The sequence below is a fragment of the Cherax quadricarinatus genome, chromosome 62, assembly GCF_038502225.1.
Source record: "Cherax quadricarinatus isolate ZL_2023a chromosome 62, ASM3850222v1, whole genome shotgun sequence".
NCBI classification, from domain to species: Eukaryota; Metazoa; Arthropoda; class Malacostraca; order Decapoda; family Parastacidae; genus Cherax; species Cherax quadricarinatus.
In genome coordinates, this window is record NC_091353.1 from 8880254 (window position 1) to 8946456 (window position 66203).

Genomic DNA, 66203 nt, shown 5'->3' on the forward strand with positions numbered 1-66203 from the left:
ATAATATAATGCATAGCTATGTCCATTCACCATTGACCTACAATTTGGAGAAGAAATTTTAGATGACATTCAGTATGTTTCAGCCGGTGGCTTCTTTAGTCCAATGCAGAGAAAGATGGAAGATGAGGAGTTTGAGGTAATCAGTCCCTCGGCCTGGAGTCGATGTGTTCAGTCCAGGCTGAGGGACTGATTACCTCAAACTCCTGGTAAGTAAGACACATAGGCAACAGTTAGGCATCTTTATTCCGAAGAATAAAAATGCCTAACTGTTGCCTATGTGTCTTACTTACCAACCTGTTGGTATTGTACACCATTTTGATATTCACCTCAAACTCCTCCTCATCTTCCACCTTTCTCTGCACTGGGTTGAAGAAGTCACTGGCTGGCAAAACGTTTCTGGAGTAAAGATACCAAAAAGTTGCACAAGTGTCTCATTTATTAACTTGTCAGTTTTCTAAACCATTTATTCAAAGTTGCAACCAATGGTCCAGGATTAACTGAAATTTGCCTAACTTCCTCTCCAAATTGGCGAGATGCAAATTGTTGCAGCCACAATATTGTGGCTTATTCCATTACAGTATTACACTAAAAGATAGATTTTATTTCTTTGTAAAGGTTACAATATGAAATTACAATTTTGATTTGCTAAGTACAAAGAAAGCCACTATCATGCCGAGGCACTTCAGGCAGACTAATGACATTATTATTATTATTATTATTATTATTATTATTACAATTTTAGTGAGCTGCCTGTGGGTATGTGATTTTTTTCATCGAGCTGGGTGACCAGCAGTTCTTTTAAGCTTATGCCATTGCTTATGAGGCTGATAACTTTTTCTACAAAAATTTCACATAATGATTAATACAGTGGTCCCTCGCTTTTCGTAGTTCTCGGCAATCGTAAATTTCGCCAATTATAGGGGTATTTTCATATAAACATGGACTCACTTTTCATAGGTTGACTCGCGAATAGTAGTTCGTCCGGGACGCGTGCGCAGAGTGTGAGCCGGGGAGGCCTCCCTACCCAGCCAGTCTGGCATTGTTTACCAGTGAGTGAAGGTCCCCTCAAGTGCTCCTACGAAATATTTCATAATATTCCACTCATTTTAGTGCTTGCAAGTACTAAATAAGCTACCATGGCTTGAAAGAAAGCTCTTAGTGCCAAGCCTGTGGTAAAGAAGGTGAGAAATATGTACAGTGACAAAGTCTTGGGCCATTTTAGGGAAGTGTTAAAGAGACGCCAGAAACAGAGCTCTCTCCACAGTTACTTTGCGAGACAGGACTAGAGTGACTCTCAAGGTGGTCCTAGTGGCATTAAGAAACAGAGAAGAGAAGCAATTGGTACCTGAGGTGTTGCTGGAAGGGGATTCCCCTTCCAAACTGTAAACAATCCAATCTCTCTCCTCCTCCAGTCTCCCATACACTAAGAAGAATCTCCAATAAAGGTAAGTGTTATGCTGTTAATGTTTCATTCATCATTTCCCATTGTATTGTTTATGTACTACATGTATATTTCATGTAAAAAATTTTTTTGTTTTAATACTTCTGGGTGTCAGGAACGGATTAATTGTATTTACATTATTTCTTATGGGGAAAATTGATTCGCATATCATAAATTTTGTTTATAGTAGCTCCTCCAGGAACGGATTAATTACGAAAAACGAGGGACCACTGTACTCTTATGCTCCCATTCGATATCAAAGCTTTACTGGTATTATTCTTTGTATTTTTGTTCATTAAGAACCTTACTGCATAATAGCAGCTATCAATGTTGTTTTCTCACTTCCAGTGATCATTCTTTTATATAGATGTGTTGCACTTTCAGGATGTGCTAGAGATACTCCTAATCATTATTAATGCATTAAAAATATTCTTCGTGCATTCAGAGTGTACCTGCTATTGGTGTCTCACTAAATGCAAGGCATCCTTACATGTACGTAAATCAGAGGTATCCAGGGAAGGCTAATGCAATGGTGGCAGTATGGCATCTGGACCCAGATGGCATACTTCTCTGTTAATAAGACAGTATTCAGTTTATGGCAATATACAGTGGACCCCCGGTTAACGATATTTTTTCACTCCAGAAGTATGATCAGGTGCCAGTACTGACCGAATTTGTTCCCATAAGAAATATTGTGAAGTAGATTAGTCCATTTCAGACCCCCAAACATACACGTACAAACGCACTTACATAAATACACTTACATAATTGGTCACATTTGGAGGTAATCGTTATGCGGGGGTCCACTGTATTGTTATTATAATCCAAGTGGCATTGTATTGATATTTCATCCACCAGGGACAAAACATTGTCTTAATCAAGCACCATAAACTGCATATTGTGCTTTATTTTCTATCATTGATTTACAGGAGGGTCCCACCTATACACTACTTATTTATGACTCGTGAAATCATAATGACACGATTGCAAACAAACCATACCACGGGCGGGGATAAAACCCGCTATCAGAGTCATAAAACTCCAGACCAGCACGTTAGTCACTGGCCCAGTGGCTAACGCGTTGATCTGGAGTGTTATGACTGATTGCAGGTTCTATCCCCCTGTGGTATGGTTTTTTTTTCAACACTTGTTTACATGGCACAGTGCTGACTACATTGAAGAAGACACAAGTTACAGAAGCTGTTATTAGAAGAAAATTTGACTTTCATGACTGAAGCTTTAACTGAAGAAAACATTATTCCAGTGTGTTTTTTTCTTCATTGGTGTTTGATTAAGAGTGAGTAATACATATGAGGGCCTGACGTACTCTAGTTTAGTACTCTTGTAACTTAGTAAAGGATTTCATAACATAGAACAAACACTGTATGTGTGTGTTCTCCACTCCTGTATAGGAATAAACTGTGCCCACAAGCCTAATTATAATATATAGCACAGACAAGTACCTTTCTAATTTAGAATAAATTGTTTATTTCTGTTATTTTCCTGTATTTGTGACACTTTCAAGTCTATATATGTTGGGTTATAATAAAGCTGTATTATACAGTGAAAGCAAGAGATGAATGTTATGTCTTGTACTGTATTATACAGTGGAGGAAACAGATGTATGTTATGCCATGTACTGTGATTACTTATAAAAGATGGTTTAAATTATTTAAAACTTGTAATGTTTTTCTTGTTTTTAATGAATGATTTTTATCCAGTTTATAAATCTCGATAGTTAGCCTGCATAATGAATTGTTTTAGATTTAAGGCGATACTTCCGTACTACAGACTAGAAGAGAAGAAGAAAACCTGCCAAAGATCTTTCATACACATCTGCACAAAGTTATCAGCACAGAGTGGTATAAATTACCTACAGGAGAGCCCCGCTCATACAGCAGGTTAGGTTCCGGGTTGCTGTAGGGCCCTGCTTAAACAGCAGGTTAGGTTCCAGGCTACTGTAGGGCCTTGCTTATGCAGCAGGTTAGGTTCTGGGCTACTGTAGGGCCCCGCTTATGCAGCAGGTTAGGTTCTGGGCTACTGTAGGGCCCCACTTATACAGCAGGTTAGATTCCAGGGCCTGAAGCCTTATTTAAACCTCCTTTACAGGAAATTTGAAGTGTCTGTAATTGAAGAATATTTTTTTTAAATATTCAACTAGTCTATTATAGTCATCAGGAAACACCAGACCCATAAGGGTCTACAATGCCTGTGGAACAGGAGGCAATCATGATCTGAGGGAAAGGTGGCTCTCTTTCCTTGGATCAAGACTGCTTCACTGGCACCAGGACACCTCCCCAAAGGGTTAGCTAGTCAATAATAAAATTCAAAATATTGATCAAAAATAAACATGGGTAGGGGTCGTCCTCGAAAAGGTTGGAGGGAGGGGGTAAAGGAGGTTTTTTTGAGCGAGGGGCTTAGGCTTCCAGCAAGCATGCGTGAACGTGTTAGATAGGAGTGAATGGAGACGAATGGTTTTTGGGACCTGACGAGCTGTTGGAGTGTGAGCAGGGTAATATTTAGAGAAGGGATTCAGGGAAACTGTTTTTTTATATAGCTGGACTTGAGTACTGGAAATGAGAAGTACAATGCCTGCACTTTAAATGAGGGGTTTAGGATATTGGCAGTTTAGAGGGATATGTTATATATCTAGAGAAGTTGCAGAGGTTGGTGGATGAATTTGGTAGGGTATGTAAAAGAAGAATATTAAAAGTGAATACAGGAAAGAGGTTATGAGGATAAAAAGATTAGGTGATGAAAGATTAGATATCAGATTGGAGGGAGAGAGTATGGAGGAGGTGAATGTATTCAGGTATTTGGGAGTGGACGTGTCAGCGGATGGGTCTATGAAAGATGAGGTGAATCATAGAATTGATGAGGGGAAAAGGGTGAGCGGTGCACTTAGGAGTCTGTGGAGACAAAGAACTTTGTCCTTGGAGGCAAAGAGGGGAATGTATGAGAGTATAGTTTTACCAACGCTCTTATATGGGTGTGAAGCATGGATGACGAATATTGCAGCGAGGAGAAGGCTGGAGGCAGTGGAGATGTCATGTCTGAGGGCAATGTGTGGTGTGAATATAATGCAAAGAATTCGTAGTTTGGAAGTTAGGAGGAGGTGCAGGATTGCCAAAACTGTTGTCCAGAGGGCTGAGGAAAGGTTGTTGAGGTGGTTCGGACATGTAGAGAGAATGGAGTGAAACAGAATGACTTCAAGAGTATCAGTCTGTAGTGGAAGGAAGGCGGGGTAGGGGTCGGCCTAGGAAAGGTTGGAGGGAGGGGGTAAAGGAGGTTTTGTGTGCAAGGGGCTTGGACTTCCAGCGGGCATGCGTGAGCGTGTTTGAAGGAGTGAATGGAGACAAATGGGTTTTAATACTTGATGTGCTGTTGGAGTGTGAGCAAAGTAACATTTATGAAGGGATTCAGGGAAACCGGCAGGTCAGACTTGAGTCCTGGAGATGGGAAGTACAGTGCCTGCACTCTGAAGGAGGGGTGTTAATGTTGCAGTTTAAAAACTGTAGTGTAAAGCACCCTTCTGGCAAGACAGTGATGGAGTGAATGATGGTGAAAGTTTTTCCTTTTCGGGCCACCCTGCCTTGGTGGGAATCTGCCAGTGTGTTAATAAATAAATAATAAAATATGCTTCTAAACTGTTGTATCTGGGCATCTCTGCAAAGACAGTGATTATGTATGAGAGGTGAAAGTGTTGAATGATGATGAAAGTATTTTCTTTTTGGGGATTTTCTTTCTTTTTGGGGATTTTCTTTCTTTTTGGGTCACCCTGCCTTGGTGGGAGATGGCTGACTTGTTGAAAAAAAAAATAGATGCTCAATAATAACCCACATGGAGACAAACTTGGGAGATTAATTGATTTAAAACCCTCGTGGATTTAGCACTTGGTTTTGTTTGTATATTTTGACCCCCTTCAGAAGGGGATCAAAATATACAGACCAGTTAATCTCCTGAGTGTCTCCTTGTGGGTTATTATTGAGCATTAACAAGTATTCATTGCACTTTAGTTATTCATTACACAGACCTATCAAGCTTTCCTATTTTGTTAGTATGTAAAAAGTAATAAAATTAATTTCATCCATAAGCATTTACCAGAAAATAACACTAACACTCTAACCCTATAGTTGGAGTTAGGGATAGTATAATGAACCCTTTTTAAAGTGTGTAGTGAATCTCCTCTATTCTTGGTAGTGTTTCTTTAAGAATAGGTTTCTATGTTAGTACAGAAGTGCCCTGGTATCCACGTGGGGTACATTCCAAGACCTACCACAGATACCCAAAACTATGGATAGTAGTGAACCCTATATACTCTGTCCTTTTTCGTTTACATGCGTACCTATGGTAATTTAATTGATAAAATACGCACGAATGGAGAATTAGCACTTTTTCATGGTTTCTCTTAGGCTTTGAAGAACTGCCAAAATTCACTACTTTTGAATTCTGGAGCCCTTATTAAATAAATTAAGGGTTATTTTTGGGCTGTGGTAAACTATGGATAACTGAAGCCATGGAAACTGAATCCATGGATTCGGGGGGTTTTACTGTATACTCTTAATCACTTGTCTTTGTATACATTTTTTTTACTATGTTAAAAGGTTATTATGTAGCTAAATATAGTTTTTTAATGATTATAGCTTGATCCAGATTGTGAATAATTGCACTGAAGTTATAACATGTGTCCTGGTAGGTAATGAGCAAATGTTATTATTGAACTTTTCCGAAAACACAATGTATCGGCAAGAATGGTGACACGGTAAGTACATTCTGAAGCACAGCCACACAAGTTACAGTTCAGGCTTATGTTAGGACATTTTGTTGTGTGTAGAGCTTTACCAAGACAGGATAGTGCTACACAAAGAAACGTCCCTATAAGAGCTCGTTCTACAAGTGTGCGTCTTTGTACTTGGTGGCAAAACTTTCATGTGAATTTACCCTCTAGACATTATTTTATATTATTAACACATTGGCCGTTTCCCACCGAGGCAGGGTGACCGAAAAGAGAAGACGCACTTTCATTTACTCCATCTTGCCAGAGACATGCCTATATTACATTTAAAAAATTACATCATCTCCATTCTATGTAGCAGTTTTATAAGTGTAGGCATGCCTCTGGCAAAACAGTGACAGTGAATGATGAAAGTGTTTCTTTCTGTCCAGGTCACCCTGCCTTGGTGGGAAATGGTCAATATGTTAATAAATGTTACTTTGCTCTCACTTCATACATTAATTCATCTTAATTTAATATTTTATCTATCACCTAAGACCCTAATATTGTTTGCCATATAGGTGTTCTTATATTTAAATAATATACCTATAAAATGTCATCTTTGCAAGGAAAATAAAAATTAAGCAGAATGTATATCCACAATAAAGCATTTTTCCAACAGTAATCTTATTATAAATGTAATCCATCTTTGATTGTAAATCTCAGTATATAATAAAAGTAACTATTTCAGTGACAATTCAGTGCTGTATGACCTTTATGGATTTAGACCTCTTCAAGGGGGGCTCCTTGGCATGGTGAAGAGGCTCTTGGTCTGAGGAATTAGACCTGTCGGTCTCCTTCCTCAGACCGAACCTTATTACCCCCCAATCCCCCCTTCCCTATCCCATCCTCCCCTTTTTCCTTTCCTCCTCCTAATCCCCACCCCTCCCTTTTGCCCTTCCTTTTTTGGCCTTTGGGATTTTTCCCACAGGCGTGCTAGTTCCTGAGTAAGGGAAAGGGTACCAGGGTCCATCCCATTCTGTTGAGGTTCTTGGCAGTGGCGTAGTTTGCCATGGAATCTGGATCGCCTGGGGATGTCCCGATCCCTCTCCGGTATCCCGGAGAGTGGCTTTGGGTGTCTCTCGGGCGACGGGTGTATCTCTGGAAGCCACCTTTCGGATTCTGGGGGTGGTGGCCGAAGGAGGTATGCTTTGTGGCAGATATCCAGCCGCCCTCTCTTTTGTCCACCAAGGTAGCTCGGCAGATGTGAGGTTGCTATCCCGGATTGCTAGTTTACTGGCATGAAGGGTAGGGTATGGCACGGGTTCCATGCTGCATCTGCACTACTTGCGGTGCTGAGGTCCTCTTGGGCGTGGAGGAGATTTCTGGCCCTTTCATTCCTCCTAGGAACTATCCTTCCCCGGTCCCCCCCTCCCCCTTTTTTTATTTATTTATTTTTTTTTTTTATTTTTTTTCTTAAAAACAAAAAGAAAGAAGTAGCCTAACCATGGAGTACCCGATCCATGACCCTGCTACCCCCGGGCCCCTTATTGTTACCGCACCCCGTTCTGACCTCGCCTCGTCTTTTGGCCACTCTTCGGACATTCCTAAGGCCCCTGTACCTCTTGCTGGTGCTGTTTCCTCACCTGCTTCAGGTACCGGGGCTTCCACTGACTCCTTCGATTTGTCTGACCTCCGTTCTCCTTTGACTATGCTTCCGGCTTCTCCCTTTACAGTGCGGCGATTTTCGAATTGCCAGCCCGTCCCACGTCGGACCGACTAGTCCCACTTCTAAACGTCAACGACAATCTCCTAATGACGTTACTTCGTTACCTTCCCTTTCTACTCGGAAAAGACCGACACTTCATGCACTCCCTCTCCACACTCGGTTTCAGACCACACAATGGACTAAATTCTTTACATTAAGACCGACTTCTTCTACTGCCTATCTTTCCGACCATAGTATTGGCAAAGCGCTCCTACGCCACGTTGGTAGAGATATTTCCTTTCATGCTCTTAAGAGTGGTACGTGAATCATCACAGTCCAGAATTCTACTCAAGCTCATGATCTTTCTTTTCTTTCACATATCGATACTATTCTTATCACTATCGAAAAACATCATTCCTTCAATTCTTGTAGTGGTACTGTTATTCTGCCCCATACCATAGTCCAACAGAATTTCCAGACATGTGGCACTGACATTCTCGAACAGCTGGAACTCCAAGATCTCCCAATTCTCAAGGTAGACACTTATGTTCTTCCTGCCCGCGGGCGAAGACGATACCCTTGCAATGTGGCTCGTTTAACTTATGACAGCCGTGAACTCCCATCCTCTGTTTATGTAGCAGGACATCGGTTACAAGTTCGGAAAGTGATCCCTACACCGCAACAGTGTAGGAATTGCTGGCAATTTGGCCACCCAGCAAAATATTGCACATCTATAGCCAAATGCCCAGTCTGTGGTGCCGATGACCTTTCTAATACGTCTTGCAGTCGAACTCCCTCTTGCCTCAATTGTCATGAGGCTCGCCCTTCGTACTCTCGCCGTTGCCAAGTCTACTTAAATGAGCGGGAAATTCGTTGCCTCAAAGAGGCAGAAGGTCTCCCTTATGCTATGGCGGTTTCTCATCTCCGCCTCCAAGGAAGACTGTCCCGTGTTTCTTATTCTTGTATTTCAAAGTGTCCCCCCACTTCTGGGGTCACATCTTCTGCAGCCTCCTCTGCGGTTGCCAGTCCCATAGTCACTCCTGTATCTAATTCTTTTGCTGTCCTGGGCTCAGACGTCCCTACTTCAACTCCTCAGTCTGTCCTCGCTTCTTCATGTCCTCCCTCACAAACCCCGGTATCGAGAAGACCTCGTACGACACCTCCCCCCAATCGTCCCTCTACTTCTCAGAGGCCCAAAAAATCTCCTTTAACCCCTCCTTCTCTTCATCCACCTCCACATTTTACCTTCCCGGTCTCTGTACCTGAGTCTTCCCCTTTCACTGGCTTTGTTACAAGTGTGGAGGTTCATCCTCCTCCTCGTACTGTGCCTTCCTCCCCTGTCCCCTCCTACGTTTCTTCCTCTTCTGCCACCTCCCAGGTTTCTGCCTCTTCTGTCCCCTCCCACACTCCAGTTCCATCCACCCTTTCGCCCCCCCCTACCTTGGTACAGTCCATTACAGCTCCGATCTTTACTCAAACTACTCCTCCTTCCATCTCCAATATTATCTCCCATACGACGTCTCTGAACTCCGAAACACTTGAAGCAATCTCTGAATATATTGCAGAGACCAAACCATCAATGGACACTGATCCACCCTCTGTTCCTTCTCTTTCCTCTTCTCCATCTGCGCAACTCCTTTCTTCACAACGCACCGTTCCTTTGCTACTTGAACGTTTTCCTTTGCCACTGCATGTGGACTTTTCTAACCCCTCTAGTCCGTAGGTACCCTTACCTGCGGATTTCAGGTTTCTTTATCGTTGCCACCTCTTCAAGGGGGGCTCCTTGGCGTGGTGAAGAGGCTCTTGGTCTGAGGAATTAGCCCTGTCGGTCTTCTTCCTCAGACCGAACCTAATTAACCCCCCATTCTCTCCTCCCCTATCCCATCCTCCCCTTTATCCATTCCTCCTCTTCCTCACCCCTCCCTTTTGCCCTTCCTCTTTTTGGCCTTTGGGATTTCTCCCACAGGATTCCGGGGGTGGTGGCCGTAGGAGGTATGCTTTGTGGCGGATATCCGGCCGCCCTCTCTTTTGTCCACCGAGGTAGCTCGGCAGATGTGAGGTTGCTATCCCGGATTGCTGGTTTACTGGCATGAAGGGTAGGGTATGGCACGGGTTCCATGCTGCATCTGCGCTACTAGCGATGTTGAGGTCCTCTTGGGCGCGGAGGGAGATTTCCGGCCCTTTCATTCCTCCTGGGAACTATTCCTCCCTGCTCCCCCGTTTTTTTATTCTTTTTTTATTTTTATTTTCTTTTCTTTCTTTTTTTTCCTTAAAAACAAAAAGCAAAGGAGTAACCTAACCATGGCAGCCCTAGTCCATGAACCCACTACCCCCGGGCCCCTTCTTGATACCGCACCCCATTCTGACCCTGCCTTGTGTTTAGACCACTCTTCGGACACTCCTGATGCCCCTGTACCTCTTGCTGGTGCTGTTTCCTCACCCGCTTCAGGTACCGGGGCTTCGACTGACTCCTTCGATTTGTCTGAACTCCGCTCTCCTTTGACTATGCTTCCAGCTTCTCCCTCTATGGTAAGGCAATTTTCGAATCGCCCGCCCATTTCATGCCGGACCAACTCCGGTCCTACTCCTAAACACCAACGTCAATCTCCTGATGATGCTCCTTCGTTACCTTCCCATTCTACTCGGAAAAGACCGACACGTCAAGCACTCCCTCTCCACACTCAGTTTCGGACCACACAATGGACTAAATTCTTTACTTTAAGACCGACTTCTTCTGCCTACCTTTCTGACCATAGTATTGGCAAAGCGCTCCTGCGTCATGTTGGCAGAGATATTTCATTTCATGCTCTCAAGAGCGGTACGCGCATCGTCACTGTCCAGAATGCTACCCAAGCTCATGATCTTTCTCCTTTCGAATATCGATACTACTCCTATCACTATTGAAAAACATCTTTCTCTCAATTCTTGTAGTGGTACTGTCATTCTGCCCCATACCATAGTCCAACAGAATTTCAAGTCATGTGGCAATGACATTTTTGAACAGCTGGAACTCCAGGATCTCCCAATCCTCAAAGTAGACACTTATGTCCTTCCTGCCCGGGGGCGGAAACGTTACCCTTGCAATGTGGCTCGTTTAACTTTTGACAGCCGAGAACTCCCATCCTCTGTATATGTCATGGGACATCGGTTACAACTTGGAAAGGTGATACCTACACCACAACAATGTAGAAATTGCTGGCGTTTTGGTCACCCAGCGAAATATTGCAGATCTATGGCCGAATGCCCAGTCTGTGGTGCCGACGGCCATTCTAATACATCTTGCAGTCAACCTCCATCTTGCCTTAATTGTAATGAAGCTCACCCTTCGTACTCCCGCCGTTGCCAGGTCCACTTAAATGAACGTGAAATCCGTTGCCTCAAAGAGGCAGAAGGTCTCCCTTATGCTATGGCAGTTACTCATCTCCGCCTCCAAGGGAGACTACCCCGTGTTTCTTATTCTCGTGTTTCCAAACATCCCCCCACTTCTGGGGTCCCATCTTCTGCAGCCTCCTCTGTTGTTACCCCTCCCATAGCCACTACGGCATCTAATCCTTTTGCTGTCCTTGGCTCTGACGTCCCGACTACAACTCAGTCTGTTCTCACATCTTCGCGTCCTTCCTCACAAGCCCCAGTATCGACAAGACCTCGTACGACACCTAATACCAATCGCCCCTCTACTCAGAAGTCCAAAAAATCCACATTGCTCAAATCTTCTTTGCCCCTTCCTTCCCTTCTTCCACCTCCACACTTTACCTTTCCAGTCTCTGTACCTAGTTCTTCCCCTCTCTCTGGCTCTATTACAAGTGTGGAGATTCACCCTCCTCCTCGTACTATGCCTTCCACCCCTGTCCCCTCCCAAGTTTCTCCCTCTGCCACCTCCCAGGTTTCTGCCTCTTCTGTCCCCCCCCACACTTCATCTCCAGTCCCTTACACTCTTCCCTCCCCCTCTACATTGGTACAGTCCATTACTGTCCCAATCTTTACTCACCCTCCTCCTTCAATCTCCAATATGGTCTCCCATACATCTTTGAATTCAGAAACACTTGAAGCCATTTCAGAATATATTGCAGAGACTAAACCTTCAATGGACACTGATTCACTTCCTGTTCCTTCTCTTCCCTCTCCTCCATCTTCACAACCCCATTCTTTGCAACGCTCCGTTCCTTCGCTACTTAAACGTCTTCCAATGCCACCACACGTTGACTTTTCGAACCCCTCTAGTCCGTAGGTGCCTTTACCTACAGATTCCTGGTATTTTCTTAATCGCCAGTCATGGCCTATTTACAGTGGAATATCCGCGGCCTCGGGTAATCGGGGTGAGCTTCAGATGTTGCTTTTCAGGTTTTCCCCTGTTGGTGCTTGCTTACAAGAACCAAAATTACACTCAGCTGTTTTCCAACCTATCTCAGGCGAGAATTTATTGTATTCTTCGGATCCTTTCTCAGATGGGACCTTTAATGAAAGTGCCCTTCTTCTACGCAATGATGTTCCGTACTGTCGACTATTTGTCCATACCTCGCTGCATTACACTGCAGCCCGTATCCACTTGAATAAGTGGTTTACAATATGTTCTTTATATCTCTCTCCTTCTCGGGCATTTTCTATCCCAGACTTTGCCTTTCTTGTTTCATCCTTACCGCCACCACTTCTGTTACTTGGTGATTTTAATGCCCACCATTTCCTCTGGGGGGGGGGTCTCATTGTGACTCAGGTGGCATCCTCCATTGATGAGCTCCTTCACATCTTCTCGACGTCAGTTTATACCGCAGCTTCTCATTATATACCCCAAACCTCAGGCAGGCATTCTCAGAAGTGCGTGCCTTGGTGGTCTCCTGCTTGTGCTCGTGCAGTACGTTTGAAACGTGCTGCATGGGGCAGGTACCGGTACAATAGAACCGCTGAAAGACTTCTTGATTTTAAGCAGAAGCATGCGATCGCTCGCCGTGTCATCCGTGAAGCTAAACGCACTTGTTGGCGAGACTCTGTTTCCACCATCACCTCTGCTTCTTCTATGAGTGCAGTCTGGAAAAAAGTGAGGAAATTGAGTGGTAAATACTCGCCTGACCCAGCTCCTGTTCTACGGGTCGCTGGTGTTGATGTAGCAAACCCTCTTGACGTTGCCATTGAACTTGGCACTCGTCTGGTCCGTATTTCCCGAGGGCTCCATCTATGCCCCTCGTTTCTTTCCTCAAAGTCTGCCAGAGAGTTAGTACCCTTGGACTTTTCTTCTCTCAGAGAAGAACAGTATAATGTGCCTTTTACACTTCAAGAACTGGAGGCAACGCTCTCAGCTTGCCGATCATCGGCAGCTGGGCCTGACGACATTCATATTCGTATGTTACAACATTTACATCGGTCAGCCCTTGTAGTCCTCTTACACCTCTTCAATCTTATTTGGGCACAAGGAGTTCTTCCCCAGCTGTGGAAATCTGCCATTGTTCTCCCTTTCCGCAAACCGGGTACTACAGGACATGATGCCTCCCACTATCGCCCCATCGCTCTTACTAGTGCAGTTTGCAAAGTGATGGAACGCCTCGTAAATCGACGTTTAATGTGGTATTTAGAGACTCACAACAGTCTCTCCGCTAGTCAATATGGCTTTCGTAAGGGTCGTTCTACCATAGACCCCTTACTACGCTTGGATACGTATGTTCGTAATGCCTTTGCGAATAATCACTCAGTTATTGCCATATTTTTTTACCTTGAGAAGGCATATGACACAACTTGGAGGTATAATATTTTGGCCCAGGCCCATTCCTTAGGCCTCCGAGGCAATCTACCATCCTTCCTTAAGAACTTTTTAACTGACAGACATTTCCGTGTTCGAGTCAATAATGTTCTTTCCCCGGACTTCGTCCAAGCTGAAGGTGTCCCTCAGGGATGTGTTCTAAGCACAACACTTTTTCTCCTTGCTATAAATGATTTGGCCTCTGTTCTTCCACCCAATATTTGGTCATCACTCTATGTTGATGACTTCGCTATTGCTTGTGCAGGTGCTAACTCTCGCCTTATTGCAGTTTCTCTCCAGCATGCGGTCGACCGTGTTTCCACTTGGGCCACCACACATGGGTTTAAATTTTCAAGTACCAAAACTCACCAAATTACTTTCACCAGACGCTCTGTTATCTCCGATCATCCTTTGTATCTCTATGGCTCCCGTATCCCCGAACGTGATAGTCAGGTTTCTAGGCCTTCTCTTTGACCGTCGGTTATCCTGGAAACCTCACATTACCTCTCTGAAGGCAACTTGTCACAGCCGGCTAAACCTTCTTAAAACCCTTGCTCATCTTTCCTGGGGAGCTGATCGTCGAACTCTGCTTCACCTACATTCAGCCCTTGTTTTATCGAAACTCGATTATGGTGACCAGATTTATTCCGCGGCCTCTCCTGCTACAGTCTCTAGCCTTAACTCTATCCATCACCAAGGCTTACGTTTGTGCCTTGGTGCTTTTCGCTCTTCCCCTGTTGAGAGCCTCTATACAGAAGCAAATGTTCCATCCTTGTCTGATCGCCGTGATGCCCATTGCCTTCGCTACTATGTACGCTCTCACGATCTACACAATCCTTCCATTTATAGAATGGTCACCGATATTAGTAGACATTCTTTATTCGTTCGCCGCCCCTGTTTGCTCCATCCCTTTTCTCTTCGCCTACATTCACTCTTGTCTTCCCTTCAGTTACCACCTTTATATGTTCATGTAGCATCTCACTTTTCCCTACCCCCCTGGGAAGTTCCAGCTGTTCGGGTCTGTTCTTTCTCACTCCCTTGCTCGAAAGCTCAACTGCCTACGGTGGCTTCCCGCTCTCTTTTTCTTGATCACTTCCACTCCCATTCTCATGCCACCGCTGTGTACACAGATGGCTCTAAGTCTTCAGACGGCGTCGGATTCGCAGCAGTGTTTCCGGACAGCGTCGTACGAGGGCATTTACTATCTTCAGCTAGCATTTTTACTGCTGAACTGTATGCCATTCTTGCAGCACTTATTCGTATCGCATCTATGCCTGTGTCATCATTTGTAGTAGTCTCAGACTCCCTTAGTGCTCTACAGGCTATACGAAAATTTGATACATCTCATCCCCTCGTTCTCCGTATCCAACTTTGGCTACGCCGTATCTCTACCAAACAAAGATATTGTTTTTTGTTGGGTCCCTGGTCATGTCGACGTACAGGGCAATGAACAGGCAGACACTGCTGCGCGGTCAGCAGTATATGACCTACCAATTTCCTATCGAGGTGTTCCATTTCTGGACTATTTTGCTGCAATAGCTACCCACCTTCGCACCCGTTGGTCAACTCTGCTCGGTAACAAACTTCATTCTATTAAACCGAGCATAGGTTACTGGCCGTCTTCTTGTCATCAGTGCCGAGGTTGGGAGACCACTCTCTCTCGCCTTCGCATTGGTCACACTCGTCTTACTCATGGGTATCTCATGGAGAGGCACCCTGTTCCCTCTGTGAGCAGTGTCAAGTTCCAGTATCGATTAGCCACATTCTGTTAGACTGCCCTCTCTATCAACGAGCACGCAGAATTTACCTCCGTCGTCTTCATTCTACTACTCTCTCTTTACCTTCCCTTCTTGCTGATGGACCCTCCTTTAATCCTGACTCTCTCATTGACTTCTTGACAACGACTGATTTACTCCACAAACTCTGATGATACTTTTCGCACTCCCCTCAGCCCTTTCTAGTTCAGTCTCTTGCTGCCCTTTACCCTTTCACCATCCACTGCTCCGCTGTTATCCGTAACCTATTACTCATCCATCTCCCTTTTGCCACCTGATGCCCTCGCTTCCTTCCTGCCCTGCAGCGCTGTATAGTCCTTGTGGCTTAGCGCTTCTTTTTGATTATAATAATAATCTATAGAGTAGTATGTCACTGACATCAGCTATGGTCTGTATACCCTGCACATGTACTTGCAGAAATAAAGATATACAGTATTATTATTAAACCAGGTTATTATTATTACGATCATATTATTATTATAATAAAGGGGAAGCGCTAAACCCGGAGGATTATACAGCGCCTGGGGGGGGGGGATGTGGAAGGCATTCAGGCTTAATTCGGGGAACTGGAGCACAGATCCAATTCCCTAAATCAAGAGCCCCTCACCAACATCAAAGAACCTTCCTTGAGGGGCTTACGATCATAACTAAGCACTAAACCTACAAGCGTCACCCTGATTTATTATAACCCATTCCCCAGGCACTGTATAACCTATGAGCTGAACACTTTCCTGGGAATATAAAAATTAGCAGGTACAAGTTCGTCTTGCTGAATGTCTTCTTTTACCATAGAGGTAATAAACTGAAAAATTCTGATTTTTTTCTTTCTCCATTATTCTTTTGGTTTAATATTTACAGAGCTATTAAATCTTTGTCATTTCCCTGGAGGGTGTTCCTAGGGTCAATGCCCCCCATTGCCTGGTCCATGACCAGGCCTATACAATATATAAGTGATATCACACTCAATAGGGCAAATATACAATTGCTATTATTATTTTATTATACTGAAGTTTTAAACCCAGGAAGTTTATACAGCACCCAGGGAATGGAGGTACTTAGGCTTGATCCAAGGGAAGGGTAACTCCAATTTCTTGAAATACAAACCCTCAGCCAGCATCATGGTGTCCCTTTCGAGGCGAGTTCATATATAGATAATTTTAAATTATCTTGGCACATTCCAGACTGCAACCACCACCTGAGTTCTGCCCTACTGCTAGGTCAACTGGGCCCTCCAAGAAAAAAGGTGGTACCTTGATGCTAATGGAGAACTTGATTTACAGAACTGGAGCTACACTCCAGGTCTAGAAACACTTGCCTATTTGTCTCTTAATCCACAACCTACACATGAGAGACAAACTTATGATGTTTCGGTCCGACTTAGACGAAATGGTCCAAGTCGGCCCATAAGTCATAAGTTGTCTCCTACATGTGGGTTATTTGTTTATTCCAATCACGTTGTTTGTTTGTTTTTATTCTCTGCCTACCTAAGTCAAACCTGTGTTCCTTTGACATACATGTCAGAATAGACAGGAACCTTGTCATATACTATATATAAAATGCAGACGTGGAACCAGTCTTCAAGGAGTCACTAGAAGTGTTGAAATCCGGACCAACACTGATGATATATCCATCCTGCAAGGTAATGGGAAAATAATTCTTGGACCTTAAACTGAATTATGTTTAGAAAGAGGTGTTTAGCGCTTCCCCCTTGATTATAATAATAATAATAATAAGTAATTCGTTTTAAGGCATGATCATGTGTGATATGAGAGTAATTTGCTAGACTGTATAGGTGGCTATTTTTGTGCAATTACCTTTAGCCAGTTAGCCATTTACATACAGGAATGTATTCGGGGAAAGCTGTTAGCCGGACTCAAGTCCTGGAGGTGGGAAGTACAATGCCTACACTCTGAAGGAGGGATGTTAATGTTGCAGTTTTTGAGCTGTAGTGTAGGCATGCCTCTAGCAAGACAATGGAATGAATCATGATGAATTTTGAGGGGGGGGGGGTCACCCTACCTCGGTGGGAAATGGCCAATGTGTTACTAAAATAAAAAATAAAATCTGCAACAAATATTAAATGTAAAGCTAATTTTAAATATTTTTTTTCATTTCTATGGTCTACTGTCACCTTTCATGGGTGAACTGGTTTCTGTGATACAAGCATGAAAACAATCTTGAAAATGACGGACACTGAACACCCCTTGAGTTTACCGACACATCTTGACGGGAATTGCCAATCATTCATTACAGAATGATCATTGTATCTTTGGGTTAATTTAATCTGTTATGCATTCATGTATTATAAGTATGCACATGAGTACATTCACATTTAGACATAAGGAGGATACAAGCAGATGAAAACTGGGAAAGACTGCAAATGTATCTAGACAAACTCAAAAAGTGGTCAAATAAATGGCTGTTTGATTTCAAAACCAGCAATTGTAAGGCTATGGAGACTGGAGAAGGGGACAGAAGATGAGACATGGAATATAAACTCTGGAGACAGAGGCCACACACTGAGCTCAGAGAAAGACCTAGGGGTGAGCCTAGTGCCTAGCATATCACCAGAGGCCAGGAGCTCATGATCCAAGGGATCAGATCTAACTTCCCTTTCCATGGATCCAATCAGATTTCCTCCAACTTAGCTGGTTAAATGAGTTTTAAGCCTATCGACTACTCGAGGATCGTACGCCCAAGGGGTGGGTATGGGGTGCATATTAAAGATGTTAAGTCAAAAATAAGTAAATGGTGATCAAAGAAAACTTTCAGTGGATATACACAAGAGATATACACCTCACTGCATATATTAGGGTTTAGCGCTTCCCCCCTTGATTATAATAATAATAATGCATATATTAGATATACACCTCTGTATATTCTCTCAACTTGTATTTGATCTAGGGAACTGGATCTGTGCTCCAGTTACCTGAATTAACCCTGAATACCTTCCATCCCCCCCATAAGCGCTGTATAATCCTACGGGTTTAGCGCTTCCCCTTGATTCTAATAACAATAATAATAATCTCAACTTGTATAACAAACCTTAATAAAAATGGACTTGCTGGGGAAGGCAGTGTTAAGACTGATGTGTTCTCAGGCGAAGGTCTTGAAGCCCCACAGCTTGCTTACTACCGACTCCGTGCCCAGTGCCAACACAGCTAACAGGAAGCCCATTAACAACACGAAGAATGCCGCCTGTACAACAATGCCACAATGAAATAAATGCATAGAAAGGCCGCACTTGACAGTGCTTCACTTAGTGTTTCGCTAGCACACGAGTTGTCAACTATAACCATTCTTCGTTTATTCAGACTTCCTACAATAAATATATTAACCAATCACTAAAAGCTCAGGACAAAAATATTTTAAGGTAAGTAACATGTGTATTGTATATGTATTTTTTAGGCCTAGCTACATTGCTCACTTAATGTATGATAGTGTAAACATGTTACCAGGCTTTTATATGTATTTTGAAATGAAAAAGGCTGTGTTTTATTTTACAGCAACTTTCCCCCTACAGCAGTTTATTTATTTATTTATTTAATGTCTTTGCAAACAGTACATACAATAGTATATACAATAGTGGGTTGCAATACAAAGAGAGTCTCTATTATGCCTAGGTATTATGGTCCAACTTAACATTATTGGCTTACATTCTACTTAATACTAAGGAGTAGTATATCATAGTTGTACAGTAGGAAAGTTATTATTTCATAGTTGTACAGTAGAATATTAATTATAAATGAATCAAAATTTGTATAATACAAAGGTATATTTATATTCTAAAATGCTTTTGTGAAAAACAATGATTCAGTTATATTCCTGTCAACAATGGATGAAAGGTTCAATGTGATTGTTTCAGTTATGATGTGGGAGTACATAGGTGAGTAAGTGTATACTGAGTATTTAGCATTTAGTCTAGGGTGATTAAGTGGCTTTTGAGAAGAGTCTTAAATTGATTTTCAGAGTGGGTTACTTTAATATCTTCTGGTAATGAATTCCATATTTTGGGGCCCTTTATGTGCATAGAGTTTTTACACAGTGTGATATGGACACGAGGTATATCAAAAGGAGATCTGTGTCTTGTGTTGTGGTCATGTGTCCTGTTTAGGTTGGTAAGGAGAAGTTTGAGTGGGGGGTTTATATTTGTGTGTATTGTTCTGTGTATGTAGTAGGCACATGAATAAGTATGAATGTTCTTAATGGTAAGCAGATTCAGACTTTTGAAAATTGGTGGAGTATGCTGGCGGGAGTGGGAATTTGTTATCATTCTTACTGCTGCCTTTTGCTGGGTTATTAGGGGTTTTAGGTGATTGGATGTTGTTGATCCCCATGCACAAATTCCATATGTAGCCCAGAACCTAACCTGCTGCATAAGTAGGGCCCTACAGTAGCCCAGAACCTAACCTGTATAAGTAGGGCCCTACAGTAGCCCAGAACCTAACCTGCTGTATAAGAAGGGCCCTACAGTAGCCCAGAACCTAACCTGCTGTATAAGAAGGGCCCTACAGTAACCCAGAACCTAACCTGCTGTATAAGAAGGGCCCTACAGTAGCCCAGAACTTAACCTGCTGTATAAGAAGGGCCCTACAGTAGCCCAGAACCTAACCTGCTGTATAAGAAGGGCCCTACAGTAGCCCAGAACCTAACCTGCTGTATAAGAAGGGCCCTACAGTAGCCCAGAACCTAACCTGCTGTATAAGAAGGGCCCTACAGTAGCCCAGAACCTAACCTGCTGTAAAAGAAGGGCCCTACAGTAGCCCAGAACCTAACCTGCTGTATAAGAAGGGCCCTACAGTAGCCCATAACCTAACCTGCTGTATAAGTAGGGCCCTACAGTAACCCAGAACCTAACCTGCTATATAAGTAGGGCCCTACAGTAGCCCAGAACCTAACCTGCTGTATAAGTAGGGCCCTACAGTAGCCCAAAACATAACCTGCTGTATAAGTAGGGCCCTACAGTAGCCCAGAACCTAACCTGCTGTATAAGTAGGGCCCTACAGTAGCCCAGAACCTAACCTGCTTTATAAGAAGGGCCCTACAGTAGCCCAGAACCTAACTTGCTGAATAAGAAGGGCCCTACAGTAGCCCAGAACCTAACCTGCTATATAAGAAAGGCCTACAGTAGCCCAGAACCTAACCTGCTGTATAAGAAGGGCCCTACAGTAGCCCACAACCTAACCTGCTGTATAAGTAGGGCCCTACAGTAACCCAGATTATTATTATAATCAAAAAGAAGGGCTAAGACAGTAACCCAGAACCTAACCTACTGTACAAGCAGGGCCCTACAGTAGCCTGGAACCTAACCTGCTATATAAGCAATCAATTCATTACTGCCATTTTAGTCTTAAGTTAGGCTTTAGTTTGCCTGACATGCTGTGCATACTAAGGGACTTTCTTCATGCACACCTAAATGTCACCCATCTCTGTACAAACACTGCATCGTGGTGCAACAAAAATATTTATGAAATCGTAATAGCAATTTCAAACAAATCACAGAAGGGAGAGAGAGTGAGAGCCTGAATCCATGGTAAATGTGTGATTCATCTGTAAAATCCTGCATTTGTGGTGGCCTATGCTAACCTCCCTATAGTGTATAGAAATACAGTATAGTACCTAATTCGATGAAATATCTGAAGCAGTGGTTAACACACTGGCCTAAAAGTTTCAGGACTCAACTACCACCTGTTTTAAATAAACACAAACTTTGATAATACATACTTCCTTTAGTACTCTTGGCTATTTTCTGCTCCAGCAACACCCCCTGCCCTGCAGTGCTGTATGACCTTAGTGGGTTTAGTGCTTCTTTTTTATTATAATAATTTAAATGGGAGAATGAACGGGGATTCTAACCATGATCCTCAGTCTCTCATTATAACATAGTCTGAGCTTATTACAATTGTTTCTATAGATTCTTTGACCTGCACTTCAGAGAAAACACATATCCATATCAAAGAATAAGAGGAATGAGTACATGAAATTACGTACATCAATATATACATTATCAAAATAATATCTATCTTTGGCCATACTGTATTATATAGAAAAAACATTCTACTCTCAAATATGAGGTTCAGAGTAACTGAAAGGTCATAGTAGTTTACCTGGAGTTTATCTGGAGAGAGTTCTGGGGGTCAACGCCCCCGCGGCCCGGTCTGTGACCAGGCCTCCTGGTGGATCACGCTGTATAGTCCTTGTGGCTTAGCGCTTCTTTTTTGATTATAATAATAATCCAGGTGGATCAGAGCCTGATCAACCAGGCTGTTACTGCTGGCTGCATGCAAACCAACGTACGAGTCACAGCCCAGCTGGTCAGTGTGATGAATCTTTTGTTATTGACTGTAACCATCTTGGGTATAATGTCAAGTTTCAACATTGAGATTCGTGGTTCTTACCGAATTTATAGACATAACAGCTATATCATTTTTTACTGTCACTACTGCTGTTCCTTAAGTATATCATGTGCTACAGAATTAACTGGGAAAGTCGCAAAGATGCACACCAGTTTATACAGATCTACCTGGAGGGCGAGTCTACCTGAACGGTGTTTCGAGGGTCAACACCCCTGCAGTCCTGTCCATGACCAGGCCTCGCAGTGGATCAGGACCTGATCAACCAGGCTGTTACTGCTGGTCACACGTGAACCAATGTATGAACCTCAGCCCAGCTGATCACATACTGACTAAGTGCTTGTCCAGCATCTTCTTGAAGACAGCCAGGGGTCTATTGGACATCCCCTTTATGTGTGCTGGGAGGCAGTTGAACAGTCTTGGGCCCATGACACTGTCTCTTAGCATACTCATGGTGCCCCTGCTTTTCACTAGGGGATGTTACATCTCCTGCAGTCTTTTGCTTCGTAGGGAGTGATTTCCAATTTCATATTTTGAACTAGGCCCTCTAGGATTTTCCAAGTGTACATAATTCAAGTTTATTTCTTTCTTTACAAGTACATACACTGTATTTACAATAATGGGTTGCAGTGCAAGGAGATCCTCTATTATGCTTAGGCATTATGAGCTGACAATCTAATGGCTTGTTGACTACTCAACATTAATTAAAGAAATTTATCATAGTTGTACAATAGTTCTATTAGTTATAAATGAATCTAATTTATATAAACCAAAGGATATATTCATATTTTTAAAACTGCTTGTTATGAAGCATGATTCAATTACATTCCTGTTGACAATGGACAACAGATTCCAAAGTAATTATTGTAATTATATTATGGGAATATAACATTGTGATTTGCTAAAAGTAGTTTATAGTATGAGAATGCTACTAGTTCAGCCATCCAAACTTTGGGGCCCAGTCCCTGGATCCATTACGTACCTCTGTAATCTGTAAATACCTTTGTAACTTGTCACGATTGTGACTAGACCTACCCGGAGTTCATTACCTTTGTAATTTGTGAGTTCATTACCTTTGTAAATTGTGAATTCATTACCTCTGTAACTTGCTCAGCTATCAAAACTTTGGAGTCCAGTCCCTGGACCAATTATGTACCTCTGTAATCTTTTGACTACCGCCCACAGGATGGGTATGGGGTGCATAATAAACATATTAAACTAACTAACAATACTGTTTTTGGGTAGGTATTTATATCACTATGTAGTATTAGTCAATGTATGAACTTGCTCATCTAGTCTTGAAGTTTTAAGATTTAGGTAATTTATTGGTCAAGTTAAATATTGAGTATTTAGTCTAGGGTGAGTAAGTGGCTTTTGACAAGAGTCTTAAATTGAATTTCAGACTGGGTTTCTTTAGTATTTTCTGGTAATGAATTCCAAATTTTGGGGCCCTTTATGTGCATAGAGTTTTTACATAGTGTGATATCGATATGGGGTACATCAAAAAGAGATCTGTGTTTTGTGTTCTGGTCGTGTGTCCTGTTAAGGTTGGTGATTATTATTATTATAATCAAAAAGAAGCGCCAAGCCACAAGGGCTATACAGTGCTGCAGGGCAGGAAGGAAGCGAGGGCATCAGGTGGCAAAAGGGAGTTGGATGAGTAATAGGTTACGGATAACAGCGGGGTAGTGGATGGTGAAAGGGTAAAGGGCAGCAAGAGACTGAACTAGAAAGGGCTGAGGGGAGTGCGAAAAGTATCATCAGAGTTTGTGGAGTAAATCAGTCGTTGTCAAGAAGTCAATGAGAGAGTCAGGATTAAAGGAGGGTCCATCAGCAAGAAGGGAAGGTAAAGAGAGAGTAGTAGAACGAAGACGACGTTGGAGGTAAATTCTGCGTGCTCGTTGATAGAGAGGGCAGTCTAACAGAATGTGGCTAATCGATACTGGAACTTGACACTGCTCACAGAGAGGAACAGGGTGCCTCTCCATGAGATACCCATGAGTAAGACGAGTGTGGCCAATGCGAAGGTGGGAGAGAGTGGTCTCCCAACCTCGGCACTGATGACAAGAAGACGGCCAGTAACCTATCCTCGGTTTAATAGAATGAAGTTTGTTACCGAGCAGAGTTGACCAACGTTGTTGCCAACGGGTGCGAAGGTGGGTAGCTATTGCAACAAAATAGTCCAGAAATGGAACACCTCGATAGGAAATTGGTAGGTCATGTACTGCTGACCGCGCAGCAGTGTCTGCCTGTTCATTGCCCTGTACGTCGACATGACCAGGGACCCAACAAAAAACAATATCTTTATGTTTGGTAGAGACATGGCGTAGCCAAAGTTGGATACGGAGAACTAGGGGATGAGATGTATCAAATTTTCGTATAGCCTGTAGAGCACTAAGGGAGTCTGAGACTACTACAAATGATGACACAGGCATAGATGCGATACGAATAAGTGCTGCAAGAATGGCATACAGTTCAGCAGTAAAAATGCTAGCTGAAGATAGCAAATGCCCCCGCACGACGCTGTCCGGAAACACTGCTGCGAATCCGACGCCGTCTGAAGACTTAGAGCCATCTGTGTACACAGCGGTGGCATGAGAATGGGAGTGGAAGTGATCAAGAAAAAGAGAGCGGGAAGCCACCGTAGGCAGTTGAGCTTTCGAGCAAGGGAGTGAGAAAGAACAGACCCGAACAGCTGGAACTTCCCAGGGGGGTAGGGAAAAGTGAGATGCTACATGAACATATAAAGGTGGTAACTGAAGGGAAGACAAGAGTGAATGTAGGTGAAGAGAAAAGGGACGGAGCAAACAGGGGCGGCGAACGAATAAAGAATGTCTACTAATATCGGTGACCATTCTATAAATGGAAGGGTTGTGTAGATCGTGAAAGCGTACATAGTAGCGAAGGCAATGGGCATCACGGCGATCAGACAAGGATGGAACATTTGCTTCTGTATAGAGGCTCTCAACAGGGGAAGAGTGAAAAGCACCAAGGCACAAACGTAATCCTTGGTGATGGATAGAGTTAAGGCTAGAGAGAGTAGCAGGAGAGGCCGCGGAATAAATCTGGTCACCATAATCGAGTTTCGATAAAACGAGGGCTGAATGTAGGCGAAGCAGAGTTCGACGATCAGCTCCCCAGGAAAGATGAGCAAGGGTTTTAAGAAGGTTTAGCTGGCTGTGACAAGTTGCCTTCAGAGAAGTAATGTGAGGTTTCCAGGATAACCGACGGTCAAAGAGAAGGCCTAGAAACCTGACTGTATCACGTTCGGGGATACGGGAGCCATAGAGATACAAAGGATGATCGGAGATAACAGAGCGTCTAGTGAAAGTAATTTGGTGAGTTTTGGTACTTGAAAATTTAAACCCATGCGTGGTGGCCCAAGTGGAAACACGGTCGACCGCATGCTGGAGAGAAACTGCAATAGGTGACAGTCAGCGCCTGCACAAGCAATAGCAAAGTCATCAACATAGAGTGATGACCAAATACTGGGTGGAAGAACAGAGGCCAAATCATTTATAGCAAGGAGAAAAAGTGTTGTGCTTAGAACACATCCCTGAGGGACACCTTCAGCTTGGACGAAGTCCGGGGAAAGAACATTATTGACTCGAACACGGAAATGTCTGTCAGTTAAAAAGTTCTTAAGGAAGGATGGTAGATTGCCTCAGAGGCCTAAGGAATGGGCCTGGGCCAAAATATTATACCTCCAAGTTGTGTCATATGCCTTCTCAAGGTCAAAAAATATGGCAATAACTGAGTGATTATTCGCAAAGGCATTACGAACATACGTATCCAAGCGTAGTAAGGGGTCTATGGTAGAACGACCCTTACGAAAGCCATATTGACTAGCGGAGAGACTGTTGTGTGTCTCTAAATACCACATTAAACGTCGATTTACGAGACGTTCCATCACTTTGCAAACTGCACTAGTAAGAGCGATGGGGCGATAGTGGGAGGCATCATGTCCTGTAGTACCCGGTTTGCGGAAAGGGAGAACAATGGCAGATTTCCACAGCTGGGGAAGAACTCCTTGTGCCCAAATAAGATTGAAGAGGTGTAAGAGGACTACAAGGGCTGACCGATGTAAATGTTGTAACATGTTGTGATAGAAACACAGGCCTTATCTCTAAGCTTTATTGAACATAGAATCTTCATAGTACTTCTGCAACAACAAAATATAATGACTAGTACATCTAATAATGGCTTCTACAGGGATGGTGATGTCTTGCATATGTCAAGAGAAAAGTTATAACTACAGGCCACATATTTAAACTCACCATGTAATCTGCATCGCTGATAAATGGATAAAGTAGGAGAGAATCACACACCATGTGTTGGTGCCCATGACACACACCAAACTGTTGTTGTTGTTAAGGGCCCCTAGAGGTGGTGCAGTATTATCCTGCTGCTGCTCCCCACAGGACCAGTATCACTACAATCTCCCCCTTCTAAAATATCAGAGACAGTAATCTCCCAAACTGTTAGGTGGGCGACGTACACGTCCCGACCTTCGTAGCCCTTGAGCCTCTTCACCAGGTTCGATATTTTCCAGCGGGGTTTGATTAACTGCTGGAGCAGAATCCTCTATTTCCATAGGGGTAGTCTCAAGGGGCTTTCCAGGAGAAAACGAAGCATCTTTCACATCTATTGGTGTATCTTGAGATTCCACACTAATAGGGATTTCAACTGGGGCTAAATGTCTTGTAGATACTGTAGTCTCTTCACCATTTTGGTAGCGAATGTGGGCATAATGTGGATTAGCTTGCAGGAGCTCTACCTCTTCCACTAAAGGATCCGTCTTGTTCATCCTACAGTGACTCTTCAGGAGAACGGGTCCAGGATGACATAACCAAGTGGGCACGGAGGCTCCAGTAGAGGAACGACGTGAATAGTTGAGGAGTCTTTCATGAGGGGTTGCATTAGCAGCTGTGCACAGCAGTGATCTAATAGAGTGAAGAGCATCAGGTAGGACAGTTTGCCAGTGTTGAACAGGTAGATTGCGCGACTTTAATGTCATTGTAACTGCCTTCCATATAGTACCATTGAACCGCTCCACTTGACCATTGCCTTGAGGGTTGTAGCTTGTTGTTCTGCTGCAGGCAATACCTTTGCTAGCCAAAAACTCCTGAAGTTCGTTACTCATGAACGAGGATCCCCTGTCTGAATGGATATAAGCTGGCATACCAAAAATAGAGAACAACTGTGAAAGACAACTAATAACAGTTGAAGCAGCCATATTTGCACAGGGGAATACAAAGGGAAACCTTGAATATTCATCTACTATGTTAAGGAAATACCTATTCTGATTTGTGCTTGGTAGAGGTCCTTTGAAATCTATATTCAATCTTTCGAAAGGCTGGGTGGATTTTATGAGATGAGTCTTCTCTGGCTGATGAAAGTTTGGCTTGCACTCTGCACATACTCTGCATGCTCTGATCACTTGTCGCACATCTTCCACTGAGTAGGGCATATTCTTTGATTTGACAAAATGGTACAGGCGTGTAACTCCTGGGTGACACAAAGCCTTGTGGAGAGCTGAGAGTGATTGCAAATCATGACATGCTGCTCCACAGTGGGACCTAGAGAATGCATCAGGTGAGATGTTCTCTTGACCCGGTCGGTACAGAATATCAAAGTCATAACACGATAGTTCCATCCTCCAGCGTAATATCTTGTCATTCTTTATCCTACTTTTGTGCCTCTTGTCGAACATATACATCACGGACCGTTGGTCAGTCCTTATGGTGAAATGTCTACCAGTTAAATAATGCCTCCAGTGGCGAACTGCTTCTATGATGGCCTGGGCTTCCTTTTCTACAGCAGCATAACATTTCTCTGATCCTTGAAAAGTTCTTGAAAAGAAGGCTACTGGTCGTCCTGCCTGAGATAAGACTGCAGCAATGGCAATGTCAGATGCATCCGTTTCCACTTCGAATGGTAGGGACTCATCAATGGCTTGAACTACTGAGTTTTCAATGTCCTGTTTGAGAGTATGGAAAGCGACTTCTGCTTCCTTTGTCACAGGAAATGTGGTAGCACTCAATGGGCGGACTTTACTTGAATAGTTGTAGATCCATTGTGAGTAATAAGCAAAGAGACCAAGAGTTCTTCGGAGTGACTTTTTGTCTTGAGGCATTGGAAGTTCCCGTAGAGGTCGTAGTCGTTCAGGGTCTGGGAATATTGAACCTCCTTCCACTACATAACCAAGGATGCTAAGCCTTTTAGTTGAAAAAGTGCACTTTTCCTCATTGTAACTGATATTTTTCTTCTTGGCGGCTTCCAAAAACTTATCAAGGTTTGCATCATGTTCCTCCTGGGTCTTGCCACAAATGGTAACATTATCTAAATACGCGTAAGTTCCCATGAGTTGCTCTTCCTGAATGAGTGAATCCATAATTCGTTGGAAGCAGGCTACCCCATTGGTGACTCCAAAAGGGACTCTGGTAAACTGATACAGGCCATCACTAGCCTGAAACACTGTGTATGGTTTATCTTCATTCCTTATAGGGACTTGATGATAGGCACTCTGCAGATCAATTGTGCTAAACACGTAGTACTGAGCAATTTTGTTCACTGTATCGTCAATTCGAGGTAGAGGGTACCCATCAAGAAGTGTAAATTTGTTGATTGTCTCAGAGTAATCGATAGCCAGTCTCCGTTTCCTATAACCATCTTTAACAACAACAACCTGTGCACGCCAAGGGGAATCACTCGGTTCTATAATACCCTCCTTCAGCAGCCTCTGAGTTTCTTTCTCAATGAACATCCGATCCTCATAAGAATAGCGGCGTGACTTAGCTGATATAGGATGGCAATCCGCGGTAAGATTTGCAAACAGCTTTGGTGGGTCTACCCTTAAAGTGCTAAGTCCACAGACAACAAGAGGAGGCAGTTCACCTCCATATGTTAAGGTGACACTACCATGCAGCTTCTGAAAGTCCTGACCAAGGATAACATCAGAGCACAGTTGTGGCAGAATAGCTAAATGTACATCTTGATAATCCTTTCCATTAACTCTGAGATTTACCTTACAAAACCCTAAGGTCTGAATAGAGAGAGACGTTGATGCCATGGAAACGGTACCTGATGAGTGATGTAGAGTCAAGGAGAGCCGTTTAACTAAGTCAAGGTTTATGAAACTCTCTGAGCTGCCACTATCAATAAGACCATCTACTTCTGTTCCTTTGATGAATACTTTCACAACTGCCTTTGACAGTGAATTTGGAGTAGCCGCAGAAGTCACTGTTGCTAGAGTCGCATGATCACTGGAATGTGTGGAGGCACTAGCTCTTGTTGATGCATTAGCACGACATACTTTAGCAAAGTGACCTTTCTTGTGGCATTTATGGCACATTGCTTCACGAGCAGGACACTTTGGACGTGGATGTCTTGAAAAACCACAAAAGAAACACACCGTACCTGCTGCTGCTGTCACTGAGGCAGGTTCCCCAGTAACTTCATTGCAAGAGTCTTGGTCAGGAATTGCAGCACTTACCACTCGAGAAGGCTGAGTGGTACTGTATACTTCAGAATTCTTCTGGGCTGAATCTAGAGCTCTTGCCTGGTCAAAGGCAGCGGCTAAGTCGAGAGTTTTATTCTCCAATAAACGCTGCCTTATTATTGGAGATTGCAGGCCACTGATAAAAGCATCCCTGATGGACTCTTCACAATACTGAGCAGCTGTCACTCCTTGGAAGTGACAGTCCTTACCTAAAATTTTCAGTGCTTGAAAGTATTCCTCTAAGGATTCATCAATCTGCTGGCGGCGAGTTGCAAGGCGATAGCGTGCAAAGATTTCATTTGTAGGTTTAATATACTGAGACTTGAGGGTTTTGATAGCATCTTCGTAGGTATTACACTCAGAAATAGCCTCATATATCTTAGGTGACACAAAATTGATGAGCAGACTTAGTTTATCTAGATCTTCTTTAGGAAGGGCTCCCAAGAAGTTTTCGAAAGTCTTAAACCAGTGCTTCCATTCCTGAGCAGCCGTTGATAAGCTGGGGTCACAGTCTAGCCTCTCAGGTTTCAGTAAACGCTCCATGTTGTGATGTAGTCTAGCTCAGGATCACCACCAGGTAGCCCAGGATTCTATGTTCAATAAATTGTTGTGATAGAAACACAGGCCTTATCTCTAGGCTTTATTGAACATAGAATCTTCATAGTACTTCTGCAACAACAAAATATAATGACTAGTACATCTAATAATGGCTTCTACAGGGATGGTGATGTCTTGCATATGTCAAGAGAAAAGTTATAACTACAGGCCACATATTTAAACTCACCATGTAATCTGCATCGCTGATAAATGGATAAAGTAGGAGAGAATCACACACCATGTGTTGGTGCCCATGACACACACCAAACTGTTGTTGTTGTTAAGGGCCCCTAGAGGTGGTGCAGTATTATCCTGCTGCTGCTCCCCACAGGACCAGTATCACTACAATACGAATATGAATGTCGTCAGGCCCAGCTGCCGATGATCGGCAAGCTGAGAGCGTTGCCTCCAGTTCTTGAAGTGTAAAAGGCACATTATACTGTTCTTCTCTGAGAGAAGAAAAGTCCAAGGGTACTAACTCTCTGGCAGACTTTGAGGAAAGAAACGAGGGGCATAGATGGAGCCCTCGGGAAATACGGACCAGATGTGTGCCAAGTTCAATGGCAACGTCGAGAGGGTTTGCTACATCAACACCAGCGACCCGTAGAACAGGAGCCGGGTCAGGAGAGTATTTACCACTCAATTTCCTCACTTTTTTCCAGACTGCATTCATAGAAGAAGCAGAGGTGATGGTGGAAACATAGTCTCGCCAACAAGTGCATTTAGCTTCACGGATGACACGGCGAGCGATCGCACGCTTCTGCTTAAAATCAAGAAGTCTCTCAGCGGTTCTATTGTACCGGTACCTGCCCCATGCAGCACGTTTCAAACGTACTGCACGAGCACAAGCAGGAGACCACCAAGGCACGCACTTCTGAGAATGCCTGCCTGAGGTTTGGGGTATAGAATGAGAAGCTGCGGTATAAACTGACGTCGAGAAGATGTGTAGGAGCTCATCAATGGAGGATGAAGAAGGAACCTCACTAAAGGCAGTGAGGTGTGAGTAAAGATCCCAATTTGCCCGATCAAATTGCCAGCGAGGGCTATGGAAAGGTGGTGAATAGGAAGGAGAAGTAAGAATGATCGGAAAATGATCGCTGTCATGTAAGTCTGGTAGAACAGACCAGGTGAAGTCTAGTGCAGTGGAGGAAGAGCAGACTGATAGATCGATGCAAGAGAGAGTATGAGTACGAGGATCAAAATGGGTGGGAGTACCCGTATTTAAAACATGGAGGGGGTGAGAGGCGAGAAAAGCCTCCAACTGGATGCCACGTGAGTCACAATGAGACCCCCCCAGAGGAAATGGTGGGCATTAAAATCACTAAGTAACAGAAGTGGTGGTGGTAAGGATGAAACAAGAAAGGCAAAGTCTGGGATAGAAAATGCCCGAGAAGGAGAGAGATATAAAGAACATAGTGTAAACCACTTATTCAAGTGGATACAGGCTGCAGTGTAATGCAGCGAGGTATGGACAAATAGTTGACAGTACGGAATATCATTGCGTAGAAGAAGGGCACTTTCATTAAAGGTCCCATCTGAGAAAGAATCCGAAGAATACAATAAATTATAGCCTGAGATAGGTTGGAAAACAGCCGAGTGTAATTTTGGTTCTTGTAAGCAAGCACCAACAGGAGAAAACCTGGAAAGCAACATCTGAAGCTCACCCCGATTACCACTGAGGCCTCGGATATTCCACTGTAAATAGGCCATGACTGGCGATTAAGAAAATACCAGGAATCTGTAGGTAAAGGCACCTACGGACTAGAGGGGTTAGAAAAGTCAACGTGTGGTGGCATTGGAAGACGTTCAAGTAGCGAAGGAACTGAGCGTTGCGATGAATGGGGTTGTGAAGATGGAGGAGAGGGAAGAGAGGGAACAGGAAGTGAATCAGTGTCCATTGAAGGTTTAGTCTCTGCAATATATTCTGAAATGGCTTCAAGTGTTTCTGAATTCAAAAATGAATGGGAGACCATATTGGAGATAGAAGGAGGAGGGTGAGTAAAGATTGGGACAGTAATGGACTGTACCAAAGTAGATGGGGACGAAAGAGTGTAAGGGACTGGAGATGAAGTGTTGGGGGGGGACAGAAGAGGCAGAAACCTGGGAGGTGGCAGAAGAGGAAGAAACTTGGGAGGGGACGGGGGTGGAAGGCATAGTACGAGGAGGAGGGTGAATCTCCACACTTGTAATAGAGCCAGAGAGAGGGGAAGAACTAGGTACAGAGACTGGAAAGGTAAAGTGTGGAGGTGGAAGAATGGAAGGAAGGGGCAAAGAAGATTTGAGCAATGTGGATTTTTTGGACTTCTGAGAAGTAGAGGGGCGATTGGTATTAGGTGTCGTACGAGGTCTTGTCGATACTGGGGCTTGTGAGGAAGGACGCGAAGATGTGAGAACAGACTGAGTTGTAGTCGGGACGTCAGAGCCAAGGACAGCAAAAGGATTAGATGCCGTAGTGGCTATGGGAGGGGTAACAACAGAGGAGGCTGCAGAAGATGGGACTCCAGAAGCGGGGGGATGTCTGGAAACACGAGAAAAGAAACACGGGGTAGTCTCCCTTGGAGGCGGAGATGAGTAACTGCCATAGCATAAGGGAGACCTTCTGCCTCTTTGAGGCAACGGATTTCACGTTCATTTAAGTAGACCTGGCAACAGTGGGAGTATGAAGGGTGAGCTTCATTACAATTAAGGCAAGATGGAGGTTGACTGCAAGATGTATTAGAATGGTCGTTGGCACCACAGACTGGGCATTCGGCCATAGATCTGCAATATTTCGCTGGGTGACCAAAACGCCAGCAATTTCTACATTGTTGCGGTGTAGGTATCACCTTTTGAACTTGTAACCGATGTCCCGCGACATATACAGAGGACGGGAGTTCTCGGCTGTCAAAAGTTAAACGAGCCACATTGCAAGGGTAACGTCCCCGCCCCCGGGCAGGAAGGACATAAGTGTCTACTTTGAGGATTGGGAGATCCTGGAGTTCCAGCTGTTCAAAAATGTCATTGCCACATGACTGGAAATTCTGTTGGACTATAGTATGGGGCAGAATGACAGTACCATTACAAGAATTGAGAGAAAGATGTTTTTCAATAGTGATAGGAGTAGTATCGATATTCAAAAGGAGAGAAAGATCATGAGCTTGGGTAGCATTCTGGACAGTGATGATGCGCGTACCGCTCTTGAGAGCATGAAATGAAATATCTCTGCCAACATGATGCAGGAGCGCTTTGCCAATACTATGGTCAGAAAGGTAGGCAGAAGAAGAAGTCGGTCTTAAAGTAAAGAATTTGGTCCATTGTGTGGTCCGAAACTGAGCGTGGAGAGGGAGCGCTTGACGTGTCGGTCTTTTCCGAGTAGAATGGGAAGGTAACGAAGGAGCATCATCAGGAGATTGACGTTGGTGTTTAGGAGTAGGACCGGAGTTGGTCCGGCGTGAAATGGGTGGGCGATTCGAAAATTGCCATACCATAGAGGGAGAAGCCGGAAGCATAGTCAAAGGAGAGCGGAGTTCAGACAAATCGAAGGAGTCAGTCGAAGCCCCGGTACCTGAAGCGGGTGAGGAAACAGCACCAGCAAGAGGTACAGGGGCATCAGGAGTGTCCGAAGAGTGGTCTAAACACAAAGCAGGGTCAGAATGGGGTGCGGTATCAAGAAGGGGCCCGGGGGTAGTGGGTTCATGGACTAGGGCTGCCATGGTTAGGTTACTCCTTTGCTTTTTGTTTTTAAGAAAAAAAAAGAAAGAAGAAAAGAAAATAAAAATAAAAAAAAAGAAAAAAAGGGGGGAGCGGGGAGGAATAGTTCCCAGGAGGAATGAAAGGGCCGGAAATCTCCCTCCGCGCCCAAGAGGACCTCAACACTGCTAGTAGCGCAGATGCAGCATGGAAACTGTGCCATACCCTACCCTTCATGCCAGTAAACCAGCAATCCGGGATAGCAACCTCACATCTGCCGAGCTACCTCGGTGGACAAAAGAGAGGGCGGCCGGATATCCGCCACAAAGCATACCTCCTTCGGCCACCACCCCCGGAATCCGAAAGGTGGCTTCCAGAGATACACCCGTCGCCCGAAAGACACCCAAAGCTACTCCGGGATACCGGAGAGGGATCGGGACATCCCAAGGCAATCCAGATTCCATGGCAAACTACGCCACCGCCAAGAACCTCAACGGAATGGGATGGACCCCGGTGTCCTTTCCCCTACCTAGGAACTAGTGCGCCTGTGGGAGAAATTCCAAAGGCCAAAAAGAGGAAGGGCAAAAGGGAGGGGTGAGGAGGAGGAGGAGGAATGGAAAAAGGGGAGGATGGGATAGGGGAGGGGAGAATGGGGGGTAATTAGGTTCGGTCTGAGGAAGAAGACCGACAGGGCTAATTCCTCAGACCAAGAGCCTCTTCACCACGCCAAGAAGCCCCCCTTGAAGAGGTTAAGGTTGGTGAGAAGTTAGAGTGGAGGGTTTATATTTGCATGTATTGTTCTATGTATGTAGTAGGCAGATGAATAAGTATGGTCTTTTGAATATTGGTGGAGTATGCTGTTGGGAGTGGGAATTTGTTATCATTCTGACTGCAGCCTTTTGCTGTGTTATTAGTGGTCTTGGGTGATTTGATGATGATGTTTCTCATGCACAGATTCCATATGTGAGATAAGGGTAGATGAATGAATGATACAGTGCAGGGAGAGCTGATTGTGGAACACAGTACCGTATCTTTGATAGTGTGCCAACTGTCTTAGAGATTTACTTGGAAATTTGTTGTATATGTGTCTGAAATTTGAGGCTACTGTCAGGGTGGATTCCTAGGAATTTTCCGTCTGAGTCTTGTGATAGGTGATCCGTTTAGAGTTATATTAAGTGAAACATTTGCAGCTGTTTTCAAACTGAATGAAATAGGTTTTGTCAGTATTCAGAGTAAGTTTATTAGTCTTCATCCAGGCAGATATTTTCTGTAATTCAGCATTGACAGTGTTGGCAAGTATGACTGGGTTTGGGTGGGAGAAGATGTATGTTGTGTCATCTGCAAATACGTAATATGGGTTTGAGTAGCTGTGATGCATTCGGTAAGTCATTGATGTAGATGAGAAAGAGGAGTGATCCAAGAACACTTCCCTGTGGGACTCCTACTGTGATTGGTTGAGTGGAAGAGTTTGCACCATTTGTGTACACATAATGGCTTCTGTTACTAAGGTATAACCTTAGGTAGTTGAGTGAGTGGCCTCTTATACCACAGTGTGTCAATTTTGTGTGCAGCAGTTCATGGTCGACTGCATCAAAATCTTTACATAAATCAATGAAAATTCCCAGCGAGACTTCTCTCTTCTCGAGAGCGGTATATTTTAGTTCTAGCATGTGTATGATAGCATCATTTGTGCTTTTATTATTCCTGAACCCAAACTGACAGGAGGTTTAGTACGTTGTGCGAGACGAGTTAGGAATAAAGGATCACTTGCACAACGAAATATGGATCCCAGGTTACAACCTATACAGATGTGACAGAGTGAACAGGCAAAAGGGGGGGAGGGGGGTTGGCCTGTACATTGCAGAATCACTTGTTTGCACAGAACTGCTTAATGCCTCAAATAATGTAGTGGAAGTTTTAGCAGTAAAGGTCGAGAACCAAAACCTAGTCATTGTGGTAGTCTACAAGCCTCCGGATGCAACATCCCAGCAATTCCAGGAACAGCTGTTAAAAATTGACCACTGTCTGGAAAATCTTCCAGCTCCTGCACCCAACATCTTGCTCCTGGGGATTTCAACTTAAGACACCTAAAATGAAGGAATATAGCAAATAACATTACTGCAGTAATAACACCAGGAGGCAGCTCTGATGAAAGCTCACACTCACACGAGCTTTTAAATCTCTGCACAAAATTCAATTTAAACCAGCAAATAATAGAGCCTGCTAGACTGGAGAATACACTAGACCTCATCTTCACTAACAATGATGAACTGATAAGAACTGTCACCATATCAAAAACAATATACTCGGATCGCAACATAATTGAGGTTCAGACATGTATGCATGGAGCCCCAGACCAACATAATGAGATTAGTCACGAGGGAGCATTCACCAAATTAAACTTCAATAACAAAAACATAAAGTGGGACCAAGTAAACCAAGTCATAACCGATATAAGCTGGGAAGATATACTAAGCAACACAGACCCCAACTTATGCCTAGAACAGATTAACTTGGTGGCACTCGATGTATGCACAAGGCTTATTCCTCTAAGAAAAAGGAGGAGTAGATGTAAAATAGAAAGAGACAGGCGCTCCCTTTACAGGCGACGGAAAAGAATAACAGAGCGGCTAAAAGAGGTCAATATATCTGAAATGCGTAGGGAGACACTGGTCAGAGAAATAGCAAGCATCGAACTTAAGCTAAAGGAATCTTATAGGAGTCAGGAATTGCGGGAAGAACTAAAAGCCATAAATGAAATCGAAAGAAACCCAAAGTATTTCTTCTCCTATGCCAAATCAAAGTCGAGAACAACGTCCAGTATTGGGCCCCTACTTAAACAAGATGGGTCCTACACAGATGACAGCAAGGAAATGAGTGAGCTACTCAAGTCCCAATATGACTCAGTTTTTAGCAAGCCACTAACCAGACTGAGAGTCGAAGATCAAAATTAATTTTTTATGAAAGAGCCACAAAATTTGGTTAACACAAGCCTATCCGATGTTATCCTGACGCCAAATGACTTCGAACAGGCGATAAATGACATGCCCATGCACTCTGCCCCAGGGCCAGACTCATGGAACTCCATGTTCATCAAGAACTGCAGGAAGCCCCTATCACGAGCCTTTTCCATCCTATGGAGAGGGAGCATGGACACGGGGGTCGTCCCACAGTTACTAAAAACAACAGACATAGCCCCACTCCACAAAGGGGCCAGTAAAGCAACAGCAAAGAACTACAGACCGATAGCACTAACATCCCATATCATAAAAATCTTTGACATTGTCCTAAGAAGCAAGATCACCACCCATCTAGATACCCATCAGTTACACAACCCAGGGCAACATGGGTTTAGAACAGGTCGCTCCTGTCTGTCTCAACTATTGGATCACTACGACAAGGTCCTAAATGCACTAGAAGACAAAAAGAATGCAGATGTAATATATACAGACTTTGCAAAAGCCTTCGACAAGTGTGACCATGGCGTAATAGCGCACAAAATGCGTGCTAAAGGAATAACAGGAAAAGTCGGTCGATGGATCTATAATTTCCTCACTAACAGAACACAGAGAGTAGTAGTCAACAGAGTAAAGTCCGAGGCAGCTACGGTGAAAAGCTCTGTTCCACAAGGCACAGTACTCGCTCCCATCTTGTTCCTCATCCTCATATCTGACATAGACAAGGATGTCAGCCACAGCACCGTGTCTTCCTTTGCAGATGACACCCGAATCTGCGTGACAGTGTCTTCCATTGCAGACACCGCAAGGCTCCAGGCGGACATCAACCAAATCTTTCAGTGGGCTGCAGAAAACAATATGAAGTTCAACGATGAGAAATTTCAAATACTCAGATATGGTAAACACGAGGAAATTAAATCTTCATCAGAGTACAAAACAAATTCTGGCCACAAAATAGAGCGAAATACCAACGTCAAAGACCTGGGAGTGATCATGTCGGAGGATCTCACCTTCAAGGACCATAACATTGTATCGATCGCATCTGCTAGAAAAATGACAGGATGGATAATGAGAACCTTCAAAACTAGGGAGGCCAAGCCCATGATGACACACTTCAGGTCACTTGTTCTATCTAGGCTGGAATATTGCTGCACACTAACAGCACCTTTCAAGGCAGGTGAAATTGCTGACCTAGAAAATGTACAGAGAACCTTCACGGCGCGCATAACGGAGATAAAACACCTCAATTACTGGGAGCGCTTGAGGTTCCTAAACCTGTATTCCCTGGAACGCAGGCGGGAGAGATACATGATTATATACACCTGAAAAATCCTAGAGTTTACCTGGAGAGTTTACCTGGAGAGTTTACCTGGAGAGAGTTCCGGGGGTCAACGCTCCCGCGGCCCGGTCTGTGACCAGTCCTCCTGGTGGATCAGAGCCTGATCAACCAGGCTGTTGCTGCTGGCTGCACGCAAACCAACGTACGAGCCACAGACCGGCTGGTCAGGAACCGACTTTAGGTGCTTGTCCAGTGCCAGCTTGAAGTCTGCCAGGGGTCTGTTGGTTATCCCCCTTATGTATGCTGGGAGGCAGTTGAACAGTCTCGGGCCCCTGACACTTATTGAATGGTCTCTTAACGTGCTAGTGACACCCCTGCTTTTCATTGGGGGGATGTTGCATCGTCTGCCAAGTCTTTTGCTTTCGTTGTGAGTGATTTTCGTGTGCAAGTTCGGCACTAGTCCCCCTAGGATTTTCCAGGTAAATATAATCATGTATCTCTCCCGCCTGCATTCCTGGGAGCACAGGTTCAGGAACCTCAAGCGCTCCCAGTAATTGAGGTGTTTTATCTCCGTGATGCACGCCGTGAAGGTTCTCTGTACATTTTCTAGGTCAGCAATTTCACCTGCCTTGAAAGGTGCTGTTAGTGTGCAGCAATATTCCAGCCTAGATAGAACAAGTGACCTGAAGAGTGTCATCATGGGCTTGGCCTCCCTAGTTTTGAAGGTTCTCATTATCCATCCTGTCATTTTTCTAGCAGATGCGATTGATACAATGTTAAGGTCCTTGAAGGTGAGATCCTCCGACATGATCACTCCCAGGTCTTTGACGTTGGTGTTTCGCTCTATTTTGTGGCCAGAATTTGTTTTGTACTCTGATGAAGATTTAATTTCCTCGTGTTTACCATATCTGAGTAATTGAAATTTCTCATCGTTGAACTTCATATTGTTTTCTGCAGCCCACTGAAAGATTCGGTTGATGTCTGCCTGGAGCCTTGCAGTGTCTGCAATGGAAGACACTGTCATGCAGATTCGGGTGACATCTGCAAAGGAAGACACGGTGCTGTGGCTGACATCCTTGTCTATGTCGGATATGAGGATGAGAAACAAGATGGGAGCGAGTACTGTGCCTTGTGGAACAGAGCTTTTCACCGTAGCTGCCTCGGACTTTACTCTGTTGACGACTACTCTCTGTGTTCTGTTAGTGAGGAAATTATAGATCCATCGACAGACTTTTCCTGTTATTCCTTTAGCACGCATTTTGTGCGCTATTATGCCATGGTCACACTTGTCGAAGGCTTTTGCGAAGTCTGTATATATTACATCTGCATTCTTTTTATCTTCTAGTGCATTTAGGACCTTGTCGTAGTGATCCAATAGTTGAGACAGACAGGAGCGACCTGTTCTAAACCCATGTTGCCCTGGGTTGTGTAACTGATGGGTTTCTAGATGGGTGGTGATCTTGCTTCTTAGGACCCTTTCAAAGATTTTTATGATATGCGATGTTAGTGCTATCGGTCTCTAGTTCTTTGCTGCTGCTTTACTGCCCCCTTTGTGGATTGGGGCTATTTCTGTTGTTTTTAGTAACTGTGGGACGACCCCCGTGTCCATGCTCCCTCTCCATAGGATGGAAAAGGCTCGTGATAGGGGCTTCTTGCAGTTGATGAACACGGAGTTCCATGAGTCTGGCCCTGGGGCAGAGTGCATAGGCATGTCATTTATAGCTTGTTCGAAGTCATTTGGCGTCAGGATAACATCGGATAGGCTTGTGTTAACCAAATTTTGTGGCTCTCTCATAAAAAATTAATTTTGATCTTCGACTCTCAGCCTGGTTAGCGGCTTGCTAAAAACTGAGTCATATTGGGACTTGAGTAGCTCACTCATTTCCTTGCTGTCATCTGTGTAGGACCCATCTTGTTTAAGTAGGGGCCCAATACTGGATGTTGTTCTCGACTTTGATTTGGCATAGGAGAAGAAATACTTTGGGTTTCTTTCAATTTCATTTATGGCTTTTAGTTCTTCCCGCGATTCCTGACTCCTATAATTTTCCTTTAGCTTGAGTTCGATGCTTGCTATTTCTCTGACCAGTGTCTCCCTGCGCATTTCAGATATATTGACCTCGTTTAGCCGCTCTGTTATTCTTTTCTGTCGCCTGTAAAGGGAGCGCCTGTCTCTTTCTATTTTACATCTACTCCTCCTTTTTCTTAGAGGAATAAGCCTTGTGCATACATCGAGTGCCACCAAGTTAATCTGTTCTAGGCATACGTTGGGGTCTGTGTTGCTTAGTATATCTTCCCAGCTTATATCGGTTAGGACTTGGTTTACTTGGTCCCATTTTATGTTTTTGTTATTGAAGTTGAATTTGGTGAATGCTCCCTCGTGACTAGTCTCATTATGTCGGTCTGGGGCTCAATTATGTTGTGATCTGAGTATATTGTTTTTGATATGGTGACATTTCTTATCAGATCATCATTGTTAGTGAAGATGAGGTCTAGTGTATTTTCCAGTCTAGTAGGCTCTATTATTTGCTGGTTTAAATTGAATTTTGTGCAGAGATTTAAAAGCTCGTGTGAGTGTGAGTTTTCATCAGAGCTGCCTCCTGGTGTTGTTACTGCAACAATATTATTTGCTATATTCCTCCATTTTAGGTACCTTAAGTTGAAATCCCCCAGGAGCAAGATGTTGGGTGCAGGAGCTGGAAGATTTTCCAGACAGTGGTCAATTTTTAACAGCTGTTCCTGGAATTGCTGGGATGTTGCATCCGGAGGCTTGTAGACTACCACAATGACTAGGTTTTGGTTCTCGACCTTTACTGCTAAAACTTCCACTACATCATTTGAGGCATTTAGCAGTTCTGTGCAAACAAGTGACTCTGCAATGTACAGGCCAACCCCTCCCCGTTTGCCTGTTCACTCTGTCACATCTGTATAGGTTGTAACCTGGGATCCACATTTCGTTGTCCAAGTGATCCTTTATGTGGGTCTCAGTGAAAGCCGCAAACATTGCCTTTGCCTCTGCAAGCAGTCCACGGATGAAAGGTATTTTGTTGTTTGTTGCTGGCTTTAGACCCTGTATATTTGCAAAGAAGAATGTCATCGCACTGGTGGTATTGTTGGTACTGGGGGGGGGATTTTTTTTTCCGTCATTAGTATCTGTATCTGTTGGTTTGGAGTGGAGGCCATCGACTGTGGTTCCACTCCAGGAATGACTGGATTTGGTGTACGATTTCTGCCATTTCCTGCCAGTTTTTTTTTTTCCTTCCTGGCACTAAAAAACCTCTCCCTCTTGAGTGGCTGTGGCTACCCAGGTTTTCCCATGGCCTGGATGTTTTGTATCTTTTTTTACCCTTTAGATGGTGTGCCTGGCAATTTAAGTTATAGCACAGTCTTTCCTGTACTGAAGAGGTACACATTTCAGGGTGAAAAAGCTTACAGGAAGGGAGTTTGCATTTTTCTGTTGTCGTATGGGCATGGCATTTTCTAGGGTGGTCATAGTTACACGTCCCGTCTGTTTTTCCAGATTTCCCATGTCTGCAGATACCAAGTGCATAGTATGTGCACAGGCTTGGTTTCCGTTTGCCTTGGGTTTCTGTGACTGTATTCCCTGTTGGTGCATGTTTCCCTGTCTTATTCCTATCCTCCCTAGCACCAACAATGGAGCTCCCACCAGTTGTTTTTGGTAATATATCCTCACTATAGCTAGTGGAGTCCTCTTGTTTGCTATTTCCTGTGGTATTTCTAGTTTGCAATATTGGTTTTATCTTATCTTTGACTACACTTGTTTCCCCACTACGGTTCCTGTCCCCTATGAGGTCATTTATATGTATTCCTTCCTGCGTATAATTCCCGACTACCTGGACGAAACCTCCAGCTTCACCATTACTGTCTCCCAGGACAGCACCTCCAGCTTCACCATTACTGTCTCCCAGGACAGCACCTCCAGCTTCACCATTACTGTCTCCCAGGACAGCACCTCCAGCTTCACCATTACTGTCTCCCAGGACAGCACCTCCAGCTTCACCATTACTGTCTCCCAGGAGAGCACCTCCAGCTTCACCATTACTGTCTCCCAGGACAGCACCTCCAGCTTCACCATTACTGTCTCCCAGGACAGCACCTCCGGCTTCACCATTACTGTCTCCCAGGACAGCACTATCAGCCCCACATTTACTGACTACCAGGACATCACCTCCAGCCTTACAGTTTCTGGCTACATGGCCAGTATCAAGGGCAGTACCATTCAGCCCAGACTTTTTATGTTTCCATCTGTTGTAGAAAGCTTCCAGGTTGTCTATGAAAGCAGCTTTGATGTTATCCTCTTTTAATACCCCTGTGATTTTAGTCCACAGATTTATCTCATTTGGGCATACCCAAAAACACTTCCCTGTTTTAATACTGCTTGTAGCTAGTTCTTGGATATCTGCACAAGGGGCGTGACACCAATTTCCACAAAAATGACAATTTATCCATGTGGAAGCCCGTTTGTTTGATTGACTGCAGACTATACAGAGCTTCATTATTGTTTGAGTGGTTGATTTACTGTAATTCTACTAGAAACCTCTTGAATACTCTATTAATAACCTCCTTAAATGTAGCTCTAGCTATTTGTATTTACTAGAGGGACTAGTACCGAACTTGCACATGAAAATCACTCACGGGGGCTCTGGTGGCCTGGTGGTTAACGCTCTCGCTTCACACGGTGAAGGCCTGGGTTCGATTCCCAGCCAGAGTAGAAACATTGGACGTGTTTCTTTCCACCTGTTGTCTATGTTCCCCATCAGTAAAATGGGTACCTGGGTGTTAGTCGACTGGTGTGGGTCGCATCCTGGGACACTGACCTAAGGAGGCCTGGTCACAGACCGGGCCGCGGGGGCGTTGACCCCCGGAACTCTCTCCAGATAAACTACGAAAGCAAAAGACTTGGCAGACGATGCAACATCCCCCCAATGAAAAGCAGGGGTGTCACTAGCACGTTAAGAGGCCATACAATAAGTGTCAGGGGCCCAAGACTGTTCAACTGCATCCCAGCATACATAAGGGGGATTACTAACAGACCCCTGGCAGTCTTCAAGCTGGCACTGGACAAGCACCTAAAGTCGGTTCCTGACTAGCCGGTCTGTGGCTCGTACGTTGTTTTGCGTGCAGCCAGCAGTAACAGCCTGGTTGATCAGGCTCTGATCCACCAGGAGGCCTGGTCACAGACCGGGCCGCGGGGGCGTTGACCCCCGGAACTCTCTCCAGGTAAACTCCAGAGCAGTGGTAAGTTAGATATTGGTCTATAGTTGTTCAAGTCAGCATGGTCACCTCCTTTGTGGATTGGGGTGACCCTCACTATTTTGAGAATTGCTCAGAAGGTGGAGGATTCAACGGATTTGTTAGTGTTGCAATAATTGGTGACGATACTTGAGAAGCTTTTTTGTACATAAAAGTTGGCAAGTTGTTTATGTCTCCTGCTTTGTTTTTAAGGTTGTTTATGATGAGCAAGACTTCTGTTGGGTTGGTAGGAGCTAGGAATAGTGTATTCGAGAAGGTGTCCGTGAGGTAGTCTGATGGACGGGTGCTTGGGCTTGGGATTTTGCTCGCTAGGTTGTTTCCTATGGTGGAGAAGAAAACACCGAGTGCTGTTTCAGTTGGTGTGAGTAGGGGTTCGTCTGATTTCATTAATTTGATTGTTTTATTTTTTGATATCTTTTTAGTTCCTAAAATTTCAGCTAGGGTTTTCCAGGTCTTTTTCAAATCACCTTTGATGCTATGTAATCTGTTGTTATAATACAATTTTTTAGACCTTATCAGGCTGGTAAGAGCGGACGAGTAACGTTTAGACTGTTCTCTAGTTATTTGACCTATTCAGTACTGTTTTTCATATTTGTGCTTTGTGTTAATGTTTTTAAGGATGCTTGGTGTTAGCCAGGGATTATTCATTCTCTTTGCTGTGATCTGTTTAGTTTTTTTAGGGCAATGTTTGTTGTAGAGGTAGTGGGCTTTTTTTTTTTTTTTTAGAAAATTATTAATACATTCATTCATATTTGTATATGTTTCAAGCTCATTATGCCAGTCGATGTTATTCATGGCTGCTACTATAAAGTTATTAACAGCTGTCTCATTATGTAGTCTGAAGGTAACTTTAGTAGTGTCTTGGGCCAATTTATCTAGGTTGGTTATCAGAAAGGTTGGGTAGTGGCCTGTGTTGTCTGTGATTATGCCTGATTTTAAAGGGGATATGATGTTAGTCAAATGTGGTCTAATAAAGAGATGTTAGTCTCGGAGATTCTTGTAGGTTTTGATATTGTTGGTAGCAACCAGCAGTTGCTCATAGCATTTGTGAATTCGGTTACTTGTGGATTTATGTTGAAGTCTTCTGTTAGCAGCAGGTGGTTTTTTATTCGTATGTGCATCAGTTATCAAGTTTCCTAATTTTTCACTAAAGTGGTAAATGTTTGACTGTGTAACTCTGTAGATGTTTATAACTGAGGGGTTTTTGCAGGTCTTTTGATTTAAATTTAGCTACGATATATTCACCATGCTCATCCTTTGTGCAAGATTTATTGATACATTCCAGTTGATTTGAGTAGTATATAGCTGTTCCACCCCCTTGCTGGTCTGTTCTACAGTTGTGTATGGCTGTGTAATCAGGAATGGCATAGACATCTGCAATATCAGGCTTTAGCCAGGTTTCTGTAAGTGTGATGATTGACATACTGGAATGAAGAGAATTGAGTAACGTTGTGAGGTCATCGTAATGTTTGCTCAATGATCTGACATTGTTTGCTCTGAGTAATGTCTTTGCTTGGTCTGCTGTATAATAATTAGAGTTGCAGTTTGATTCATGTAAGTCATTTAATAAAAGGTTTAAATCAGGATCAATGCCTGCAATCATAAGAATGATTTTTTAATAAAATATTATGTTAAACTTAATAATTATGATAAATTATCTTACTAGCTAATGGATTGTTACAAATGGGAGGTTGGTATTAGGAGCAATGCTTGTAATCATAAGATTTATAGTGAATCTATAACTTGACTTAAGAATAAGACTATGTAATTATTCTAAAACTAAAAAGTAGTTATTTAAAGGTAGTTATTTAAAGCTAAAATAAAGGAGCTAGTGAATATAATAAATTATGTAGCTTTCTCACTTGCAAATTTTAAGAAAATCATCACTGGTTTAGCTGTATATTAATCACTAACTATTAGTTTAACATGTTTATTATGCACTCTATACCCATCCTGTGGGAGGTAGTTACAAACTAGCATCATCATATCTCCAGTGCTTGGTGGTGTTGCTGTCTTCAGATTCTCACATCTGCATTCATTGATGTGTTCATTCCATTCCATTCGTGTCATAGCCTCCACAAGAGACTATGTATGTAAACTCCTGCATTGACTGGCCCAGGGTTCCCCAGTTTGGTTCTGGCGAGATCTCTGACAGATGTACTGGAAGCTATGGTAAATCTAATGTCCAGTGCGAGTATTTGTAGACTCGTAAGGCAACTTGGTTGTTGGGAAGGATTATAACTGTTCAAATTTGAAGGGTTTGTTTCTTGCAATCTTTGATGGAAAAAAAAGGAAAATATAGTCAAGTGAAGGTTAGTGTGTGTATGATCCTTTCTAGTCAAGAAACTCTTGAGCTGCAAATTCAGCAGGCTCTCATGAAAAGATAAATGTTGCCTCGTTTGGTCTTAGTGTTTTGAGTGGAATTGAAGTATTTTATGATATGTATTTGTTTGTAGGCTTTCTGTATATGTACTTTGAAATTAAGCGTTGAACGTTTTGTAGATGAGGATTTTGAGGAATGGTAATCCATCATTCTCTCCTTTTCAAGTGTAAATGGGAATGCTCATTCCACTTCATTGAACTTTCTCAGTAAGTTCTGCATGTTAAAGCTGTCAAGAGTAATTACATTTACATACCTTGTGGAGACTGTAACAATGTATATGTCGGAGAAATAATGTGAAGCCTCGGGAAAATGTCTGAACTGTATACAGGTACTTAAAAAGGTAACTGCTCACCTGCAGGTGCTTGAGAGTGATAGCAGAGGGTCTCCTGTCCGTGGGAGAGTCACTGGAGTAAGATCCTGCAGAAATCTTCTCAATCTCCCCAACCTTCCACTGAGAGATCAGTCCGGCTTCTGTTATACGTCTCAACCTGACCAGAGAGATTATTGTTACATTATCATCACATGGAAGAATTAATACTCTCAATATCTGTATTCATCTCAAATGTTAATCACTCCATTGTGGCCGCCTAAGATTAATAATCAAAATTGTACGTCTTATCTACAAGATTTAAAGCCATATAGCATGACCTGATCATGTAATTGTAACTCGTCTAATGACCATATGTACTGTTATTGCCTCATTAATCTTAAGTTAATTTTAAATTTGCTCGAAATGCTCTGCATATAAAGGGGCTTTTGGCATGTACACCCAATTATTATATTCCTTTGTATTCCTTTGTATATTATATTCCTTTGACACAGCAACGAGGCTGAATCGTAGCCTACTGTCCTGTGTTAATATTTAATTTTAAATGTAGCAGGTTGGTATACAGCAACCACTCAGGGAGGTACTACCGTCCTGCCAAGTGAGTGTAAAACGAAAGCCTGTAATTGTTTTACATGATGGTAGGATTGCTGGTGTCTTTCTTCTGTCTCATAAACATGCAAAATTTCAGGTACGTCTTGCTACTTCTACTTACACTTAGGTCACACTACACATACATATACACGTTTATGTATACACACTCATCTGAGTTTTCTTTGATTTTATCTTAATAGTTCTTGTTCTTATTACTTTTCCTTTTATATCCATGGGGAAGTGGAATAAGAATCTTTCCTCCGTAAGCCATGCGTGTTATAAGAGCCAACTAAAATCCCAGGAACAATGGGCTAGTAACCCCTTTTCCTGTAACAGTTACTAAAAAGAATAAGAAAATTGTCAAAGTGGGAAGTCTGAATGTGCGTGGATGTTGTGCGAATGATAAGAAAGAGATGACTGTGAATGTTATGAATGAGAAGAAGCTGGATGTCCTGGCTTTAAGTGAAACAAAGCTGAAAGGGGTGGGAGAGTTTCAGTGGGGAGAAATAAATGGGATTAGGTCAGGGGTTTCAAATAAGAGTTAGAGCTAAAGAAGGAGTAGCAATAATGTTGAAGGATAAGTTATGGCAGGAAAAGAGGGAATATAAATGTATTAATTCAAGGATTATGTGGAGGAAAATAAGGGTTGAATGTGAAAAGTAGGTTATAGTAAGCATTTATGCACTTGGAGAAGAAAGAAGTGTAGAGGTGAGAGAAAGATTTTGGGAAATATTGAGTAAGTGCATGGGGAGTTTTGAACCAAGTGTGAGAGGACTTGTGGTTGGGAATTTCAATGCTAAAGTGGGAAAAAATATTGTGGAAGGAGAAGTAGGTAAATTTGGGGTGCCAGGGGTAAATGAAAATGGGGAGCCTTTAATTGAGCTATGTGTAGAAAGAGGTTTGGTAATAAGTAATACATATTTTATGAAAAAGAGGATAAATAAGTATACAAGGTATGATATAGCACATAATGAAAGTAGTTTGTTAGATTATGTATTGGTGGATAAAAGGTTGATGGGTAGGCTCCAGGATGTACATGTTTATAGAGGGGCAACTGATATATCGGATCATTACTGAGTTGTAGCTACAGTTAGAGTAAGAGGTAGATGGGATGAAAGGAAAATGGAAACAAGTAAGAGAGAGGTGAAAGTTTATAAACTAAGGGAGGAAGAAGTTAGGGTGAGATATAAGCAACTATTGGCAGAAAGGTGGGCTAGTGCAAGTATGAGTAGTGGGGAGGTTGAAGAGGGTTGGAATAGTTTTAAAAATGCAGTATTAGAATGTGGGGCAGAAGTTTGTGGCTATAGGAGGGTGGGTGCAGGAGGAATGAGGAGTGATTGGTGGAAAAGCAGGGGTGTCACTAGCACGTTAAGAGACCATACAATAAGTGTCAGGGGCCCGAGACTGTTCAACTGCCTCCCAGCACACATAAGGGGGATTACCAACAGACCCCTGGCAGTCTTCAAGCTGGCACTGGACAAGCACCTAAAGACAGTTCCTGATCAGCCGGGCTGTGGCTCGTACGTTGGTTTGCGTGCAGCCAGCAGCAACAGCCTGGTTGATCAGGCGCTGATCCACCAGGAGGCCTGGTCACAGACCGGGCCGCGGGGGCGTTGACCCCCGAAACTCTCTCCAGGTAAACTCCAGGTAAAGGGTGTGATAAAAGAGAAAAAGGTAGCTTACGAGAGGTTTTTACAAAGCAGAAATGTTATAAGAAGAGCAGAGTATATGGAGAGTAAAAGAAAGGTGAAGAGAGTGGTGAGAGTGCGCAAAAGGAGAGCAGATGATACAATGGGAGAGGCACTGTCAAGAAATTTAAATGAAAACAAGAATATTTTTTAGAGATAAACAAGTTAAGAAAGCCTAGGGAATGAATGGATTTGTCAGTTAAAACAGAGTAGGGGAGTTAGTAGATGGGGAGCTGGAGGTATTGGGTAGATGGTGGGAATATTTTGAGGAACTTTTAAATGTTGACAAAGAAAGGGAAGCAGTAATTTCATACACTGGCCAGGGAGGTATACCATCTTTTAGGAGTGAAGAGCAGGATGTGAGTGTGGGGGAGATGCGTGAGGCATTACGTAGAATGAAAGGGGGTAAAGCTGCTGGAACTGACAGCATCATGACAGAAAGGTTAAAAGCAGGGGAGATATAGTGTTGGAGTGGTAAGTATTTTTGTTTAATAAATATATGGAAGAGGGAAGGTACCTAGGGATTGGTAGAGAGCATTTATTGTTCCTTTATATAAAGGGAAGGGGACAAAAGAGATTGTAAAAAATATAGGGGAATAAGTTTACTGAGTATACCAGGAAAAGTGTACGGTAGGGTTATTATTGACAGAATTAGAGGTAAGACAGACAGTAGGATTGCAGATGAGCAAGGAGGCTTTAGAGTGGGTAGGGGATGTGTTTACCTGGAGTTTACCTGGAGAGAGTTCCGGGGGTCAACGCCCCCGCGGCCCGGTCTGTGACCAGGCCTCCTGGTGGATCAGAGCCTGATCAACCAGGTTGTTGCTGCTGGCTGCACGCAAACCAACGTACGAGCCACAGCCCGGCTGATCCGGAACTGACTTTAGGTGCTTGTCCAGTGCCAGCTTGAAGACTGCCAGGGGTCTGTTGATAATCCCCCTTATGTGTGCTGGGAGGCAGTTGAACAGTCTCGGGCCCCTGACACTTATTGTATGGTCTCTTAACGTGCTAGTGACACCCCTGCTTTTCATTGGGGGGATGGTGCATCGTCTGCCAAGTCTTTTGCTTTCGTAGTGAGTGATTTTCGTGTGCAAGTTCGGTACTAGTCCCTCTAGGATTTTCCAGGTGTATATAATCATGTATCTCTCCCTCCTGCGTTCCAGGGAATACAGGTTTAGGAACCTCAAGCGTGTAGATCAAGTGTTTACATTGAAGGATATATGTGAGCAGTAGGGAAGTTTTTATTGCATTTATGGATTTAGAAAAGAATGGATAGGGGAGCAATGTGGCAGATGTTGCAAGTATATGGAATAGGTAGTAAGTTACTAAATGCTGTAAAGAGTTTTTATGAGGATAGTGAGGCTCAAGTTAGGGTGTGTAGAAGAGAGGGAGATTACTTCCAGGTAAAAGTAGATCTTAGACAGGGATGTGTAATGTCACCATGGTTGTTTAATATATATACAGATGGGGTTGTAAAAAGTAAATGCTAGGGTGTTGGGGAGAGGGGTGGGATTAAATTATGGGGAATCAAATACAAAATGGGAGTTGACACAGTGAATGTTTTCAGATATTTGGGAGTTGACGTGTCAGCGGATGGATTTATGAAGGATGAGGTTAACCATAGAATTGATGAGGGAAAAAAGGTGAGTGATGTATTGAGGTATATGTGGAGACAAAAAAACATTATCAATGGAGGCAGAGAAAGGAATGTATGAAAGTAAAGTGGTATCAACACTCTTACATGGGAGTGAAGCTTGGGTTGTAAATGCTGGAGCGAGGAGGCGGTGGAAGGCAGTAGAGATGTCTTGTCTAAGGGCAATGTGTGGTGTAAATATTATGCAGAGAATTCGAAATTTGGAAATTAGAAGGTGTGGAGTTAATAAAAGTATTAGTCAGAGGGCTGAAGAGGGGTTGTTGAGGTGGTTTGGTCATTTAAAGAGAATGGATTAAAGTAGAATGACATGGAGTGTGTATAAATCTGTAGGGGAAGGAAGGCGGGGTAGGGGTTGTCCTAGAAAAGGTTGGAGGGAGGGAGGCAAAGGAGGTTTTGTGGGCGAGGGGCTTGGACTTCCATGAAGCATGCATGAGCGTGTTAGACAGGAGTGAATGGAGATGAATGGTTTTTGGGACCTGACGAGCTGTTGGAGTGTGAGCAGGGTAATATTTAGTGAAGGGATTCAGGGAAACCTGTTATTTTTATATAGCCGGACTTGAGTCCTGGAAATGGGAAGTACAATGTCTGCACTTTAAAGGAGGGGTCTGGGATATTGACAGTTTGGAGGGATATGTAATAGGACGGTATATATATAATTGGGGGCCTGATATTATATTCTATATTGAGTTTATCATATTATTTCAGGTCACTTTTTATATTATATCTTTATATATGTTTCTAAACTGTTGTATCTGGGTGCCTCTGCAAAAACAGTGATTATGTATGAGTGAGGTGAAAGTGTTGAATGATGATGAAAGTATTTTTGTTTTGGGGATTTTCTTTCTTTTTGGATCACCCTGCCTCGGTGGGAGATGATTATGTACCTCTGTGATCTTTCAACTACTGCCCATAGGGTATGGGGTGCACAATAAAGATTGTAAATTAATAACTCATACAACACACGAGAAATGAAATATATGGTTACATCCAAGGAAGGGGAGCTTGATTCATTGTATCAAGAGCATCTCAGCAACCTTACATTAACCCTCCTAAAGAGTGACTAGGGCAAGATTATTACGTATTTACATTATATCACACTGAGGCTGTTACCAAACGAGGACACGTCCACTGACATTCATCTAATAATTACATGTAACCTACTCACATCTGATTAAATTTTGGAATGAAGGGGGAGCCCTTGCAGCAGGCCATGGCATACCCCTGAGGGTAGAAGGTTTGACGACCTATGTAGTACTTCTGACGACCCTTCTTGGCTGCCCTCACCTCAGAGTTGAGCTCGGGGTTGATAAGTGCAAACTTTCCCTCCAAGATCTGTGCCAGACAGGATTGACATTAGTTGGTTAACTGATCCAGCTCAAAGCTTATCAATTACACGAGGGTTACTAAGGCTGCTGCACCTGTTCACGATCAGTTAAGAATATTTTAATTCCTATAATAGGAATTTAAATAAAGTTTCAGCATGTATATACTGAGTTTTTCCTGGATCTCTAGGATATACATGTGTTACTAAATAGTAATCTGAGAGTAATTATAATGGCTTTCATGGCATTTCTATAGTTTAAGCTCAATATATAATTGGCAATTATCAATATTTTTAGTGTGGATACTGTCAGAAGAATACACAAACACACACACACATATGTATACATGTGTCATGCCAAACAGGTAAAACTTGTTATTTTGGTTTAAATAGCAACGCTCTTCTTGCCGAATAAGGCAAGCCAAAATTTTTGCATGCAATAATTTTGCAAAAATCATTCTGAACCTAATGAAAAAAATATATTTCATTGTTTATTATTAAATTACTTAAGACTTATCTAAAATATATTTAGTTAGATTAGGCTAAATTAAATTGCACTTGTTATAATAAGGTTATGTAAGTTTTCTAATGTTCTTTTGGTACAAAATTATTAATTTTTACATTAATATAAATGAAAAAAATGTATCTTTAAACACACGTATAAGAGAAATTTTTATAAAGGACTTAATTTTAAACGAGTCCTTGCTAATAGACCAATTTTACCTATTCAGCATGATATATATACGTATATAATGGGTCAATCTACGTAACTTAGAGGTTTAGCAATTTTTTTTATTAGCACATCGGCCGTCTCCCACCAAGGCAGGGTGGCCCGAAAAAGAAAAACTTTCATCATTCACTCCATCACTATCTTGCCAGAGGCGCGCTTACACTAGTTATAAAACTGCAACAATAACACCCCTCCTTCAGAGAGCCGACACTGTACTTCCCATCTCCAGGAATCAAGTCCGGCCTGCCGGTTTCCCTGAATCCCTTCATAAATTTTACCTTGCGCACACTCCAACAGCACGTTAGTCCTAAAAACCATTCGTCTCCATTCGATCCTATCTAACATGCTCAGGCACACTTGCTGGAAGTCCAAGCCCCTGGCACAAAAAATCTTTACCCCTTCCCTCCTAGGCCGACCCCTACCTCGCCTTCCCTCCATTACAAATTTATACACTCTCGTAGTCATTCTATTTTGTTCTTTCCTCTCTACATGTCCAAACCATCTCAACAACTCCTCAGCTCTCTAGATAATAGTTTTAGTAATCCCACACCTAATCTCTAAACTATGGATTCTGTGCATTATATTCACACCACACATTGCCCTCAGACATGACATCTCCACTGCCTCCACCCTTCTCCTTGTTGCAACATTCACAACCCATGCCTCACACCCATACAAGAGTGTTGGTATAACTATACTCTCATACATTTCCCTCTTTGCTTTCATGGATAAAGTTCTTTTACATACCCTACCAAACTCATCAACCAACCTCTGCAATTTTTCTTCAGAATTTCCCAAAAGCACAGTGTCATCAGCAAAGAGCAACTGTGACAACTCCCACTTTGCGTTAGATTCTTTATCTTTTAAGCCTTGCCAACATCCGAGCATTCACTTCTCTTACAACTACATCTATAAATATGCTGAACAACCATAGTGACATCACACATCCTTGTCTAAGGCCTACTTTTACTGGGAAATAATCCCCCTCTTGCCTATATACTCTAACCTGAGCCTCACTATCCTCGTAAAGACACTTCACTGCTTTCAATAACCTACATCCTATTCCAAACATTATTAACATATTAAACTCAGGAGATATGACAGCACAGAGAAGGGAGGGAAGGTAGGTAGGTAGGTACCTTGGGGAACCCAAAATCTGGGGTCTGGAAGAAGCTCTTGGAACGATCCTTGTGGTTAAACAGACCCCACACCTGCTTGTAGATACCATCTGTTGCCTCCTGCAATTTTGCACACATCATTTTAACTAATAACCACTTTAAACTTGTTTACATTCAACCACGCTTTACTAAACTATAAGGTAATGTGGATAATTAAAAAACTGCATATAAACTACACTAATATTTTGTGAGTTGACTCGTATTTCCGTAACTCATTACGACTAACCAGATATACACATGTAAATAGTTCATTACCAGTAACTTGCTCAGCTATCAAAACAAACTTTATATAAGAGGAGTACAGTATATTATATAATTAGGGTGACTGATATATGTTACTACTTTACAGAAGCTCCTCATTATACGTAGCATTTTAGATCCAGTCCCTGGTCCCATTATGTGCCACCATGAATATAATAATAATAACAATATTTCTACAAGTACATGTACAAGGTACACAGTCCTAGCTGACATCAATGACATACTACTATGCATGCTAAGCCCTTGTTATGCAGAGCATTTTAGGTATACAGCCCTTTCTCACTTAACGACAGAGTTCTGTTCCTAAGACCACGTAGGTAAACGAATTTGTCGTTAAGCGAGGAGCATACTATACGTAATGGTAGTGGGTTTGTGTCAACCATCTTAAATATTGCTTTAATGTCACTTTTGCACCATTTATAACATTTCTGGTATATTTTTAAATGTTTATACAGTAGTGTACTGTATATTGTAATAAACAGAATAGAGGAAATCAGCTCTAATATACATTATTTAGGTATGCATACTGGTCAGAGAGTCCATCATAAGTCCAAGGCATCAGTAAACAAGTATATATGTTGCTAAGTGAGGAGAGGCTGTATTAGGTCAATTTTGTCCCAGGATGCACCAGTCGATTAAACACCCTGGTACCTATTTTACTGATGGGGAACAGGGATGGCAGGTGTCTTAATTAAGGAAACACGTCCTAATGTTTCCACCCATACTGGGGATCGACCCCCGGACCTCAGTGTACAAGCTGAGTGCACTACCAATCAAGTTATGGGGTGATTACCACCTACACCATGGGTATGTAGTGACTACCACCTACACCATGGGTATGAGGGGTACATAAGTTATTAAACTGAAACAAGGGTCTGATCTGTAAGGTGTCTAGCAGTGTGTTTGTTACCTTGAATATGAACTCCAGGCTGGAGTCACTGACAGTGCCAACAGTGAATCCTTGAGCTACTGCCTTGGGTAGATCCACCAATCCATCAATGGGTTTTTCATACGCGGGTATGGCCAACACGGCAGTCAGTGTCCCAGAGTACAATGCTGTGTGTACCACCAGTATAATTTATTACACAAAGAATGTTGCAAGATTTAAAATAACATGAACCAGTTTCTCTAGCCACTTGACCTGATCCAGTCAGTGCCACTTGACCTGATCCAGTCAGTGCCACTTGACCTGATCCAGTCAGTGCCACTTGACCTGATCCAGTCAGTGCCACTTGACCTGGTCCAGTGGTTACAATCGCAGCTCAGGAAAAACAAGAGTTCAACCTAGGAAATAAGATCGAGTTTGCATGATAGTGTCCTCCATCGAAGACACTGCAAGTCTCCAGTCAGACATCAACGAAATTTCAATTACTCGGATATGGAAATTAAAATGGTATTGGAGTATAAAATAAATTCCAGCCACATAATAGAGCAAAAAACTAATATGAAGGACCTGGGAGTGATATGTCAGAGGATCATGCTTTCAAAGATCACAACAGTGTGTCTACCACATCTGCTAGATAAATTATAGGATGGATAATGAGAACCTTAAAGACTAGAGATGCCAAGCCCATGATGATTCTCTTCAAATCGCTTGTTCTCTCTAGGCTGGAATATTGCTGTACACTAATGGTGCCCTTCAAGGCAGGTGAAATTGCAGACCTGGAGAACATGCAGACAACTTTCACAGCATGTATAAGTACAATAAAGCACCTAAATTACTGGGAATGGTTAAGTCCCTTGATTTGTAATCCATGGAATGCAGGCGGGAGAGATACAGGATAATATACACTTACAAAATCCTAGAGGGACTAGTCCCAGATTTGCACATGAAAATCTCCCCAATGAAAAGCAGGGGTGCCACTAGCACAATAAGAGACAACACAGTAAGAGTGAGGAGTCCAAGACTGTTCAACTGCCTCCCAGCATACATAAGGGGGATTACCAATAAGCTCCTGTCTGTCTTCAAGAAGGTACTGGATGGGCACTTAAAGTCAGTACCTGACCAGCCATTCTGTGGTTCGTGTGTAAAAGTGTGGCTAGCAGTAACAGCCTGATTGATTAGGCCTGTGAAAATTTTTTTCTGAATTTCCTAAATGTAGAACATGTAAATGAATATAATAATTGCATATTAAACTGTGATGCTATTTGGACTTTTCGAGAAATCTTGAGTGAGGGGAGTGCAGAGCAGCTGGGGAGTGATGCAGGAGGGGATGCCATATTGAATTTACTGTGTGAACACTGGTCTGACTTGTGCAACATAGTCAGGCATTCTCGAAGGTCAATTGGTATATACTATCTGCCTCAAACTGTACTTTAGACATTACTGACACATTCCTGGTGAAGAATTAGGAGTGTGGAAAACCCTTACAGTTCAGCATTATCATAATCAAGGGGGAAGCGCTAAACCTGTAGGACTATACAGCACCTGTGGGGGTGTGTGGAAGGTATTTAGGCTTAATTCAGGGAACTGGAGCACAGATCCAATTCCCTAGATCAAGATCCCCTCATCAGCATCAAGGAATTACAATTTGGCAACAAGGACATTTGTAATTTGTGAACACTGGTCGTCATGGAAAATTCAACTAATAATCCGGCATGTTCATGGCCATATTGGGGATTTTCAGCCTAAATTTGTAATAGAAACCCGTGTTAATGTCCCCTGCTGAAGAACTGGGACAGAAAATTTGTGGAGCCTCAAGAATTATGTGTGGATGGTGGAAGATAAGGGATACAACCATCACTCACAAGGAAGTACTCCATTAACCCTTTAATTTAGATCTCTAACTGGCCAGTGTTGGGTCTAGGTGTTAGGCAGGTGTTGTGGTGTGATCCATTTACAGTAATTAAATGGTAAGTGGTAATATGAATTTCTTTTGTCTACCCAGCAAGCCTAATCATATACAGACCACAATTTTAATTTACCAGAGTAGCTGGTTTTAGTATTGTAATTATTAATTTAATGTCATGTCTAGCTTTTTGTGAGAGTGGTAGGGAGTGGGCATCAAGGGAGTGACAGTTCAGCAAAATACTGTGACCAAGTTTCACTTACCTCACCCAAATAGCTTGCAGGTAATAATTCAGGTAATACCCTGTAAACCTCCTGCAGATAATTTGCCCACATAATAATTCACAAGACCAATATGCCACGAGGCCTGGTCACAGACTGGGCTGCTGAGGCACTGACCCCCAAAAACCCTCTCCAGGTATAGTCCTCAATAATCCTAAATAATAAACGCAAACTCTAAACCCGATGGAGGTTGTATCCCCTTGGAGCTAGCGATCATGTGGTTCTGAGTTTTGACTATATAGTAGAGTTACAAGTGGAGAAGGTAACAGGAACTGAAGGGGACAGGCCAAACTATAAAAGGGGGGACTACACAGGTATGAGAAACTTCCTGCAGGAGGTTCAGTGGGACAGAGAAATGGTAGGAAAATCAGTAAACGAGATGATGGAATATGTGGCAACAAAGTGCAAGGAGGCAGAGGAAAGTTTTGTTCCCAAGGGAAACAGAAATAATAGGAAGACCAAAACGAGTCCTTGGTTTACCCGAAGGTGTAGGGAGGCAAAAACTAAGTGCAACAGAGAATGGAAAAGGTACAGGAGGCATAGGACCCAGGAAAACAAGGAGATTAGTAGAAGAGCCAGAAACGAGTATGCGCAGATAAGGAGGGAGGCCCAGCGACAGTATGAAAACGACATAGCATCGAAAGTCAAATCTGACCCGAAACTGCTGTATAGCCACATTAGGAGGAAGACAACAGTCAAGGACCAGGTGATAAGGCTGAGGAAAGAAGGTGGAGAACTCACAAGAAACGATCAAGAGGTATGTGAGGAGCTCAACACGAGATTTAAGGAAGTATTTACAGTAGAGACAGGAAGGACTCTGGGGGGACAGACCAGATGGGGACACCAACAAGGAATGCACCAACAAGTGTTGGACGACATACATACAGATGAGGAGGAGGTGAAGAAACTGCTAAGGGACATCGATACCTCAAAGGCAATGGGACCGGACAACATCTCTCCGTGGGTCCTTAGAGAGGGAGCAGATATGTTGTGCGTACCACTTACCACAATCTTCAACACATCCCTGGAAACTGGGCAACTACCTGAGGTATGGAAGACGGCAAATGTAGTTCCCATTTTCAAAAAAGGAGACAGAAAAGAGGCACTAAACTATAGACCTGTGTCATTGACGTGTATAGTATGCAAAATTATGGAGAAGATTATCAGGAGGAGAGTGGTGGAGCACCTGGAACGGAACAGGAGTATAAATGCCAACCAGCACGGATTCACGGAAGGCAAATCCTGTGTCACAAACCTTCTGGAGTTTTATGATAAAATAACAGAAGTAAGACAAGAGAGAGAGGGGTGGGTTGATTGCATCTTCTTGGACTGCAAGAAGGCCTTTGACACAGTTCCTCACAAGAGATTAGTGCAGAAGCTAGAGCATCAGGCACATATAACAGGAAGGGCACTGCAATGGATCAGAGAATACCTGACAGGGAGGCAACAACGAGTCATGGTACGTAATGATGTATCACAGTGGGCACCTGTGACGAGCGGGGTCCCACAGGGGTCGGTCCTAGGACCAGTGCTATTTTTGGTATATGTGAACGACATGACGGAAGGGTTAGACTCAGAAGTGTCCCTGTTTGCAGATGATGTGAAGTTAATGAGGAGAATTAAATCTGATGAGGACCAGGCAGGACTTCAAAGAGACCTGGACAGACTGGACACCTGGTCCAGCAAATGGCTTCTCGAATTTAATCCTGCCAAATGCAAAGTCATGAAGATAGGGGAAGGGCACAGAAGACCACAGACAGAGTATAGGCTAGGTGGCCAAAGACTGCAAACCTCACTCAAGGAGAAAGATCTTGGGGTGAGTATAACACCGAGCATGTCTCCGGAAGCACACATCAATCAGATAACTGCTGCAGCATATGGGCGCCTGGCGAACCTGAGAACAGCATTCCGATACCTTAGTAAGGAATTATTCAAGACACTGTACACCGTGTATGTCAGGCCCATACTGGAGTATGCAGCACCTGTTTGGAACCCGCACTTGATAAAGCACGTCAAGAAACTAGAGAAAGTACAAAGGTTTGCAACAAGGTTAGTTCCAGAGCTAAGGGGAATGTCCTATGAAGAAAGATTAAGGGAAATCGGCCTGACGACACTGGAGGACAGGAGGGTCAGGGGAGACATGATAACGACATATAAAATACTGCGTGGAATAGACAAGGTGGACAAGGACAGGATGTTCCAGGGAGGGGACACAGAAACAAGAGGCCACAATTGGAAGTTGAAGACACAAATGAGTCAGAGAGATAGTAGGAAGTATTTCTTCAGTCACAGAGTTGTAAGGCAGTGGAATAGCCTAGAAAATGACGTAGTGGAGGCAGGAACCATACACAGTTTTAAGACGAGGTTTGATAAAGCTCATGGAGCGGGGAGAGAGAGGGCCTAGTAGCAACCGGTGAAGAGGCGGGGCCAGGAGCTAGGACTCAACCCTTGCAACCACAAATAGGTGAGTACAAATAGGTGAGTACACACACTGCCCAGGGCCACACAAGGGGCCCCTTAATCATGACCGCAAGAATGAGCTATTATCCTTTTTCTCGAATCAAACCCGATTAATTCACATTCTCCAAGTGCTGTATGAACCTTAAGGGCTTAGTACTTCCCAATGAATATAATACTGAGTGAATAAATGAATAAGTGAGTGGATGAATTGGCGAGTGAGGTATATAATACAAATATTAAACTAACTATATTGTTACACAAATAACCTGCACATGTGCGGGTTAGTTGTGTATTGTTCCAGTCACGGTATTGTGCCTTTGTTTGTTATTTAACTATATTGTCCGTGTTTAATTTTCCTTCGTGTGAAGCTTCCTGCTTACAGAGACAGCAGGACCTTGAAACACCTACCACAGATGTGATGAATGGTTTGAAAAACCGACAAGTTGAAGATTGAGACACTTATGCAGCATATGGGAATCTTTATTCAGGAAACGTTTCGCCACACAGTGGCTTCATCAGTCCAATACAAAGAGGATGGACTGAACACATCGACTCCAGGCTGAGGGACTGATTACCTCATACTCCTCCTCTCCTTACGCCTTCCTCTTTGTATTGGACTGATGAAGCCACTGTGTGGCGAAACGTTTCCTGAATAAAGATTCCCATATGCTGCATAAGTGTCTCAATCTTCAACCTACCACAGATGTAGAAGCAGTTAGGTACCTATCATATATGTAGAAGAGGTACCCACCATATAGGTAGGAGAAAGGTACCCATCAAATAACATAAGAACATAAGAATGTAGGAACACTGCAGAAGGCCTACTGGCCCATACGAGGCAGGTCCTTATCAAAACGACATCTACCTAAAGCTACTCAAGAAATAACTCCCGTACCCCTTGACACCAATCAAACCCAGCCCCTCCCACTCATATATTTGTCCAGTCTCTTCTTAAAGCTACCCAAGGTCCTAACCTCTATCACCCAGCATATAGGTAGGAGAAAGGTACCCATCAAATACCTGTCGGTATTGTATACCATTTTGATGTTCAGCAAAAGAGGTACCCACCATATATGTAAAAACAGAAGAGGTACCAGAAGAAGAAGACGAGTCTATGAGGCCAGTAAGAGGGTCGGAGGAGGTTACTCTGAACCACAAGGACACGGAATAAGTGAAAGATATAATCATGGGTCTTGGAACGGGGAGGTCTGCTGACGTAGAAGGTCAAGCCATGACCCAACATGCTCATGATGGGTCCAATGATGACCGTAGACGCCGCGATGCACACCCAAACCTGTCGATAAAGAATAATTAAAAAAAAATCAATACTGTGGAAAATAATTTCCCAAAATTTATGCTGTGTAAATAAACCTGATTAATACGTTACTATTGTTCTGTTGAGTGCATTTTAAATAAGAGAATCGACAGGGAAGCTCTGCACCTGCGCTGACGGGGAGAGGCCATTTTTTTTTAATGTGATACAAACACGTTAATGTGAGGTGTATAATTTTCGTCGCTCTAGGGGTTATATTGGGCTTAAAACCTCTCAAATAGGAGCTGAAATTGTTGGATGTGCAGTCCTGCATAATTTGAGCATTAAGCAGATGGACAGGATAGCTCCAGGAACCCCAGATAAGCTATCTAAATTATGTTTGTAATTCTGGCCAGTATTATCATCATATTATCATTATTATAATCAAAGGGAAAGCGCTAAACCCGGAGGATTATACAGCACCTGGGGGGGGGGATGTAGAAGGCATTCAGTCTTAATTTGGGGAACTGGAGCACAGATCCAATTCCCTAAATCAAGAGCCCCTCACCAACATCAAGGAACCTTCCTTGAGGGGATTATCATCATAAATTTAGTTAGAGGGGGGTTCTGTACATGACACACACTAATCTCCAGACTAATTGGTGAGTGTTATGATTATAAGTTCTCCTTCTGTTACATAAATGTGTATATGTAGACATTTATTAATTTTAATATACAGTCCACAAATTTATATTAAATTTTACCAGAATCCCTGGTGATGTACATTTCATTTGCAATTAATATAGGTCTAGAGCAACTTGTGGAGAGATAGATTATGGCAGGTATCGAAGGGGGACATTTTTTGCGACCTAGGTGTCCTAAAAATTCCTACTTGTCTCTGTAACTTTGATAAATAATAATTATCTTTGTTACCATTTACTGGTATGTATCTAATGAGAAACAACCAGGTAAATTTAATTTTCCAAAATTTAGTTGCCCGTTGGTCCTTGATCGAACTGGATGTAATTAGTGTAGTCATTAATTAGTGAATTAATTACTTAATAATTATATGTGAACTGACAGAAAGAGGTGGATGTTAGGTCCACAAATTTACTTAATGTGTAGTGGATTATTATTATAATATTAATTTTGCTAAGCCAAGTCTGGCAAGGATAAGCCAAGTCTGGCTAAGGTTTATATTAATGTGTATTTAAAATTTATATTATAATTTTCTTACAAGTGTAATTACTAAGCTCAAGTGTAGCTAACATTATTAATGTATATTTAAAGTTTATATTATAATTTTCTTACATGTAATTGCTAAACTCAAGTGTAGCTAGGCTTTATTCCAAGGTAAGTTGTAATATTTACCTTTATGAAGTGCATAATTAAGTACATAATCAGTGTTATTAATTAAGTTGAATTTAATACATTGCACCATGCATGAAAATGGGGAAATTAATGTAGAAGACAAACACATGAAATATAGAGCAAAAAAATCATCATTGCAGGCTAGAAAAGGTCATGTAACAAAAGCATACAATAAGTGTTTGGAAGTAAGTTTAATATGTTTATTATGCACCCCATACCTATCCTGTGGGCGGTAGTCAAAAGATTACAGAGGTACATAATGGGTCCAGGGACTGGACCCCAAAGTTATGATAGATGAACTAGTTACAAAGGTAATGAACTCCAGGTAGATCTGGTCACAATCATGGCAAGTTACAGAGGTAATGAATCAGCTTCACTCCTATACATGGTTACAGTCATGAACAAATTACAAAGTAATGAACCACTGATACGTCCACACATGGTCACAATTGTAATGAGTTATAAATACAAATATTAAGTGGGTCATACGCCCACACTAGCGCACGTGTGTGATGTAGTTCAGCTGGGCTTGTGAGGTCTCTGGGGAGACCTAATTTAACCAATTGTATGGTCACACCTTGCCTTGGCAAACGTCTGTCAGCCACGCCCACGTCTGAGGTCTTTTGTTCTTGACGGCATCAGGTCGTACACGTGGTTGTGGAGGGTGCTTGGACCACCATAAAAGCCCAAGGAAGAGCATGATCAGGAGATTCGAGCGGAGCTGCTGCTGGGGTGCAGGGCTCGGGAGAAGGCTGCTGAAGTCTCTGGAGGAGACTGTTGGAGGCATTGGGCAGAGTACTGGCTTGGCGCATTACTCGTGCTGTATAGGTCTTGGGACCTGTGGCTTAGTTCCTGTAGTGAACTGTCCTCTGTGCTATATTGTAAGTTATATTCATTTTCGTCAAGTTGATTGTATTTCCCTGTCTCACTGCTTATGTGTACCACCCCATTTATCTAAACCACAATAATGCTCTGTTCCCAAATATATTATTGTACAAAGACTTAATAATAAACTGTGTTTGAGTAGAATAGTAATATTCACTGTCCCCGTTATTTTCTCCATTTATTTATGTTTAGTTAAAGTAGTGAGAGGGTGAGTAGTGTGGAGTGGTGGGTAGAGTAATGAGAGGTGAAGTTGTAGTCACCAGTGACCTCACATTACCTACCTCCGCATACCTCACTCCTACCACCTCGCCTGTCCCCTACCTACTGACTCCCCCCGCTTACCCCCATATTCCATTCAATCATTCCCCCCTACATGACACGTGCCCACATACACACACGAGGGCGCACGCACGGACATGTGCACACGAGCGTACAAATATATGCATACACACAAGCACATGCACATGCACACACACACACACACACACACACACACACACACACGAGGTGTCAGAGTGGGCAACTGTGACCAGCGGGGTCCCGCAGGGGTCAGTCCTAGGACCAGTGCTGTTTCTGGTATTTGTGAACGACATGACGGAAGGAATAGACTCTGAGGTGTCCCTGTTTGCAGATGACGTGAAGTTGATGAGAAGAATTCACTCGATCGAAGACCAGGCAGAACTACAAAGGGATCTGGACAGGCTGCAGACCTGGTCCAGCAATTGGCTCCTGGAGTTCAATCCCACCAAGTGCAAAGTCATGAAGATTGGGGAAGGGCAAAGAAGGCCGCAGACGGAGTACAGTCTAGGGGGTCAGAGACTACAAACCTCACTCAAGGAAAAAGATCTTGGGGTGAGTATAACACCAGGCACATCTCCTGAAGCGCACATCAACCAAATAACTGCTGCAGCATATGGGCGCCTAGCAAACCTCAGAACAGCATTCTGACATCTTAATAAGGAATCATTCAGGACCCTGTACACCGTGTACGTTAGGCCCATATTGGAGTATGCGGCACCAGTTTGGAACCCACACCTAGCCAAGCACGTGAAGAAACTAGAGAAAGTGCAAAGGTTTGCAACAAGACTAGTCCCAGAGCTAAGAGGTATGTCCTACGAGGAGAGGTTAAGGGAAATCAACCTAACGACACTGGAGGACAGGAGAGATAGGGGGGACATGATAACGACATACAAAATACTGAGAGGAATTGACAAGGTGGACAAAGACAGGATGTTCCAGAGATTGGACACAGTAACAAGGGGACACAGTTGGAAGCTGAAGACACAGATGAATCACAGGGATGTTAGGAAGTATTTCTTCAGCCACAGAGTAGTCAGTAAGTGGAATAGTTTGGGAAGCGATGTAGTGGAGGCAGGATCCATACATAGCTTTAAGCAGAGGTATGATAAAGCTCACGGCTCAGGGAGAGTGACCTAGTAGCGATCAGTGAAGAGGCGGGGCCAGGAGCTCGGACTCGACCCCCACAACCTCAACTAGGTGAGTACAACTAGGTGAGTACACACACACACACACACACACACAGGGAAATCGGCCTGACGACGCTGCAGGACAGGAGGGTCAGGGGAGACATGATAACGACATATAAAATACTGCACAGAATAGACAAGGTGGACAAAGACGGGATGTTCCAGAGATGGGACATAGACACAAGAGGTCACAATTGGAAGTTGAAGACTCAGATGAATCAAAGGGATATTAGGAAGTATTTCTCCAGTCATAGAGTAGTCAGGCCGTGGAATAGCCTAGAAAGGGACGTAGTGGAGGCGGGAACCATACATAGTTTTAAGGTGAGGTATGATAAAGCTCATGGGGCAGGGAGAGAGAGGACCTAGTAGCAATCAGCGAAGAGGCGGGGCCAGGAGCTATGGATCGACCCATGCAACCACAAATAGGTGAGTACAAATAGGTGAGTACACACACACACACACCCACAAACACACACACACACATACACACCCACAAACACACACACACACACACACACACACACACACACACACACACAGAATACCTGACAGGGAGGCAACAACGAGTCATGGTACGTAATGATGTATCACAGTGGGCACCTGTGACGAGCGGGGTCCCACAGGGGTCGGTCCTAGGACCAGTGCTATTTTTGGTATATGTGAACGACATGACGGAAGGGTTAGACTCAGAAGTGTCCCTGTTTGCAGATGATGTGAAGTTAATGAGGAGAATTAAATCTGATGAGGACAAGGCAGGACTTCAAAGAGACCTGGACAGACTGGACACCTGGTCCAGCAAATGGCTTCTCGAATTTAATCCTGCCAAATGCAAAGTCATGAAGATAGGGGAAGGGCACAGAAGACCACAGACAGAGTATAGGCTAGGTGGCCAAAGACTGCAAACCTCACTCAAGGAGAAAGATCTTGGGGTGAGTATAACACCGAGCATGTCTCCGGAAGCACACATCAATCAGATAACTGCTGCAGCATATGGGCGCCTGGCAAACCTGAGAACAGCATTCCGATACCTTAGTAAGGAATCATTCAAGACACTGTACACCGTGTATGTCAGGCCCATACTGGAGTATGCAGCACCTGTTTGGAACCCGCACTTGATAAAGCACGTCAAGAAACTAGAGAAAGTACAAAGGTTTGCAACAAGGTTAGTTCCAGAGCTAAGGGGAATGTCCTATGAAGAAAGATTAAGGGAAATCGGCCTGACGACACTGGAGGACAGGAGGGTCAGGGGAGACATGATAACGACATATAAAATACTGCGTGGAATAGACAAGGTGGACAAGGACAGGATGTTCCAGGGAGGGGACACAGAAACAAGAGGCCATAATTGGAAGTTGAAGACACAAATGAGTCAGAGAGATAGTAGGAAGTATTTCTTCAGTCATAGAGTTGTAAGGCAGTGGAATAGCCTAGTAGCAACCGGTGAAGAGGCGGGGCCAGGAGCTAGGACTCGACCCCTGCAACCACAAATAGGTGAGTACAAATAGGTGAGTACACACACATACACACCCACAAACACACACACACTCAGGACCAGAAGCTTTGATTCAGCCCCTGAAAACACCACACACACACACACACACACACAATACACACACACCCACACACCACACCGCACACACCACACACACACACCACACACACACACACACACACCACACACACACACCACACACACACCCAACACCACACACACACAACACTAACATCCCATATCATAAAAATCTTTGAAAGGGTCCTAAGAAGCAAGATCACCACCCATCTAGAAACCCATCAGTTACACAACCCAGGGCAACATGGGTTTAGAACAGGTCGCTCCTGTCTGTCTCAACTATTGGATCACTACGACAAGGTCCTAAATGCACTAGAAGACAAAAAGAATGCAGATGTAATATATACAGACTTTACAAAAGCCTTCGACAAGTGTGACCATGGCGTAATAGCGCACAAAATGCGTGCTAAAGGAATAACAGGAAAAGTCGGTCGATGGATCTATAATTTCCTCACTAACAGAACACAGAGAGTAGTCGTCAACAGAGTAAAGTCCGAGGCAGCTACAGTGAAAAGCTCTGTTCCACAAGGCACAGTACTCGCTCCCATCTTGTTCCTCATCCTCATATCCGACATAGACAAGGATGTCAGCCACAGCACCGTGTCTTCCTTTGCAGATGACACCCGAATCTGCATGACAGTGTCTTCCATTGCAGACACTGCAAGGCTCCAGGCAGATATCAACCAAATCTTTCAGTGGGCTGCAGAAAACAATTTGAAGTTCAACGATGAGAAATTTCAATTACTCAGATATGGTAAACACGAGGAAATTAAATCTTCATCAGAGTACAAAACAAATTCTGGCCACAAAATAGAGCGAAACACCAACGTCAAAGACCTGGGAGTGATCATGTCGGAGGATCTCACCTTCAAGGACCATAACATTGTATCAATCGCATCTGCTAGAAAAATGACAGGATGGATAATGAGAACCTTCAAAACTAGGGAGGCCAAGCCCATGATGACACTCTTCAGGTCACTTGTT

At 43.2% G+C, this 66203-nt stretch overlaps 2 protein-coding genes across 4 annotated transcripts in view; one reads left to right on the forward strand and one right to left on the reverse strand.

Moving 5' to 3' along the window:
• The window catches only part of Spt-I (serine palmitoyltransferase subunit I), a gene marked incomplete at its 5' end in the record, with an annotated part of 23334 nt that extends 16494 nt beyond the window's left edge, over positions 1-6840 (forward strand). Inside the window, 1 exon segment of the mRNA XM_070098382.1 lies at positions 1-6840. This exon segment is cut by the window's left edge and continues 2618 nt beyond it.
• Positions 6841-16348: 9508 nt separating this feature from the next.
• LOC128687091 (glutamate receptor ionotropic, delta-2-like) lies at positions 16349-59971 on the reverse strand. Of its 3 annotated transcripts, XM_070098385.1 has the most exons (7): positions 59723-59971; positions 54035-54180; positions 52825-52923; positions 50800-50966; positions 45729-45864; positions 18412-18564; positions 16349-16998 (listed from the first exon to the last, which is right to left on the reverse strand). In XM_070098385.1, exons 1-6 carry the CDS (start codon positions 59901-59903, stop codon positions 18463-18465), a joined length of 831 nt encoding a protein of 276 aa, XP_069954486.1. In that variant the 5' UTR covers positions 59904-59971; the 3' UTR covers positions 16349-16998; positions 18412-18462. The 3 variants fall into 3 exon arrangements, with proteins under 3 accessions (XP_069954486.1, XP_069954487.1, XP_069954488.1); XM_070098386.1 differs by lacking the exon at positions 18412-18564; XM_070098387.1 differs by lacking the exons at positions 16349-16998; positions 18412-18564 and adding an exon at positions 36769-37287.
• Between the last annotated feature and the right edge of the window lie 6232 nt (positions 59972-66203).

Coding starts and splice junctions, on each gene's coding strand:
- LOC128687091 (XM_070098385.1), bottom strand. CDS start 59,903: ATGAGCATGTTGGGTCATGGCTTGACCTTCTACGTCAGCAGACCTCCC. Junction 54,181..59,722: donor CTTCTGTTTTTACATATATG/GTGGGTACCTCT, acceptor TGGTACACACAG/CATTGTACTCTGGGACACTG. Junction 52,924..54,034: donor GCCTGGAGTTCATATTCAAG/GTAACAAACACA, acceptor GCAAAATTGCAG/GAGGCAACAGATGGTATCTA.